This window comes from Scyliorhinus torazame, chromosome 13 (assembly GCF_047496885.1).
Source record: "Scyliorhinus torazame isolate Kashiwa2021f chromosome 13, sScyTor2.1, whole genome shotgun sequence".
Classification (NCBI taxonomy): domain Eukaryota; kingdom Metazoa; phylum Chordata; class Chondrichthyes; order Carcharhiniformes; family Scyliorhinidae; genus Scyliorhinus; species Scyliorhinus torazame.
The window spans coordinates 11,822,736-11,894,824 of record NC_092719.1 but is presented as its reverse complement, the minus strand read 5'-3'; positions in this window follow the sequence as shown (position 1 = coordinate 11,894,824).

Sequence of the window (72,089 nt, the reverse complement as noted above, 5' to 3'; positions counted from 1 at the left end):
CCTGGCGTGCTAACTGATTATGCAGGTTCCACGCCGAAGGGCAGGGGACTGTGGTAGGGACTAGAGTCCCTATAGCAATTCGGCGGGGAAATGGGGTGACAAAACGTTGGTCGCCGTACCATTAAATAAAAAGTAGTATCCTTGTTCCGTGTGGAGACTAGCATCACAATCAGCATATCGGTTGCGTAAGAACCTCCCAGTAGCCCAGTTTATCCAATTTTGAAATGCCCATTCGGGCCGCCCAGCAATGCAGAAAGCCCTATTCCCAACAGTGATATGAGAGACATTCGCCCAGCCACAAAGGAGCTGGAGGCCAGCGTTCAATGGAACGCAAGTGGTGCTATAACAAACGCATTGGCCAGACGCCTGGGTGATATGGCACCTCCTGTCCGTACAGGTGGGAAACAGACATGTTATATTTGTGTCCACCTCTACCAGCAAACAGCCGTACCCTTCACTGCTGAAGCAATTCTCGTACGACCGGGAATCCCTATTGGGAGTGAAGTGGCTAGGTATGTACGCCCTCCACCGTCGCAGCCTATCGTACTGTGAGTGGGGATTACCCCGAGGAAGGAGAAGGCAAATAGCCGGTGGTGCTGAATCCGGATCGTAAGGAAGAGTGACTTGCTCGGGCAATGGCTCGGAACGCTGACAATGAACCACCGTTTGGGGAGTGCCCCAAAGCGGTGAAACAGAAAATAACCTAGACACCGCTGCGGGGTTTGGGTAGCAGACAACCCGTCCCTGGCCATACAGACGGTGGTAAATCTGGTAGAAGAGATTCATACTACCCGGGTTTTCCTCAGTTTGGCCTTTAATTAACTTAAGTGCATCTCCCGGTAACCTACGTTCTAGCTGTACTTCCCTTCTCACACGCCCCGTCCTCTCTCTAGTCCCTTTCTCTTTCTCATGGTCTCTTCCTACACTCTTCTGACAGCCTGATGTTACATTTATTGTACCACTTTTAACACATCCAAAATCAAATTTACATGTATTCCAAAAACAAGGCAATGTCCATATAATGTTCCCTTCCCATCGCCGGGGCCGGTGCAGCTGCTTCATGACTCCCGCATTCTCCTTAACTTTGATGACCTTCCATGAGTCGATACCATGTCCTCGTATATGGGGGCAGTGAAGAACATCACCTTTGCATAGGTGATGTATCCTTGTAGATTGGTTGGGGCTACACAGATACATAATATTCCCCTTTTCCATGTCCATCGCCAATAACACGCCAAGCGAAGTGAGGCCAAATATCAGACAGACGATGCGTAGCCACTCCATCATGCTCCACACCTGTAAAATAGCACTGGAGAAGGGAGGCAGGTTAGTATCCGACCTTTTACAGTAGTGGAGATGGACTCAATTTACAGTGATGTAGGTGGACCCAAGCACTTCGCCCCTCCACTTTAACTGCTGTGGGGGTGGTAAGGAGAACTTGGAAGGGCCCGTCCCATCGCGGCTCCGACCCCTTCCTAGTCCAATTTTTTGACCATGACATAACTACCGGGCTGGACTGAAAGTGAGCTAGGTACTGGGGCAATGGCTGGTGAGCCGCACGGACTGGGCCATGGAGTTCCTTGAGCACTTGCGTAAGGGCTAGAACATAAGTGGTCATTTCTTCAGTCATCTGATGAAACTGAACCCGTCTGGGAACCTGCAGGCTCCAGGGAGTTCTAAGAGGCCTGCCATAGAGAATCTCGGCGGGAGAGAGCCGGGCTGGTCCCGCAGGTGTAACCCGCAGCTGGAAGAGGGCAACGGGGAGCAACTTAAGCCATGTCAGTCCCGTGTCTGCTCTTAAGTTAGCCAATTTAGTTTTGAGGGTCTGATTGTGTCTCTCAACCACCCCGGCTGCCTGCGGTCTGTAAGCACAGTGTAACTGCTGGCGTATGCCCAACTGGGAGCAAAACTCCTTGTTAATTTGTCCAATAAAATGAGGCCCATTATCAGAACTTAACTGAGCTGGTATACCGTACCGGGGAATGATTTCCCTCATCAAGACTTTAACCACAGGAGCAGCTTTACTATAGATAGTCGGATACGCCTCAACCCATCTGCTGAACACATCCACAATGACCAAAACATATTTGTAACATTGACACCTTTCCAACTCAATGTAATCCATTTGGAGCGTCTCAAAGGGACCACTGGGCAACGGGGTTTGCCCCTTCCCACAAGGGATACCTTTTCCGGTGTTATATTGCTGACAAATCAAACACCGATTACTGATACTTTGGGCCAACCCCTGCATTTTAGGGTGCCACCAAGTGTCCAGCAACAAATCACTAGTCCCCCGAGCCCCACAATGAGTTGCAAAGTGTACACATTCGATGACCCATAAAGCCAGTACATCAGACATACAAGTCTGATGTGCAGGCGTGGTCCATAAAGAGGAAACAGAATCATATGTACAACCTAACCGTTTCCACATTTGTTTATCACTCTCAGGAGCGTCCTCCTGTAACCTTATGACGTCTGGCATTGGCTTGTCAGAAGCAGACACATTCATAGTAGATCGTTTAGTCTGACTTAACATTTTAGGCACCATCACTTGCTGAATTTGTGCGGCTGTGCGCGCTGCACGATCTGCCCGTTCATCACCAACGTCAACTGGGGTTGTACCATTCGTGTGGGCAGCGCATTTAATAACGGAAATCTGCGCTGGCAGAAGGAGGGCCTGCAGTAGGTCATTAACTAAACCCCGGTGGGATATTTGACCACACATAATCATGTCAGGTTGTTCTGACGAAATGTCACTTAAATCGCCCCTTATTGTGGTAGTTTCCTGAATCAAGGCTAAACAGTCGTGGCCAGGTGCGTCTTCATGGACAGGGGGACCACTAAGAAAACAGGCTGGATTGATAGTGGTACAGTGTTTAAATGTCAGACGTGGATTGTTCAAAAGGTATATCTCATACCTATTCTGACGAGCTGCGGTAAGATGCTGACCATTCGCCCCATATCCCTGGCATGGTACTGGTCATGGACCTGACGTGTAATATGAGGGCTTACCGAAGCTGACTGTGGCCATAAATGTGGTGATATTGTAACAAAATCGGCTGTACCTTCTTTTCCCGTGACTGTGGCTGTAACCTTGACTGGCCATTCGGTCTCAAGTAATGGCCGGTATTTGTCCTCCAACTCCCTGTTTCGTCCAGTTCTGTCATAGGCCAGGGTAACGTGATGCAGTGATAGTGGCTGTTCAATGTCTAACGTCCACCACTGGGGGGTGATAGAAATATAGCACTGTTGTCTCATCCTCCTCTTCGCTGATCCACCCACCCAAAGTCACTATATTGGAGCTCCTGCTGGTAAACTACCATTTCTGCCGCTTGTTGGGATCGCAGATCATCCTTTTTCATTACATACTCAGTCTTAACCTTTGTAACTGAGCCTCCTTCTTGGCCTACACCCTCCTTCCAGTAAAATCTGACTGCCCTTGCCATCTGGGAAGGGTCGTTCTCTGTCCAATTCATGTTATTACATTTCACAGCAGTAACCACAGAAGGTGGTAGGCAATGCATTAACATAGCACAGTATTGAGGGGAATTCTGACCATTTTGATACAGCAAATCGTCTGACTGCCCCCGGTAGATTTCATTAAAACGCCCCAGACATTCCTATGGCTCATCAATCTTCCTAGGTTTTAGGTCTAAGATAACAGAAAGATTTATGGGCCTTTGAAATGTGCTATTCAACGCATTCAAGATCTGTGTCCTTCTTTTCTCTATTTGCTCTCTTTTTTTTTTACTTAAAAATGTTTGAAAATTCAAATTGAATTACTGCAACTTGCAAGCTTAGCTCTGATCTCAACTCAGAACTAAATTTACAATTTGCTTAACACAAACTTGTATAACATTTACAACTTAATTATTTCTTTATCTTAACAATTTTTCTTTTAACAAGTTTTTTTCTGTTACATACACATAAGTATTAGCAAAATCAATTATCATCTCCAGATTGACACTTTTTAAAATGGTGTCCATGATCTTCTTTAAGTTTCTATTAATCTCCAGATAAAATGAGATAAACCTTATTTCAAGTAAGTGAAATTTAAGATTCTGGCAATTTCAATCAATTGCTTTCGAAAATAATAACTTTTATCAAAGAGATGGAGAAACCCACTGGTTTCCTTTAATTAATTCAAAACGTAACTTTGCTGGTGTTCACTGACTCAAAGGAAAGGTATCCGATTACACTGCAGACTGTTATCTCAAGGCCTGAGTGAGAAGCACTGTCTAACTCCGCCTGCTGCTGTTAACCCTTTGAGAGACTTCTGCTTCAACCTCACAATCTCAACTAGACCTCGGAACTTTACAGTCCAAGGAGACAATTTTAGCTTAATCAACTATATATTTAAAACACTCACACATAGAGTTGAACCATCTTCAGATTTAAAAACAGTTATACTGGACTGAACCTTCATTAATTAAGTCACATCAGCCTCTGACCCCTAATAATAGACTGAACCTTTATTATTTAAGTCACATCAGCCTCTGAACCCTAATAATAGACTGAACCTTTATTATTTAAGTCACATCAGCCTCTGAACCCTAATAATAGACTGAACCTTTATTATTTAAAGTCCCATCAGCCTCTGAACCCTGATAATAGACTGAACCTTTATTATTTAAAGTCCCATCAGCCTCTGAACCCTGATAATAGACTGAACCTTTATTATTTAAAGTCCCATCAGCCCAAAACCCTAACCCAAGCCGAAACAACAATATGAAATCCCATCAATTAAAGTGCTAATCCCCAGACTGACCTGTGATTTCGTCGATGCGGTCTTTCTGTGCCAACCGCGAGTGACCAGACTAATCAGACGATAAGAAGAGGGGAACAATCAATGCTGGTCGTTTTCCATTTCTACATTGAGGGCCCTTTGTTCCCGTCCTCCTGTTCATAATCAGTCTAATTCTGATTTCGCAGTTGGAACAGGATCGCCCAGAGAAATCCCGGTTTTCGGCACCAAATGTTGATCTCCAAATTTCTTTCCCTGTCAGTCTGGCCTCAATAAAAGTTGAGACGGATTCGCACGTAAACAGAAGTTATTTATTTAGCTTGCAAGCTTGAATCATCTTACAGAAATGTAACAGGACATCCAGCCTCTTACACTCCAGAAAACGACTGAACTAAAAGACAAAGGAATCTCTGCAAAATCAGTTCAAATGGTATCAAGTTTCACATACTCGACGGACATAGGTCAGCCTAGGTCCCTCCTGACCTGTTCGATCTATTCTGATTGGCTCACTTCCAATCCCTTTCTCTGGCCCCTATCAATGAAGCATCACCCTCATAGACACACCTCTTCCTGCTTTTTCCATGCGGTCTCAAATTCCTTTGTCCCTAACTGCAAGAATCAAAGTGGCTTATTTCTACATTACATTAACTAGTAACTCTAAAGTAACTATTTTATATCACATTCGTCAGAGGCACCTTCCTGCCAGGCTCCAAAGGCATTATACCTGTGCACACACAATTTGATTGCAAATAAAGAAGAAACCCACATTATACAGTCCAATCAATTTGATATAAAATGCTTGGGACTATATAAAGGACATCTCAGATCTGCGCACTAGAGTGCAGACAACCATTGCTTTCAATTGATAAAAGTTGCTCAACTATTGAAGACCTTCCTGTATCTCACTTTTGAATTACCCATGCAGCTTGCTCTCAGCTTATTGATTCCACTCGAGCCATTAAAAAGACAGAAGAATACAGATTGCTCAAAATATGTCAGATAGCATCTCATAAATATTATGCTAAGGAAGGTGATCCAAGTGTATAGCTAAGATAATTATCATCTTTGGCTTTGAGACAATTACTAGGTTTAAAAATCGATTTCCAAGTAAAATCTGTATTGGCCGTGTGCTACTGTTTCAACCCACACTCCCTTAATTCACAGAATTGGAATATGAGAGGCGCCTTTTTCCAAATGCGGCATTACATTGAGGGCCTGTCTGACCTCATAGGTGGAGGTCAAGGCACCATTCAAAAAATAGCAGAGGAGTTTCCCCAAGTACCCTGATCAATAGTTATCCTTCAAGCAACACCTGAAAGCAGATTGTTTGTGTAGTGATCTGTATATCTGCTGGTATGTAAGGGGTTAACATCTGTAAGATAGTGCTAGACAACCACTAGATGGCAGCACCAGATCTATGTATATAAGCTTCATTCAGAGGAGATTCCCGCCTCTTTGTATCAGGAGTGACTAGTGGGCAGAGTGTTAGAGATATAGGTTAGTTGGCAAGTGTAGTTGAACAATATATATTTATTCTTATTTATCTAATCTTCAGTTATAACTGTAGAAGAGTGAACAAACTCATAGTTATTAAAAATCATTATTCAATGAACAGTGTTTGCTTAATTTGAAGACTGCTAGTTTTACTGAACATCAACCATCAGGAAGTATGCTGGAAGTAAGCAAAAGAGTAATAAAATATAACTACAACGTAATATAACAGTGTGATCATCACTGTATTGCTTTTTGGAAGGGGTCCTGCTGTGCACAGATTGTCACATTTCTTACATTAAAACAGTTACTATATTTCACTGTAAAGCTTTCTGGGATATCCAGAGGGAAAAGAAATATAGTTTTATTTTCTTAAGAGCCTGTTGAGTTCATTGGTCCAGGAAAGAGTCCTAGAAGATGTTATGATGTGGATAAAGTTAAGACTGTGCAGATCGGAAAGGTAAATATGAAGCACATGTATACAGAAAAATGTATTGTTTTACAAAGTTAAAAACGAACAGGCTTTTTGGTATGATTAGGAGCTATTTCACGTAATACTCCAATAAAACTGAAAAAGGATGATATCAAGCATTGGGATGGATCTCAAGCGTATCTGACTGCCAGATGAAGCAAGTTACTTTGACCTTATACAGGGTTCTGTAAAGGTCACATTTGGAATACTGCATAAAATATTGAACGCTGTGCCTTCAAAGGGCATTAAATCACTGGACATGATTCACAGAAGAGCTAGCACTCAGATCTATAATTGTTCTTACTGGAGTTTATTTAGAGGCAATGCCATTCAGATTTTATAAATGCTGACAGATAATGTAGATGTAAGCAGATCATTTAATTTGTCCAGTTTGTGCAGAAAGGGAAAATATATGTCAGAAGCATAACAAGCCTAGAAATGAGAACTTTGTTCATAGGATACATGGGACAGGCTCCCAGTAAAAATAAATCTTTAACGTCACATTGATTAACTGATGACTAAAAAGGGAGGCAGAGAATGAAAGGTTATACAAGTACAGTCAGAGATGATAGTCTTTGGAAAATGATGGCTCCATCTCTGCTTGGACCATTCAAATGAAATCTGTGGAAAGCAACCAGCTAAAGTTGAATAATGCAGGCAGCAAGATTAAGTGGCTATTTAGAGAAATGTTTCATGGCTTCACTCAGGAGGTGAAATACGATGGGCAAAATGTGGATAAATCAAATTATACATGTAAAGATTGGACTTGATGGGATGAATACCTTGTTTTGTTCAGTCTTTTTTCGACACTTCTTTAAGGAACTAGTTTATCATTGAGATGTACGGTGCGGCCACAGCCTGGCAAAAAGACTGATGACCTGTTGGATTGCAGTTTTAGAAAACAATGATTTAGAGTTAGTTCAGCAGGGCTCCCTTTGACAATAAAACTGTTAAAAAGAATTAGGGTCGGCCTTGACATGCCTTGGGATACTTCTACTTCATTAAAAAAAAAGGTGCTGCATTTGTGCAAGTTATTCCAAAATGAAAACAGGGAATTAATAGCAATTCCAATCAAGATATGGAACAGAAAAATGGGTTTAACATTTCAGAGGTGGCCCTTCATGAGGACAAATGTTATTCTTGATTACTCGTATGCACATATGAGATGCCATATGACTTAATTGTTTACACAGTGTTACTCCAAATGTGTTCAGCCCAGTGGCAGACACAGATTTTCAGCCTCACAGGAGTTTCACTGGAAATCTTGAACATGTAGCTGCTAAAAACTATGGAGCTGGCAGCCCAGCAAGAATGAGTCTGAGTGTTACCGTTTGAGCACATTCGGAGTCAAAGCAAAACCGCAAACATTCAGGGGTTATTTTGGAATAGCTGAGCCACTATCAACAAAAGGTTTTGGGCCCATAATTGGCAGTGTTTGCAGGTCACAGTGGGGATAGAGGTTAAGCAAAGGTAAGACTCTATCACTGCCAACTTTAATATGTAACAGAAAATAATTCCTGGTGAAATATTGAACAGGGAACGCAGGTCGGCAGAATGGTCCTTTTTAAAACCTTGAGATTACATTTCCACAGCGAAGAAAATATTCCAGGATAATAGCTTAACGGCTTGATTTGTTCTGTAACAGTCATTTTAGAGATACAAGAAACAGGTATTGCATATCTTCCATTCTGGAAAAAGGTAGATATCTAGAAAAGTGCAAAAAAGATTCAAAGGGGTTGAGAGCTCCACTCTCAAATCCACGAGATTTATGCAAGATGTTAAAGAGACCAGAATTGTGCTCTCGTTCTGACACTCTAATATTCCAGGTCTGCAAATGCAACAGACAGCGTTTGTGGATCCTCATTAACTGAGAAATCATATAGAACACTTTTTCTATCAATTTGTACGACTTTAAAGACGATTTAGAAGGTCTACTGCATTACACTGCTGTAGATCAGCATTAAACAGGCAGGAAGTGACAATATTTAGAGACACTTTTGACACTCGCCTTGCTGAGGGTTTTACTGTGTTGCAGTAACGTTGGCGTCAAGATGTCATTTGTTATCTGACTGGTTGCTTATCACTGGGCCCCGCTGTGCCAATTCAGCACAATTATAATGAACAAAAAACTGGCTGTTTAGAATAGATTACACTGGGTAAAAAAGTTATCTCTCGCTCTCGATGTGAAATTATGAAGACGATTGTCTTCACCGTGTCATTGGATTGGATTGGATTGGATTTGTTTATTGTCACGTGTACCGAGGTACAGTGAAAAGTATTTTTCTGCGAGCAGCTCAACAGATCATTAAGTACATGGGAAAAAAAGGGAATAAATGAAAATACATAATAGGGCAACACAAGGTATACAATGTAACTACATAAGCACCGGCATCGGATGAAGCATACAGGGTGGAGTGTTAATGAGGTCAGTCCGTAAGAGGATCATTTAGGCGTCTGGTAACAGCGGGGAAGAAGCTGTTATTGAGTCTGTTCGTGTGGATTCTCAGACTTCTGTATCTCCTGGCCGATGGAAGAAGTTGGAAGAGTGAGTAAGCTGGGTGGGAGGGGTCTTTGAATATGCTGCTCACTTTCCCCAGGCAGCAGGAGGTGTAAATGGAGTCAATGGGTGGGAGGCAGGTTCGTGTGATGGACTGGGCGGTGTTCACGACTCTCTGAAGTTTCTTGCGGTCCTGGGCCGAGCAGTTGCCATACCAGACTATGATGCAGCCAGATAAGATGCTTTCTATGGTGCATCTGTAAAAGCTGGTGAGGGTTAATGTGGACATGCCGAATTTCCTTAGTTTCCTGAGGAAGTATAGGCGCTTTTGTGCTTTCTTGGTGATAGCGTCGACGTGGGTGGACCAGGACAGATGTTTGGAGATGTGCACCCCTAGGAATTTGAAACTGCTAACCATCTCCACCTCGGCCCTGTTGATGCTGACAGGGGTGTGTACAGTACTTTGCTTCCTGAAGTCAATGACCATCTCGTCTGTTTTGCTGGCATTGAGGGAGAGATTGTTGTCGCTGCACCACTCCAATAGGTTCTCTATCTCCCTCTTGTATTCTGTCTCGTCGTTATTCGAGATACAGCCCACTATGGTCGTATTGTCAGCAAACTTGTAGATGGAGTTGGAACCAAATTTTGCCACGCAGCCGTGTGTGTACAGGGAGTAGAGTCGGGGGCTACGTACGCAGGGGCCCCGGTATTGAGGACTATTGTGGAGGAGATGTTGTTGTTCATTCTTACTGATTGTGGTCTGTTGGTCAGAAAATCAAGGATCCAGTTGCAGAGTGGGGAGCCAAGTCCTAGGTTTTGGAGCTTTGATATGAGCTTGGCTGGGATTATGGTGTTGAAGGCGGAGCTGTAGTCAATATATAGCAGTCTGATGTAGGAGTCCTTGTTTTCGAGATGCTCTAGGGATGAGTGTAGGGCCAGGGAAATGGTGTCTGCTGTGGACCGATTGCGACGGTATGCGAATTGCAGTGGAGCAAGGTGTTCTGGGAGTATGGAGGTGATGCACTTCATGATCAACCGCTCATGTGAGTCAGTCTACTGGAATCATATAACTAACAATATTGGAACACAATGCAAGATGTTCTCCTGTGTACAATATAGAACTTACAAAGCAAGAGACAACTGAAGACAAGCATTCCGCTTATAAAATATCGATGTGGGCAGACGTTGGAAAGAGCGAGGAAATTCTGAGCCTGCTATGGACAACCCCCTTTGCTTATAAAAAATAACAATAGACATCACCAGTGAAGTTCCCAATTGCCAGGGGTTTTGGAGGTTTGCTGCACCTGTTGGCATTGTTAAGGTGCCGCTTACCCTAGGAAGACAGATGCAATGGTGGCAACCTACAAATGTGAAGAGAAAAAAGGAAGACTTGTATTTATATCGTACCCTTCGTAATCTCAAGGCATCTCAAAGCAATTTAGAACATATGGAAGATCTTTGAAGTTACTGTTGTAATTTGGGAAATGGGGCAGCTAATTTGTGCACAGCAAGATTCCACAATTAGTAATGGGATAATAACCAGATAATCTTTACTTTGTGATGTGGGTTGAAGGACAAATATTGGCCAGGGTACCAGGGAGAACTCCCCAGCTCTTCTTTCAAGCAGTGTCACGGCATCTTTTGCATCCACACGAGAGAGGAGATAGGACCTAAGCTTAACATCTCACCCAAACGTCTACATCTCCAACGTTCTCTTGCTACTGCATTGGAGCGTCAGCCTATGCTGCTGTGCGAAAGTCCTGGAGAAGCACTTAATAATAATTGCTTATTGTCACAAGTAGGCTTCAATGAAGTTACTGTGAAAAGCCCTTAGTGATGCCTGTTCGGGGAGGCTGGAACGGGAATTGAACCCGTGCTGCTGGTCTTGTTCTGCATTACAAGCCAGCTGTCTTAGCCCACTGTGCTAAACCAGACCGTCAGATAAAAGAATGATACCAACTGAGCTATAGCGCACTGTGGTCAATCTGCCCCATGTCTTTCAACGTTTCTTTGAGTTGTAACATGTGGTTTGATAACCAGTAGAGAAAGCTACTTGTAGCATTGACATACCACATCTGCTGCATCTGGACACAGGTTCCCATCAGACCATGACAGTGTTTTATTTCTATGTTTGTTTCACACGAGCTTATCAATCTTACACAGGACTGATGGACTAAATGTAGATTTGGTTTATCTGAAGATGTAGTACAGGATTGCTCAACAGACAGATTTACTACAAAGATTAGACAGCTATTGTTATCAGAAAAATACAACTGCATTTCCTGCACATCACATGCTGCTATCTAAAATGATGCTCCTCTGAACAATGGCTGTTGGTCACATGGTTTACATTCTGGCTATTTACTTATTCGCATATCCTCTCTGAAAGTGATGTCACAACATCCCTATTTTGTACCCAGGATAACACATTGAGTGAAAATACCTAAGTGTTAGGATAGCTGCAAAAACAACCCCTTCCATCACTTTACTGATGGGGCAGCAATTGGTTGGGTTTGATTCTTCCTGTGTTATGTGCAAAGAATATACCTTGGCAATTTTCTACATTGCCGGGTAGATGCCAGTGTTGCAGCTGCACTGGAACAGCTTGAGTGTGGGTACAGCAAGTTCTGGAGCATCAGGCTTCAGTACTATTGCCAGAATATTGTCAGGGTCCACTACATTCAACTGTTTCATAGATTATCATAGAATTTACAGTGCAGAAGGAGGCCATTCGGCCCATCGAGTCTGCACCGGCTCTTGGAAAGAGCACCCTACCCAAGGTCAACACCTCCACCCTATCCCCATAACCCAGTAGCCCCACCCAACACTAAGGGCAATTTTGGACACTAAGGGCAATTTATCATGGCCAATCCACCTAACCTGCACATCTTTGGACTGTGGGAGGAAACCGGAGCACCCGGAGGAAACCCACGCACACACGGGGAGGATGTGCAGACTCCGCACAGACAGTGACTCAAGCCAGAATCGAACCTGGGACCCTGGAGCTGTGAAGCAATTGTGCTATCCACAAGGCTAGCGTGCTGCCCTTTCTTGATATCAGGTGAAGTGAATTTCACTGGCTGAAGACTGGTATCTGTGATGCTGGGGATCTCCAGACGAGGTCAAGATGAATCATCCACTCAGCGCTTCTGGCTGAAGATTGTTGTGAATGTTTCAGCATTTTCTGTTGCACTGATGTGCTGGGCTCTTCCATCATTGAGAATTAGGGTATTTGTGAAGCCTCCTCCTCCAGTGAGTTTTTAATTTGTCCAGCACCATTCATGGCTGGATGTGGCAGGGCGCCAGAGCTTAGATCTGATCCGTTGGTTGTGGAATCACTTGGCTCTGTCTATTACTTGCTGCTTATGCCGCTTGGCTCACAAGTAGTCCTGTGTTGCAGCTTCACCAAGTTGACATCGCATTTTTAGGTATGCCTGGTGTAGTTCCTGGCATGCCCTCCTACACTCTTCTTTGAACCAGGGTTGATCCCCCGGCTTGGTGGTAATGGTCCAGTGGGGGATATGCCGGGCCATGAGGTTGCAGATTGTGGTTGAGTACAATTCTGTGCTGCCAATGGCCCACAGCACCTCATGGATGTCTAGTCTTGAATTGCTGCCCACTTCCCAAATGGTTGTTCTATCCGCCAGCATTGGGAACCTGTCCAGAAGTGAGGCCTTGTTGATGATCAACTTAAAATCACCGCACAGGTGTACAATTTTGTCAGGTTTTAGTACTGGGACTACTGCCGTTGTACAATCAGCAAACAATACTGACCGGGTGATTTTAAAGCCTTCCAGTTGACAGAGTTTGTCCTCGACTTTCGGCAGCAGTGCATAGGGGACCTGGCGGGCCCACAAGTACTTAGGCTGTGACTCATGGTCCACATATATTTTGGCCACGGCCCCCTTACTTTTGCCTAGGCCATCCTGGAAGATATATGGGTATTTCTCCAAGACTGCGTAATGTCCTCCGGTGTCCATCCGGAAGATCTGTTGCCTGTCCAGCCAGAGGCGTTGTAGCCAATCACAGCCCAGCAGACTCGGTCTGGGGCCACTCACTGCTATTAACGGCACGCTAACTGAATGCTGGGGCATCGTCATGCCGGCTATGGCGAGGGTTTCCCCCGTCTAGGTTTCTCGCCTTGCCTCGCTCTCCCGCAAACCCAACTGTTGAACTCCAGTCCTGATTTTCTCAAAGGTCTGCCTCCCTATTACTGCAACTGCAGCCCCCATGTCCAACTCTATCCCTAATGGGTAGCAGTTCACCTGGACAGTAATCCTGATGGGGGCGGCTTGTGGCGCAGCAATGCAATGTAATTACATGTACTCCTCGTCATCAGTTGTTCTAAGTGGAGGGTTAAGCTTCTGGTTTGGCATCTCCCTCGGGCAGGGCGGCGAGTTTGGTGGTTGACCGCCAGTTTCCTATCCCTGCGATTTTGCCAACCACAAGTGCCGCACCGCCTAGGATCATCGTCCATCGATTCCAGGGAGATGTCCCACCTGGTTGTAGTGGCCCTTGATCAATGGATCTGGCCCGACGGTGATCGGGCCAGGGCGAGGTTCCAGGGATCCCAATCCAGAATGGAGAGCATCCTACACTGTTACCCTCCATCTCTTACATCGCCTGGAGTTCCTGGATTTCCTTCTCTGCACTTTCCCATGAGAGGGAGCTCTCACCGGCCATTTTTAAGTCCGGCAAAGGCTCGGCCAGCAATTTCTGCTGGGTTGCCGTATTATTTACTGTGCATATAAGGAGGTCCTGTAGAGTCTTGGGCAGGGATGGCCCATGGTTGCAAAACTCTTCCAATTTGTGCGATCGCACCAAAAAGTCGGTAATGAGTTCTGCTGGCGTCCTCTTGGCCGTGTTAAATTTGTACCTCTGTACGATAACTGATGGCTTGGGGTCGTAGTAGTTTAGCATGAGCGACACTAGCTCTTCGAACATCTTGGAGCCTGGGGCTATGGGGTACGGTAGGCTTTTTATGACACTGAAAGTGGGGGCTTCACAAGTAGTCAGAGGAATCACCATCTGGCGATCATCCTCAACGATAGCGTTCGCCTTTAAAAAATTGCATACACTCCACGTACTGAGTCCAGTCCTCTACACCTGCAGCAAATGTATCGAGTCTGCCAAAGAGCGGAAATTTCAAAATGCTGCAAAACTTATTCCTTCGTGAAGAAAGGTGGCTGTGCTCCAAATGGTCAGCAGCGCCGACTGTAGATCCGCTTTATCCTCATCGCCAATTTAGTCATCATGGAGCAGTCCAGAAAGGAAAATCAAAATTATTTACAAGTAGCAGCCCCAGTCCCAGTCTGTCACAAACATGGGCTACTCTGTCACTCGGCTCCTACCTGGCCCGGCTTTTATGGCACTGAGTTAACTCACCCCCTGATGGGCCTTCGCACACCTGTGAGGGAGCTCGTACTCCTCAAGGCTCATGGGGCGATCAATTGGTTCATCCCTGTGGGTCTCTTGGGGGTTATAACAAGGCATGACCAGCAAGGCCAACATTCAATGGCCTTTACTTAAGGGCTTTCTGTATCTTTTTAGACCCAAGCACATTGCTGTAGATCCGGAATCATATATATATACATAGGCCAGACCAAATAATCACAGTAAATGACCTTCCCTGAAGGACATTAGGGAATTGTTTTTTTGATGACTTTCTGGTAAGTATATTGTCACCATGACTGAAATTAGCTTTTTAATTCTAGGTTTATTTAGTTAGCTGAATTTAAATCCTCAATTTATGTCTCCTGGGGTTAATTATTAATCCTGGGGCCTTTGAAATATTGTGATTCAGTGAATGCATTGCGCCCGGCGTGGAGCCAGGTGTAACGGGTGAATCCCAGGAGAGCCCCAAATCGGCCTCTGTGTTAGGTGCGAAACCTCGCGCGAATCACCCGACTCCTGGACTCCAGCGCGATCTGGATCACGCCCGCTCTGGGCGTGATCCAAATAATGTCATTTAAATGAGCCATGAGGCTCATTTAAATACCCGAACGATATGGTCACCCTCTGCTACTCTGCTAAAGTTTCTATGATAAGAGTTGCACACCAGCCCAATCCTGCCCTTCCTCTGTTCTTATGCATGAATCACTGTACAGAAATTAACAGTCGGGACTTTTTTGCTCTCCCCAAGCTGTGGCTTATCTGCCTTCTCTCAATCAATTTAATTCTGGAACTTTCTTGATCTGTGTGGCTCAATACTACACGGGACAATACATTTACCCGCTGAGAGATTTAACTGCATATCTGTCCTGTCCTTTGAGCCCACACGATCTAATTGCTGGCTATAATCAGTGGATTCAGGTATAAAAGATTTGCAGAGTAGAAAGGAATTACAGTTTGCCTGCTCTTGCGTGAGCTTATCAGAACCCAATTAATGTTGTATGACAGCTATGTGAGTGCTTTACCTTTTTCGACACACATGATATTCAAAAGGATTTCTTTTTGTGTGGAAGATTGCACAGAATGTAACATCCAGTTCTGCTGCAATTATTTTTTTTCTCAAGAAAGCAGTGAACTGCTTTTCAATCTCTTCCTAAGTTTTGCCAAAAGGGAGGCAAGTTATTCTTTCCCATCCAATTATTCTAAGTTGCTGAATCGGAATTTAGGATTAAAACAATTGTTCTCTCGAAACAGTCCTGGGTCTGGGAGGGTCGGAAAATATGTGATTAGGATTAAGCTTTGTTCCCAGGCTGTTTTAGCTGAGAGCGAGAGATAGTCTTGGAAATTATTGCAAAGTAAACAAACAGCGTTGCGAAATTCAAATTCCCCAGCAATCACAAGTCATTCCCGACAACACTGTGTAGGAAGCTTTAATTACCAGAAGTTATTAATGCTTCAGGATGCTCCATTAATTGCGCGGATTCAACTGTATGCTAACATGTGTGCCTCTTGCCATTCAACTCCATTTATGCTTCCAATTGAGGACCTCCTGCGGCAGGCTGGGATGAAACCGAATCTTTCTCCTACTTTGATCCAATCTTCCCAGACTACTAAGCCGAGTCATCTCTTTTTAAATTAAATTTAGAGTACCCAATTAATTTTTTCCAATTCAGGGGCAATTTAGCGTGGCCAATTTACCTACCCTGCACATCTTTGGGTTGTGGGGGCGAAACCCACGCAAACACGGGGAGAATGTGCGAACTCCACACGGACAGTGACCCAGAGCCGGGATCGAACCTGGGACCTCAGCGCCGTGAGGCAGTGAATCATCTCTTTTAATGTCCACTTGAGCCAATAGACCTGACATCAGCTCAACACCCCATCAAAAAGCAATGTTGGCATTGTCAGCTTGCACAACAAAACGTTTGAAGGAAAACTCATGGGGCTGGATTGTTCTCTCGCTGGTTGGAGCATTCTCTCTATCCGCCACTTGTCAATGGGATTTCCCATTGCAGCCACCCCACCCCACCGGGAAACCCATGGGCGGGGGTACACTGCCAGAGGGAACAGAGAGTGCCAACCGCCGGAGAATTTGTGCCATATTCTTCCACAATTGACTCTCATGTTATGGAGAAAATCCTGATTGAAAAACGACCAGTGATGTCTGTCCGTATGGCAGATGTAGAACATTCTCTGCTTGGACAGTTTTATCCTTCTCTCATAGCAGATATAACAATTGGGATCAATTTGGTTCAGAAAGACAATTCCCCATTCAGCAGTGACATTTTGGGACTGCACCATGGTAATTACCTGTTGCAGGGGACGAGCTCAAAGAAGAATTTGAGAAACATTTCCCACCCTCTTTCTTTCTGTTTCAGACCATAGCGTGTGGCTGGATTTAAGGAATAACACAAACCGTCCGTTAGCCAGTGTGGACAATATGCAATAACCATGTGCCCTCACACTTTCCATTGCTGCAGTGCTTAACACATATGCGGGAATACATTTTCACACTCTACCTTTCCTTAAAAAAGGAAAAGTTTTGCTTGTGTGGTTAAAGTGAGGCATATCTCGGATGGGGCATACAGCATTAATGGTAATCTTCCCAACTTTGTCACTTTCAAAAGAAAATAATTAATATGCTTCGATAATTTAGTCCTGTATATTCCTTTTACACATTGCTCAAGCGGTCAGGCCTCTGAGTGAACTGTTAAACCAGGACCCCATTGTTTATCTGGACTTTTGGAGCTACAGTGAGATGGCAGAGTTGGTGCCCCAAATGGAGGAGATCAAATGTAAGAAAGGTTCTTCATTGGGGCGGCACGGTAGCACAGTTGCTTCTCAGCGCCAGGGACCCGGGTTCGATTCCCGGCTTGGGTCACTGTCTGTGCGGAGTCTGTACGTTCTCCCCGTGTGTGCGTGGGTTTCCTCCAGGTGCTCCGGTTTCCTCCCACAGTCCAAAGATGCGCAGGTTAGGTGGATTGGCCATGCTAAAATTGCCCTCAATGTCCAAAAAGGTTAGGTGGGGTTACTGGGTTATGGGGATAGGGTGGAGGTGTGGGCTTAAGTGGGGTGGTCTTTCCAAGAGCCGGTGCAGTCTCGATGGGTCGAATGGCCTCCTCCTGCACTGTAAATTCTATGATTCTACGATTCATTTATAAACATGTCTGTGATCATGTTGCACTGGGAGGGAAGGAAAGAGGGAACAGAAAGTCCATATTTAGAAGGAATTATTGAGCTGAACTTTTTGTTATTTCTGACCTACACCTTGTATTGGAAATGCAATTCACAAAACACTGGCCACTGTAGGTTGTAAAACATGAAGAAAGTAATCCCGATAAGACAGTGTGTCCCAATAGATTTGTACACATTCACATTCGAACACTAATCCAACCATTTTTTGTGACGCCATTTGACAATCCTGATTTGCTATTTCAACCAGCTGTGGAGTAAAGAATAAACCCTATACTTAAATCGAAACCAGTAAAAGTGACAGCAGATTATTAGCATTCAACAATAACACAATAGACAATTGTAAAGAACATGATAGAACACAAGAGCAACTGGCAACATAAAATAGGATGCATTTAATGCAGCACGGCTATTAAATACTCACAGCAACATCTGCGGTTCAAACAAATTTTGACATCCTTGGGTCTCAGTAGCAAGGGGTGTATGCTAAATTGCCCCATAAAACCTGTCTTATTGTTTTTGAAGTTATACACATTTTTACTAACTAAATTTGCATCTCTTTGTGCAGGGGATAGAGAAAAAGGGAAATTTCCTGAGCAATAAATTGAGAGCACAAGGATCTCCATTAGCTCGTTGGATGCTAGGACATTTTATACGGTGGCATAGTTGTTAGCACTGATCCTTCATAATGCCAGGGACTCGGGTTCAATACCAGTCATGGGTGATTGATTGATTGATTGATTGACTGATATTTATTGTCACATGTACCGAAGTGCAGTGAAAAGTATTTTTCTGTGGCCGAGGGAACATGTACAGTACCTACATAGTAGAAAAAGAATAATCGACAGAGTACATTGACAGTGGTGCATCAACAAATAGTGATTGGTTACAGTGCGGAACAAGGCCAAACAAGAGCAGCTTAGGGCGTCGTGAATAGTGTTCTTATAGGGAACAGATCAGTCCGAGGGGGAGTCGTTGAGGAGTCTAGTAGCTGTGGGGAAGAAGCTGTTCCTATGTCTGGATGTGCGGGTCTTCAGACTTCTGTATCTTCTGCCTGATGGAAGGGTCTTGAAGTGGGCCAAGCCTGGGTGTGAGGGTCTCTGACAATGCTGTCTGCCTTTCTGAGGCAGCGGGATGTGTATACAGAATCAATGTGAGGGTGGCAAGCTTGTGACTGTGTGGAGTCTGCACGTTCTCCCCGTGTCTAAGGGGGTTTCCTCCGGCTGCTCTGGTTTCCTCCCACCGTCCAAAGATGTGCAGGTTAGGTGGATGGGTCGTGTAAAATTGACCGTTAGTATCCAAAGGTTAGGTGGGGTTGTAGCGTTACTGGGATAGCGCAGGAGAGTGGACCCAGGTAGTGTGCTCTGTCAAGTGGTGGTGCAAACCTGATGGGATGAATGGCCTCCTTCTGCACTGTAGGAATTCTATGTTCCAAGGACAGGGGTCTATAATTTATTATTCTACAGTTGACATGAAGTTGCGTTTTTATTATTCTGCCCTTTGGAGATCACTCAATCTAATTGTTGGCCACCAAGAGGACAGATGGTGGCATTGCATGTAATGTTGCTCAACTCATCATCCAGGGTCCCAGGTTAATACAATGGTGATGTGGGTTCAAATCCCATTATGGCAGCTGGAATTCGATTGATAAAAATCTGGAATTGAAAGCTAGTCTCGGTAATGGTGAACACAAAACTATCGTCGATTGTCATAAAAACCTATCTGGTTCACTTGTGCCCTCCAGGGAAAGAAACCAGGCCGACACGTGACTCCAGACCCACAGGTTGACATTTAACCCCTGAAATGTACTAGCAAGTTACTCGGTTCCATGGCAATGAAAGGTGACCTTGCCTGCGATGCCCACATCCCATGAAAGAATTAAAAAAAGAAAATGTTGTCTATTATAAGTGAATTGGTGGGCAGCACGGTGGCACAGTGGTTAGCATTTCTGCCTACGGCGCTGAGGACCCGGGTTTGAATCCCGGCCCTGGGTCACTGTCCGTGTGGAGTTTGCACGTTCTCCCCGTGTCTGCGTGGGTTTCATCCCCACAACCCAAAGATGTGCAGGTTGGGTGGATTGGCCACGCTAAATTGCCCCTTAATTGGAAAAGATAATTGGGTACTCTAATTTTATAAAAGAAAAATAAGTGAATTGGTGAAAGAGGGTTGTAGATTGGAAATGGACGACTCCTGGTCAGAAGCAACTTGTTGGTAATGTTGCTCAAAGCTCAAATGTGGAGTTTTCATGAATGTGCGCACTTAATTTGGACAGTTTTATATGCTGCGGTATGTTGATTTCTCAGTATTTTGATATGGCAGCTATTAAACTCAATGATGAGTCTCCGCAAGTCATTCACTGGGTGCATCAAAAGAATATTATGATTCATGTTTGCAGTAATAAAGTTACTGACATCTGAATAAGGTTCTACTTCAGTGTTAATATACTTACTGAAAGTCTAATAAATGATCATTCCTGACAGACAGGTAGGTAATCTGAGGGCTGAATCTGCCTCTGAGCCGATGGAAACCCAACCCATCCAGTTTGCTGGCTCACAAACTGCACAGAGTCACCATGGAGCCTGCAAGCCACGCTGGAGCCGTGAGGAGAGTGGGTGCCGGGGCAAACTAGTTAGAAGGCCCACCGTGGCACTCCAAAAGATTATCCCAGCTCCAAGCAGAGTTTAAATGCTGCAAGACCTCATCCTAACCTCACCCGCTCCCCAGCACCTCTATGCCAGCACATGTCCCCCTCATATTGCCCATGCCACCCCATGCCACCACGATGCCCCTTATGGGTTCTCAATAGCCATTCACCAAGTATGCCTTTGGTCAGGTTCCCACATTCCATGCACCATGAATGGAAAATATTAGAACCATAGAATCTTCACAGTGCAGAAGGAGGCCATTCAGCCCAACGTGTCAGCACCTCTGGGAGAGCACCCTACCCAGCCGTTCTCCCCCTGCCCTATCCCCGTAACCTTGCCTAACCTCCACATCTTTGGATTGTAGGAAGAAACCGGAGCACCCGGAGGAAACCCATGCTGACATGGGGGGAAAGTACAGACTCCACACAGACAGTCACGTGGAATCGAACCTGGGTCCATGGCGCTGTGGGGGGGGGGTCAGTCCAGGGGGCAGGGGGGCGGCGCTGATCCAATGGGATGGAGGATCTGTCCAGCAAGGGGCAGATCGGGCCGGGAGTGGGGGTCAGATCAGACGGTAGAAATAGAAATAGAAAATTGCTTATTGTCACAAGTAGGCTTCAAATGAAGTTACTGTGAAAAGCCCCAAGTTGCCACATTCCAGCGCCTGTTCGGGGAGGCTGGTACGGGAATTGAACCGTGCTGATGACCTGCCTCGGTCTGCTTTAAAAACCAGCTATTTAGCCCAGGGTGCTAAACCAGGGTGGGGCGTGATTTGGACTGGGGTGGGGGGCGTCATCCCAGGAGGGGGGTGTCAGATGTCTGCCCGGGAAGAGAGGCTTGAAGGGAGTTGGAGCGGGGGGGTGGGGCAGGGGGGGGGGGTCAGACTGGATGGGGGGTTTCGGACCGGAAGGTGGGAGTTTAGTCCAGGAGGAGGATTTCAGGGTTCAGTCCAGGAGGGGGAGAGGGGGCGGGGATCGTGCTGGTGGAGGGGTGGGTAGGTGTCAGTCCGTGGGTGGGGAGCTGGTGGGGGGGGTCAGGGACGACGGGAGCAGGGGGTCTAATCAGAGGGAGGCAGGGTTCACATTGGAGGGGCAGGGTCAGTCCAGGAGTGGGGTGCGGGGTCAGACTGGGAGGTGGGATCAGACAGGGAGGGGGGGTGGTTGGACTGGGAGCGGGTCGTTAGATCGGAGGAGGTGTTAGTCTGTAGGGGAGGTCAAACTAGGAGGGGAAGTGGGGTCAAACTTCGGGGTGCGGGTGGGGTCAGTCTGGAGGGGGAATATCGTCCAGAAGGCAGGTGCAGACTGGAATGGGTGGTGTCGGACTTGAGGGAGAGCCGGACCAGTGTGAGGGGGTCAGGTGGGGGGGGCGGTGGTGGGACAGAAGGTTTCTGGAAGGGGGCGTGATCGAACTGGGAGTGGGGGTTTGGACCGGGAGGTGGTCTGACTGGAGGGGGATGGCAGGTGTCACTCCCTGGTGGGGGGAGGGGGTGTCGGACCAGGAGGGGGTCAGATTTGTGAGTGGGGTGGGGGGAGGGGGTTCTGACCGGAGGGAGGAGGTCAGTCCGGGAGGGGGATGTGAGGTGGCAGACTGGGAGGGGGGGGTGATCGAACCGTTAGGGGGGGGTTTCAGTCCAGGAAGGGGGGAAGTCGGAATGGGATGAGGTTTTGATTGGAGGGCGGTCAGATCGGGGGCGCGGGGTTCAGACCAGCGGCCGGGGTCAGTCCAGGAGGGAGATGGGAGTACAACAGCCAACAGCCCCCGACCGGCGTGGCACGATTCCTGATCTGCCAAAAGCCCGGCGCTGGAGAATTCGGCAGCAGGCGACGGCGGGATTCACACCGCCCCCCGGCGATTCTCCGACCCGGCGACCTGGAGAATCCCGCACCTGGACTTTATTAATAGGGGCACAGAGTAAAAGAGCACGGAGGTTATGTTGCACTTATACAAAACATGAGTTAAAACTCAGCTGGAATATTGTGCGTAGCTCTGGCCGCCACACTATATGTAGGGTGTGAATGCACTGGAGAGAATGCAGAGGAGCTTTACAAGACTGATTCCAGGGATGAGGAGCTTCAGTTGTGGTGAGAGGTGGGACTGTAATGCTTGGAGAGGAGCAGACTAAGGAGATTTAATAGGGATGTTCAAAGTCATGAAGTTGCTGGACAGAGTAGACAGGGAGAAACTGTACCCGCTCGCACAGATTTAAAGAAATTTGCAAAAGAAGCAATTGTGATGTGAGAAAAGTCTTTTTCACCCAGGGTGACGGGGAGTGGTTGGGGTCTGGAATGCGCTGCCTGGAAGCGTGATGGAGGCAGATTCAATGGAGTCATTCAGGAGGGCATTGGATGGTTATTGGAATAAAAACTACCGGCGAAGCGAAGGATCCCACCGACGGAGAATCCCACAGAATGTTTAGTGATATAGGGAAAAGGCAGGGAAATGGCACTAAGCCAAATGACCTCCTTCTACATCATTACGATTCTATGATTCTGTATCAACGGACCAGAAACCACATCTGATATCACAACTTATTGCAACTGTCAATTATTCCCAGATGAATGAAGCACCTACTGTCATGAAACTCAATGGCACTTGAAACTCAGCCAAGCATCGATAATCCATAGAATCCCTACTGTACAGAAGGAGCTTATTCGGCCCATCGAGTGTGCACTGACACTCCAAAAGAACTCCCTACTCAGGCCCACTTCCCTGTCATATCCCAGTAGCCCCACCAAATCTGTACATCCCTGGGCATTAAAGGAAAATTTAGCATGGCCAATCCACCCAACCTGCCCAAATTTAGACTGTAGGAGGAAACCAGAGCTCCCGGAGGACTCTCATACAGACACGGGGAGAACGTGCAAACTCCCCACAGACCATCACCCAAGACCGGAATTGAACCCAGGTCCCTGGTGCTGTGAGGCAGCAGTGCTAACCCCTAATAATGGCCACAAACAGTACAAACAATAATTTTCTCACATGGAGGGAAAGAATAGAAGGTGCTCATTTCAATTTCAGAGCACAATGCCTGTTAATCAATGAAAAGGATCAGGTAGTTACCACAACCAGTATTTGTTTTCTATCAGCTAGGACCATTTAAATCATAGTAGAAATAAATGATAACACATGTTACAGGACACTGCATTTCTTTCACAGCATTTTGGTGCTTTCTCCATTGGAAAAGTATTGTATGTGAACAAGTCCATAGGGCACGATTCTCTCGATCGGAGAATAAGTGTTCCCACCAGCAGGAAAACCAGAGTGATTCACCCAGGTGTGAGGAACGACCCTGATGTGCCATCCAATAGCACACCGGGGTTATCGTTGGAACTGAGCAGGGCGGGACCTAATCTTGCTGACAGGTCCTGCGCTTCAAAGACTGGGGTACCCTTTTTTTTCTGATGTGCATCCCCCCCTGATTAACTGGTAAGGCCCCCTCCCACCCTGATCTCTGGCAAGGACCTTCCCTCAGTCCTCCCATCCACAACACCAGACTCTCCCTTCAGCCCCCCCATTCTCGCCTCACCCCGCGCAGTACTCCCCGACAGCCCCCTCATCCCCCCTTCAGGCGTGGCCCCATGGCAGTGCCAACCTGGTACCTTGAAGTCCGAGAGATGGCTGCCCTTATACCTGCTTTTTCTAGGAAGCACTTGAGAACAAAGAGCCAAAAAATCTGAGGTTTAAAAACCAGCTGCTCCCCTATGTTAATGGATCCCTGCAGGGCTATATAAATAAGCAATCTTAATTCCCCCTATGAAGCTGCCTCAACCTTTTAATTCAAAAGCTGTTAAAAGGCAATGGTGCACGTAATTGAATGTAAACAATGCAGCTCAAAGCTTTCAGTCTTCTGAGTACACCAAAAGACTTCAATCCTTTAAAGGGCAGTTAAATTAACTGCGAGAAAACCATTTCAAAGGTTTCCACCGCATTAAAGGTTTTACCTTCTTTGGATTTACCAAATTTTATCTTCATCTCATCGATCTTTGAACTTGCCATATTGTAAAGGCAAGGTAAGATAAAGTTGCCATAGCTCCAGATGAGCATAGGCTACTTTTTCCTTTGAGGGGGAGAGCTGAATGGTGGTGATTTAACCTGAGGATCACCACACCTCAGGCGAGGGGCAAGGTTGAGAAGGCAGGGCCTTCATGAATAATCTCAGTCGGTACTGGAATTGAACCCATGCCATTGGCCTTGCTCTGCACCCCGAACCAAATGTCTAGCCAATTGAGCTAAACTGGCATATTGACAGCTTTTTTGAGGGGTTTAGGGGTACAGATGGGCACACTTTCACTTTGTTATGAGAGAAATTTAATTTTTATATAGGCATTGACTTTCTAAAGGGTTTAAAGGCTGAAGAAGGGAAGAATAGTCAAAGGACTATTAGGATCCCAGGGAAGACCTCTGACCTGACCCCCTCCAGTTCCAGCACAAGCTCCCCTAAACCCCACCTCACATGAAGGACACCCCTCTACACGCTGGAGGCATTTGTAGGGAGTCAGCTCACCCACTTGCCGCACCTCAGACTGCAAATCGCCAGATCCCCATTTCCCAGGACACCCATTCACGCCAGTCGTAATTTCAGCTGGGGTGGCTGGAGTATCCCAGGAGTCAGGTGAATCGGGTGTCGTGCCCATAGATTACATGCAAAACAGCTCGATTGCCCTAGTTGCATGTTCCCGCCGGGTTTGGGTGGTAAGCTCATTGGGGACAGCGTGAAGCTCGTCAAAGCTGATGGGGTGGGCTGCGAGACTTGGAACAGGTTTCACAAACAGCTTGAAACACGTTTTTGGCTTGACGTCTGATTCAGCTGGCCACCGAGATTCCTTCCGATAACCCTGTAAAGGCCAACCTAACTTTAAAGGAAAGATCCCTTTGAGGAATCCCTTAAATGTCACTATCGTCCCTGCTTCCACCACCTCCTCCGGCAGCGAGTTCCAGGCACCCACTACCTTCTGTGTAAAAAACTTGCCTTGTACATCTCCTCTAAACCTTGCCCCTCACACCTTAAACCTATACCCCCTAGTAATTGACCCCTCTACCCTGGGAAAAAGCCTCTGACTATCCACTCTGTGCCCCTCATAATTTTGTAGACCTCTATCAAGTCACTTCTCAACCTCCGTCGTTCCAGTGAGAACAAACCGAGTTTATTCAACATCTCTTCATAGCTAATGCCCTCCATACCAGGCAACATTCTGGTAAATCTCTTCTGCACCCTCTCCAAAGCCTCCACATCCTTCTGGTAGTGTGGCGACCAGAATTGACCACTAAACTCCAAGTGTGGCCTAACTAAGGTTCTATACAGCTGCAACATGACTTGCCAATTTTTATACTCAATGCCCCGGCCAATGAAGGGAAGCATGCCGTATACCTTCTTGACTACCTTCTCCACCTGTGTTGCCACTTTCAGTGACCTGTGAATCTGTACACGTAGATCTCTCTGACTGTCAATACTCTTGAGGGTTCTACCATTCACTGTATATTCCCTACCTGTATTAGACCTTCCAAAATGCATTACCTCACATTTGTCCGGATTAAACTCCATCTCTCCGCCCAAAATACATGAATAGGATGGGAATAGAGGGTTACGGACCCCGGAAGTGTAGAAGATTTTAGTTTTGATGGTCAGCATGGTCAGCACAGTCTTGTAGGGCCGAAGGGCCTGTGCCTGTGCTGTACCTTTCTTTGTTCTTTGAATCAGTACATCAAAAACACATCTACATTACAATTTGGCACCAAGTCGGTGTGGAAACATTTTGCGCTTACGTTTCAGAATGTTCCAGATTCCCGAGCTGGCTTTCTATTTTCTTCACAAACTCTCAAACCTGGTCTGCTTTTAGTGCGGCTACCAGAAGAACCCTGCACCGCCAGATGAAAACGGGGCGCGGGAGGAATTCCAACTTTTGACCCAAGTTCAAATGGTAAATCCGACCTCAGCAGAGGTGGGCGTGCATTCTGCACATTAGGTAGGCTGACACACAAAAAGGCCAGAGGAAAATGGCGCGGAGTCGGAGAGGAAAATCAGATATCCTCCAAAATAACTTTGTGTGGCCACCTGCACAACAAAGCACGCTTCCAAATCAGGATGAAAATTCGGCCCTGAGTGTCAAAGAAATAATGGAAGACATGCATTTATACAGTATCCTTCATGACAAGCAGATGTCTCGAAGTGCTATAGGGCTGATCCTCTTGTTTCACTTGTTATTGTATCATTATAGATATTAACAACTGCATTTTCAAACTCAAATGATATTTCGATCATGCAACGTTTACAAAAATTCAGAAAAAGGGTACATTTGCCATTTGATGATTGAATACCTGGGGCTGGATTTGTGTGCCCGAGGTGGGTAGCTCGAGTTTGGAAATATCCAGGCTTGGTACCCTTGATTCAGGAAAAAGTGCCCAGAATGGTGCAATTCTCGATCTGGCCGGTAGGTACGCAGGATAGAGTCAGACCCACTGCCCTTGATGAAGATGGGAAGTGGCCACAGGGGTTGCTGAATGTCGAGGTGGGATGTTTAAAAGACACACCTCGTTCCTCTGGAACTTTACGCTGGTTGTTTCGTTGAATATTGGGCTCTTTAGCGCCTATCTCTCACACCCGATTACCCCTCCGCCTAATCAGCATAGTCCCTCATTCCTACCATGCCAGCTGATGCCTTCCACACATTACCATGGGCCCTCAGACCCTCTATGCCAGCTCATCATTCCCACCAATTTCCATGGATCCTGATACCCTCCATGCCAACTCATGGCCCCCACCTAACTGCATGCCACCTCACCTAGTATCCACCATGGGCAGACCTCAGGAGCCAGGTTGAGATTAAATAAAATTAAGATATAAATATCTGCTACAGCTTTCACTATAAAAAAGCACTGCCATTCATGGAAGTACATTCAAAACTTTAAAAGTACTTCAAGTACTTAAGCCCATATCAAAGCAAACAGACTTATATTTATAACTAAACATCAAAGAGACTGAATGCTTTAATAACCTCTTAGAGCTGTCAATCAAACTGTGAACTTGTAGTAACCTTGCTGTGTTAATTGTAGATTGTAGTAAGTAGATAAGCATTGATATTGCTATAATGATAGATTAATGCCAAAATACAGTTAATGTAATTGCTTGAACAGATTATTTTCAAGTCTCACTGGCACAGGCAGGCCTTTTTATTTAAAAGAGACAGGAATTTAAATAACTTTACAACTTGACAGTTCTACATACCTTTTTTGACCTTCACAAGCATTCACGTTTCCTCCATGAAATTGTGACTCCCACACCATGAGCTACGGCCCTTTATACAGTGAAAATGAGGTCTGCTTGTATTCAGGACTGAGTTCCAATAGCCCAACATGTTTGCATCACACTTTCCCCTCCTGGAGAAAATTAGATCCTTCGGAAGTGGGGCAGGACCACTAGATCCCGATATTGTTGTCTGTTTTTAATGGCCCCCGGAGCCTGCATAAAAATCCCACCCATTATCCTGAATTGCTTTGAAGACCTACATTTGCTAAGGTGCAGTAAAAAAACAAACCCTCATTTTCCACTCACATCTGCTCAGTAGGTGTTATACCCCATCATTTATGCCAGCATTATCTAAATAAGGCTTGCTGACATATTCAACCCATCTTCATTATATCTATCTTCACTCTATGGTTTTGTACGAAAAACAACTAAACAAATGACTGCTGAAAATACACAAATGAGTCTTGCAAAATGAGACTCAGCAATTACAGTAGTCAGTGCAAATCTAAATGTAACAAGATTTATCGTAGACAAGACAAGATTTTCATTCTCTTGCACAGTAGATTTATCCATGGCAAGGTGCTAGACATCTAATAAAGAGTTGCGGCACCTCGACAATAATGGTTAATATTCAGATTTTGTATTTACACTGTGCCCAGACAGGATCAGGAAGGGGAATTGGACAGAAGAAGAAATTTAATAACCATTTGCAATTTAGGGCCTGTCATGCTCTGCAAAATTAAATCCTCTGCTTATAAAAACTTTCAGAGAGGGCTCATTGCCAAAGCATTGGAACTGCACAACCTTTAAATACCAATGGATTATTCTCGTCAATCATACTGAGCCCTGACACAACATACTCTCCCTTGAAGCCAGCAGGCAAGGGGAATTTCTCCTGGAAGCAGTTCTGCCAGCGTAGTTAGGAATTCAAGAAGAATAAAAAGCAATAAAATGAACCGTAGCAAACAAATATTAGTGACAAGCTTCAGATAAGGCATTATACTGAGCTTCTGGGATTTTTGACTTAAATTAACGATCGAGGAGGCATAACATTAATGAACTATGGGAACGCTAACTCCCATTGCCACAGTGGTGGTCACTGAGCGCGATAGATTAGGGTGACAGTGAATTGTAAAGGCAGTTGGCTTCACCTGGGTTAAATGTCTGAAACATGTCATTGGCAGCAGATATTGCAGAAAGAAAAGCTATCGTGTTTCTTTTGGTGTGAAGCCCTTCAGGGGTTTTTCTACATCAAAGGTCCTACACCAATGTGACCGGTCGTGGTTTTTAATGTATTGGCCGGATTTCAAAGGGGATGATTACAACTTTAGTGCACGGTGCCCTAAAGCCCCCTCCTGTGAAGGGAAGCCTTGAAGTCGCCTTCAAATCTCCCCTCAACTTCCTTTATTTGAACCACCCGTTTCTCCAACCTAACCTTGTAGCTACGATCCCTCATCCCTGGGAATATTCCCGTTAATCTGCTCTGCACCCTCTCAAGAACCCGCACATCCTTCCTGAAGTCTCGTTATCAAAACTGGATGCAAGACTCCCATTGTGATCTGTGAATCTATTCCGTTAAATTTCACGCCAAACTTCAAACAAAATCATTCTTCCCATAACCTTGGCCACGAGACCCTTGGGCATGAGTTTTGCTCTCACCGTTAACTTTGCCCATAGCTGTTCCCAAAGTTCTTCTGTTTTTTTTGAGTGGGGGCTTGCAGTAAATTGGTGTCTGGCCCAGTGCTTGCCCTCCAGACAGTGTCCATAGGCCAGAATTCTCCATTTGGGAGACTGTGCTCTCCCACTGGAGATGAATTGCCCAGACTCACCCTGGGAGCGAGATCCAGAGATGATTCACTGTCCCATGCCTTGCAAATTTATGCATGGTGGGGATTGCAAGGGATTCCCTCGTGAATCCACCTCTCGGGCTGCCATTTTGAGCGGTACATTAGCAAGCTCCAGCGGTTGATCCCCTCCCCCCATAATGCAATTCTGACACCTCCCTCCCCTATAGTATGAGGGTGATCCGGCCGGCCCCCACCAGAAAACCAATTACAGAGGCCCCCACCTAAGAGAGACCCCCACAAGACACCCACCTAATAGAGATGACCACCAGAGACCTCACATAAGAAATACTCCAACTGAGACCCTTCCTTAGGAGAGACACCCCAGAAGAGAGACCCCCACCAGAACCCCCCCCCCCCAAAAGAGAGACACCTTCCTGGAAACCCCCCATTACAGAGACTCCTTCCTGGAAACCCCCCATTACAGAGACTCCTTCCTGGAAACCCCCCATTACAGAGACTCCTTCCTGGAAACCCCCCATTACAAAGACTCCTTCCTGGAAACCCCCCATTACCGAGACTCCTTTTTGGAAACCCCCCATTACAGAGACCCCTTCCTGGAAACCCCCCATTACAGAGACTCCTTCCTGGAAACCCCCCATTACAGAGACTCCTTCCTGGAAGCCCCCCATTACAGAGACCCCTTCCTGGAAACCCCCCATTCCAGAGACTCCTTCCTGGAAACCCCCCATTACAGAGACTCCTTCCTGGAAGCTAGAAGGTAATCCAGACAGAGACAATGAAAAACATTGCTGCTTTAAAACTCACCTGTGCAATACACCTGCTGGCTCAGGTAGAGAAAGCAAGGCCTGCAAATTCCTAGAAAGGGAAAAGCACACCAGATCTTTGATTTGTAAGACTTTCAATCACATCAATGTGAAATCTATTTTACTGGGCTGTGATTGGCAGCTTGCACACTGCCAGCTGTCAGGATTGTTTAATCCCATTTCCCTTCACGCTTGAGTGGATCTTAAGTACACTGCTCTGTAACTATCCACAATGTTCATTAACATCCATCTATGAGTGACAGCTCTTGGACCACATCAAAACCAATTAAGTGCTTTCTGTAGTGAAAAAGCGGACGTGAGAGCACTTAACCGGGAGGGGAAGGTTTGTCGGGGTGGGTTGGGCAGGATTTTCATTGTGGGGGGCTCTTTGATGGACTTTGGAGGCAACTTCCTAAAAAAGAGTTTCCCCTTGGCCCACCGCGCCAAGGCCATACTGGCAAATACTTGTACCAATTCCCAAGCACGTGAATCCAGGTCTAGCTGACTGGAGATTCACGCAGGCATGGAGAATTTGGTGCCAGTCCATTACAGGATTCAAATGGGTTAATTTGACCAATTTGCATCCTCCAGTTAGCAGAGGATGTTTCCATGCTGACACCAGCGAGGGACAGGGGCATCAGAAGGGGATTGGCGTTGTCTTTTGGACATTGCTGGATTCTCCACTGCATTGGGAACTCCGCTACTGGCGGTGAGCAGCGGAGAATTCAGCCCATGATGTCTGTAAATAGGGTGAGAAACAGTGAGGTTTTTCGCCCAAACAGATTGAAGAATCCTCACTGAGCCATGCGGGCGTGAATTTTATTTTTGTTTGGGAGGTGATGTTAAGCAGGCTGAGCACCGTATTGCTGGAGCGCATTGTGCCACCAGCCACTTCCAACGTGCCACATGTTAGAGGGTGCCTATGCCAGAAGCCTGTGAAGGAGGCCTTGTCCTGATACCTCAGAGCCCAGCTGCCTGTTGCAATGTCAAGATATCTAACTTGGGCCTCACAGGTCCAGGGCAGGAACTATTCATGCGTACCTTCTAACCAACAAGTGATCTGCCTACATATATGTAGGAGCGTTTTCCAAGGCCAGAGTATTGAGCCAGCCTTTGCATGGGGTTCCTCCCTCATTGTCAGGCCTTCACTTAATAATCAGAGCAGACACACAACCTGGTAAAGCCGGCTTTATTACCCCAAGCTTGGTTTTGTGTACACAAAAGATGAACCTGGATAATGCCAAGATCGATCTGCTAAACACTGATTAAAAACACATCAATATTCGATTTTCCAAAAATCAATAGCCCACCCCAGTTGGACTTGAGTCAATCCGTGAAGCTGTCATTTTCAAATTATGACCAGCCCATGATTTAACCGCACCCTGTCACCTGTTGTTTACCAAGGACCTGTGTCCATTTTAAGTTGTTTTTCCCAAAAATTCCCATCCTATTTTCACAGTCAGTTCCTGTCCACTCATTGTCCATCCAGGGGCAGGATGCCAGAACTGGCATCCTCTTTTCTCCATGGATTGTTTCAGAGGGTATTGGGGGCCATTGATAAAACTTGCTTACACAGACCACTATGTAATCTGCTGACCACACATCTTGTGTGTCTCAAAAACATGGGCAAGTTAGCAAGTCTAAATCCCATCATGCATTCTGACCACTGCTTGTAGCTAGGCTTTACATGATTACCACTGCTATGTCTTAAAATACAGGTTTAGTGGTTAATAATGATTACTGGGTATACTTTCTATGTCCTTAATAAACTAACTTATGTGGAACTACTCGAGTGGCACCCTAGCTATTCAGTTTTAAGCGGTCTCATCGCTTTAACATGGACTGCAGCAAGTACAGGCAGAACGGTGGCAATGCCCCTGGGTCTGCAGGGATGTGGAGAGAGAAATCTCTGTGCGATGCCCTTTGCCAATCTGGAGACAGGCTATGCTCCTTGGCTGTTACAAGAGGCTGCGTGACATTCCCGCCAATGAAATCCGGCATCTGGTTGCGAAAGCCTATCAGCATGCACCTTTAAACTGCCCCGTCGAGGTGCTCATCAAGGTTCTCTTGCTGCAGAATTCATCTGCAAACCTCAATTGAGCTGATAAGAACTATACCTTCCCCTTGCCCTGGCAGCAGCCCACTGGTGCCCAGATCACTGACTGATTGTTCATCCCATCTTTGTACCAGCCTCAAAGGCATAAGTGGTGCCAGCATCTGATCTGGCGCAAGATAAAGTGGCGGAGTCTCTTCATCAATGTTGTGATTTGCTCTTTCTTTTCTTCTTGGGTCGCTGGGACTGAGCTTGGGGTCTCTGAAATAGGAAATCAGAGGGGGGTGGTTGGGGTGAGGGAAGTGGGGTGTGCTGGGAAGCAGGCTATCCATGGTCACACCATTAACAGCTTGATTATAAACCAGATAGCAGGGCGAGGATATTGAGAGGAGGGGCATAAAGCAGGCACATACCATTTTCCTCAAACTGCATGACCTGCAACGGTTCAAGAAGGCAGCACATCACCACCTTCTCAAGGGCAATAAGGGATAGCCTAGCCAGCAGCACTATAAAAGAATTAAAAATAAAACATTCTCAGCATCATTGGCTCCCTCACAGCTGTCACCATAATGCTGGCAACCGTCTCCTCCATTGGGATCAGGAGGGGCAGATAACCTTGTTACCCCCTTGTGCGCCCTTCTGTACAACCTTAGCTGCAAAATAGGGAAGTCAATGTCAGCGTGTGTTTAATTATGTTTGGGTGATGTGCATTCCCATTGCTGACCAACAGGAGGTATGTGGAATTAGGGAGAGGTATGTGTGAGCCTGACAGCATTGATAGGTGTGTGTGGGTGAGGTGCAGCGTCTGGCTGTTAAGGGTGACCCATAAAAGCCAGGGTGCGCAGCTGGTTGATGCAAGAGGCTGCGGTTTATTGAAAGTGTGAGGTGTAGGTAAATTGGTTGGTTGTCGATGTTGTGTGAAGATGATTTCACTCTCCTTGACCACTCCTGTGCGGTCGCGTCACTTCTTTGGCACAGCAACATTATTTTGTACAGCTGTTATGGGCCAGGGTTTAGAGAACACCAAAGTATATCATGGAGCTCACCTGACCCATAACTTTTAATAGATTTTGGTCATGGGGAGCACAAGGGCACACTTTCCAGGTGTGATGCAACAGAAATCACAAGTATTTTAAAACAAAACAATGTTTATTTTATAACTGGGTTATGAACCCAGTTAACATTCCATGACACAGCTCACCTTTAAGAGGGACAGGGGCTGTTGATTTCTCCAGCTGCACACAGAGGAAGCTAACAGCAAGAAAGAAACTTGGTACCATTCTCCAATCATGCTAATGTGGTGGATGTACCTGCTTCCTGTGTTTCTCACTTCCAATAGAGCCAGCATTTGCAGGTTATAAATCACACCCAAGAAATAGAGCAGACAAGCATTTAGTCCATAGTTTAAACGAGGAAGAAGGTAGGGATTACAAATTATATTTAAACCATGTATACAAAGAAAAATGAAGATTGGGAAGGACAGATGGGATTAAGAGAGAGATTAAAGAGACAGACGGATAAAAGTAAATCTCCAGCACTAATTTTTGAAGGAATGAGATTCCAAACTTGTAAAGTTAATTTTTCAGAAAGGTTATTCAGCAGTAATTATCATAGCTTTAATAGTTTACTTTCTCTTGAATCGACTGTCCCAAGTTTTATCTGACACCTTTGGAAGAGAACTCAAAGGAAAACAAAACATCAACGTCACGCTGCTACATCAGTTTTGGAATTAGATCTTTTGTAGAGGACTATTACATCGCACTTTGTGTAAGATCAAGTGCCTCTGACAGCCACTTCCACATTTCGGCCTTTAAATGCGTCTGCACGGAGGTTTTACTCCATTATAACAAAGAACGCTGTGAGTCACACCGTTATTAGTTATTCTGTGCCTTGATCTTAATTACATCCTAATAAGCTAATATATACTGATTTGAGTCGTGCAATGGGACAATCATATTAAGATGTTATACTGCCGAGAGTATTAAATGTAAGATTGCATCAAATGTGTTAAAAGCATAAAAGCGAAATACTTCAATCATTTTAAATATTTCTACCTCCAGAAATCTACAGTTTCCAACAGTTTTATTCTGAAAGACATTCTTTATTGACACTTCAGTAAACCGTGACATTTATTTGTCCATGTTATATCTACAGGAGGCCCTAAATTGGTGTAAAGATGTAGAACTCTGATTCATGAGACTTGGCAAAGAAAAATCAATTTGTGCTGAAAAGTGCATGTTAAAAGGTTTGATAAAATATACCGAGACAAGGTAGGACAGGCCCGATTGCACAGTTAAAATTATTGTTTGCACTCTTGCCTAGTGTTGTACCATCAATTCACTGCGAGACGATGGGAGCGAGTGAACAGAGGCTTTATTAACCGAGAACTTGCCTGCCGCGACCGCACAGGAGTGGTCAAGGAGAGTGAAATCATCTTCACACAACATCGACAACCAACCAATTTACCTACACCTCACACTTTCAATAAACCACAGCCTCTTGCATCAACCAGCTGCGCACCCTGGCTTTTATGGGTCACCCTTAACAGCCAGACGCTGCACCTCACCCACACACAATGAGTGCCGTCCACAGGCGGCCAGGTCCATATACAGCCCCGGGGGAGGGGGGGGGGGGGGCGGTGGAGCCAGAGGCAGAGCCCTCCGGGGCTCCTGTACAATTCATGGTGGTAGATCGTATTACTATTTCCTGGTCAAAGGCCACAGTACTATACAGACAGGGTAGATCATATTACCATCTCCTGGCCATAGGCCACAGTACTAAGCAGACAGTTTATACTATGGTGAATACATTCACCACATTCACCCCCTGTTAACAAAATGAAGCCCTGCGGGGGTGAAGTGGGGTCATGATATATTCAGTCTGTCTGGAGGCTGGATTGTTCGTTTGGACCTCCTCAGCTCTGGCGGTGCGGCGGGTGCGGGCGTTGCAGTTGATGACTCCAAGAGCATGTTGTCTGGAGCTTCAGTCCGGCATGTCAGCGTCGGTTGAGTGGAAGGCGTAGGCAGGAGGGTGGTGGATGGTGACAGTGTCGGCGCGGGACAGTACAGGAGCCCCAGGGGGGTGCAAGGAGCATGGGGCGTGGTGGTAGGCGGCGGGGGGGGGGGGGGGGGTGCGTTGGCCGTGGAACCAGCCGGCGCTAGGTCTCGGAGGGAGACTGTATCTTGCCGTCCGTCCTGGTGCGCGACGTAGGCGTATCGGGGATTGGCGTGCAGCAGCTGGACCCTCTCGACCAGGGGGTCGGTCTTCTGGCTCCTCGTATGCTTCCAGAGAAGGACGGGCCCTGGAGTTGTCAGCCAGGATGCAAACGAGACCCCGGAGATGGACTTCCTAGGGAAGACAAACACACGGTCGTTAGGGGTCTCATTCGTGGCTGTGCAGAGGAGCGAAGGGGAAGCGGGAGTACTCGTCAATGACAGTCAGGAAGTATGTATTGCGGTTGGTGGATGGGAAGGGCCCTTTGAAGTCAATACGGCGCTCAAAGGGCCGGGAGACCTTTACCAGATGAGCCTTGTCTGGCCGATAGAAGTGAGGTTTGCACTCTGCGTAGACGTCGCAGTCCTTGCTCATGGCCCTGACCTCCTCGGTGGACTAGGGCAGGTTGCGGGCCTTAATAAAGTGGGTAAGCCGGGTTATCCCCGGGTGACAGATGTCATTGTGGATAGCCCGAAGTTGGCCATCTTGCGCGCTGGCGCATATGCCGCGGGACAGGGCATCTGAGGGCTCGTTGAGCTCCCCAGGATGATACTTGATATCGTAATTGTAGGTGGAGAGTTCGATCCTCCACCTCAAGATTTTGTCATTTTTAATTTTGCCCCGTTGCACGTTGTCAAACATAAAGGTTACCGACCGTTGGTTGGTGATGAGGGTGAACCTCCTACCGGCTAGGTAGTGCCTCCAATGCCGCACAGCTTCCACAATGGCTTGAGCTTCCTTCTCGACAGAGGAGTGTCGGATCTCGGAGGCGTTGAGAGTACGGGATAAGAAGGCTACTCGCCTGCCCGCTTGGCTGAGGGTGGCGGCCAGGGCAACGTCTGATGCATCGCTCTCTACCTGGAAGGGGACGGACTCGTCCACCGCGTGCATTGTGGCCTTAGTGATATCGGCCTTGATGCGGCTGAAAGCCGAGCGGGCCTCAGCCGTCAGGGGGAATATCGTGGTTTTAATAAGTGGGCGGGCTTTGTCCGCATAGCTGGGAACCCACTGGGCATAGTAGGAGAATAGCCCCAGGCATCGTTTCAGGGCCTTGAGGCTGTGGGGAAGGGGAAGTTCCATGCATGCGGTCGGGGTCGGGCCCTTGGACTCTGTTTTCCACGACATAGCCGAGGATGGCGAGCCGGGTTGTGCGGAAAACGCCCTTCTCCTTGTTATATGTGAGGTTGAGGGATTGGGCGGTTTGGAGGAATCTCTGAAGGTTGGCGTCGTGGTCCTGCTGATCATGGCCGCAGATGGTGACATTATCCAAGTATGGGTATGTAGCCCGCAATCCGTACTGGTCTACCATTTGGTCCATCGTTCTCTGGAAGACCGAGACCCCATTAGTGACGCCGAAAGGGACCCTAAGGAAGTGGAAAAGTCGGCCGACTGCTTCAAAAGCCGTGTAGTGGCGATCTTCCAGGCGGATCGGTAGCTTGTGGTAGGCTGACTTCAGATCTACCGTGGAGAAAACCCGGTATTGCACGATTTGGTTGACCATCTCCGCAATGCGGGGGAGGGGGTACGCATCCAGTTGTGTGAACCGGTTTATGGTTTGGCTGTAGTCCACAACCATCCGATTCTTTTCCCCGGTCCTGACAACTACCACTTGTGCCCTCCAGGGGCTGTTGCTGGCCTCGATGACCCCCCTCCCTCAAGAATCGCTGGACCTCTGACTTGATAAAAGTCATGTCTTGTGCATTGTACCGTCTGCTCCTGGTGGCAACGGGTTTACGGTCGGGGGTGAGGTTCGCCAAGAGCCAAGGGGGGGGGGGGGGGGGCGAGCTTAAGGGTCAGGAGGCTACATACCGAGAGGGGAGGGCAAGGGTCCGCCGAACTTTAGGGTCAGACTTCGGTGAGTGCATTGGAAGTCTAGTCCAAGCAGTCGGGGGGCACAGAGGTGAGGGAGGACATACAGTTTAAATTGGGTGTACTCTGAGCCCTGTATCGCGAGGTTCGCGACACAGTACCCCCGGATCTGCCCCGAACGGGATCCGGAGGCAAGGGAGATTGTCTGGGACGCGGGGTAGATGTGGAGGGAGCAGCGCCTTACCGTGTCGGGGTGGACGAAGCTCTCTGTGCTCCTGGAGTCGAAAAGACAGGGGGGTCTCGTGCCCGTTGACCCGGATGACCATCATTGAATTTTTCAGGTGCTTTGGCTGCGACTGGCCGAGGGTGACTGCGCCGAGCTGCGAGTAGCCTGCGTGGTCGGAGGTATCGGAGTCACAAGATGGCGGCCCCCACGAGTCGCACGTGTTTGGCTGAGTTGAATATGGCGACCAAGATGGCCGCCCTCATCGGTCGCACGTGTCGGTTGGTTTTGAAGATGGCAGCCAAGATGGCCGCCCCCATGAGTAGCACATGTCGGGCTGCGTAAAAGATGGCGCCCCCCCCCCCCCCCCACGAGTTGCATGAGGCGGACACGCGTCTGAAGGTGGCGTTCTCGGCCGATACGCAGCCACATTGCGGGGTCTGTGGGCCTGTGAGTCCGTGGATCGGGCCTGGTACACTTTAGACTTCGGGGCTTCATGTCGGGCCAGGCAGACTCTGGCAAAATGTCCCTTTTTGCCGCAGTCGCTGCATGTTGCAGTGCGGGCTGGGCAACACTGCCGGGGGTGTTGGCCCTGACCGCAGAAGTAGCACGGCGGCCCCCCGGTTTGGACGGGCAGCCGGGCGGCACAAGCCTGTGACGTAGTCGGACCTGGTGAGGGCCGTGTCGGTGGTGCCCACGAGGGGTTCGCTGGGTGTGCGAGGAACGCGCTAAGGCTCTGGTAGGCCACCTCTAATGAGGTGGCTAATTTTACCGTGTCCAGCAGGTCCGAGGCCCCGTTTTCCAGCAGTCGCTGCCTGACGTAGTTAGACTGGACTCCAGACACGTAGGTGTCCCGGATTTGCTTCATGTGTTCCTCGGCCTTCACATCCTGGTAGTTGCAGTTTCTGGCGAGTAGGGTCAGTTTCTCCAGGCACTCGTCCAGCGATTCCCCGGCACATTGACAGCTGGTAGTGAGAAGGTGCCGTGCGAACACCTCGTTTACCGGCTTCACGAAACGCTCCTTCAGCATCGTGACAGCCGCATCGTACTTGTCGGCTTTCTCAATCATCACGGAGATTCGATGGCTCACCCGGGCGTGGAGGAGGCACAGTTTGAGGGCGTCAGAGGGAGGCGTTTCAGAGGAGTCGAGGTAGGCCTCGAAACAGCGGAGCCAGTGGGAGAAGATCTCATTCGCTTCTGTTGCTCAAGCGTCGAGGTCGAGTTTATTAGGCTTTAGAGCGGCTTCCGTAGTGATGTCTTCGGTTAATAAATTGTTGTGCCATCAATTCACTCCGAGACGATGAGAACGAGTGAACAGAGGCTTTATTAACCGAGAACTTGCCTGCCTGTGAGTTCAGTAACAATGAGTGCCACCCACAGTCGGCCAGGTCTATATACAGCCCCGGGAGTGGGGGGCGGGGGGGGGGGCGGAGCCAGAGGCGGAGCCCACCAGGGCTCCTGTACAATACATGGTGGTAGATCGTATTACTATTTCCTGGTCATAGGCCACAGTACTATACAGACAGGGTAGATCATATTACCATCTCCTGGCCATAGGCCACAGTACTAAGCAGACAGTTTATACTATGGTGAATACATTCACCACACCCAGATTTTCAGATTTGATTTCCTTTAATGCCAGCACGGTTAAAATAGCGATCACGGAATGTTAAAGTTTGCAATTGTGATAATATTCAACCAAGAAACGATACTTGCAGAAGAAGTGGGGGGGGGGTTTGGAGGGGGAGGGAATGGGGTATTCGTAGCCATTGACAATAATTATTGTGAATGGGCCACAAATGTACAAGGCGATTCAGCACTTATCCAGTGGTCAGAATTCTCCGATCGTCGGAGCTCACTTTTCCCACCGGCAGCGAACCCCCACCAGCGGGTTTCCCGGCAGGGCGGGGTGGTTTCAATGGGAAAACCCAGCGGCCTAGGGGACTGGAGAATCCCGCCCGGTGCCTTTCACGCCCTCAGGATGTCCCAGAGTGCTTTACACCCAACTCTGTGCCGACCGACATGGAAGTTTAGTGACAAATGTAATGTAGGATAGACGGCAGCCAATTTGTAATAGCAAAGTCAAACAAAGTACGACGGAGGTGAGGAGAATTTATTTCTCTCAGAGGGTCATGAGCCTCTGGAACACTCTTCCTCAGAAGGCATTGGAAGCAGAATCTTTCAATATTTTTAAGGTAGAGCTGGATAGATTCTTGGTTAACAAGGGGGGGTGAAAGGTTATCAGGGGCAGGCAGGAATCTGGATTTGAGGGTACAATCAGGACAGCCATGATCTTGTTGAATAACGGAGCAGCCACGAGGGGCCGAGTGGCCTATTCCACCTCCCAATTCACACACTCCCATGTAAACAAACTTCTTCTTGGGCAGTCCCTCAGGGTTGAGGACAACTTGCTTCCGCTCCGGGAAGGTAAGTTCAGCAGTGGCTGAATAGTCCAATCCTGGATCCACAGACTCTGCCACAGGTTTGGCAGGTGGTGTTTGATGAGGTGGGTGGGATGCTCTGAATTTTGCACTCTCCTTCCGCTGTTTACAGTTGGCCTTCGCTTGCTCTACCCTTGACGCTTGAGATGATTTGCGCCTTCGAAGTTGCTTCTTCTCCAGTTTGTGCATCCTAAGGCAAGCGATTCCCACGTGTCGACGGGGATGTTGTATTTATTTAGGATGGCTTTCTGAGTGTCTTTGGAGCGGTTTCTCTGCCCTCCTAGACAGTGTGGCCTGCCCATCGAGCTGGTCAAGCGTGACCAGTGCCTAAATACTGGAGATATTGGCCTGGGAGAGGACGCTCACGGTGGTACGCCTATCGTGCCAGTGGATTTGCAGGAGTTTGCAGAGGAAGCGTTGGTGATATCTCTCCAGGGTTTGAGGAGTCTGCTGTACAATGGCCATGGTTCTGATGCATACAGGAGGGCGGGGACCACGGCTGCTCTGTACACCATGAGCTTGGTGCTGGGTTTGAGGTCTCGGTCTTAGAACATTCTGTTCCTCATGGTCCGAACACTGCACTGGAGCATTGGAATCCATGCTGGATTTCATCGTCGATGACTGCTTGTGCCGAGAGGAGGCTCCCGAGTAACGGAAAATGATCCACATTATCCAGGAGCTCCCCGTGGATCTTGATGGTCAGGAGGCAGTTTTGTGTGGCTGGAGCGAGCTGGTAGGGAGCCTTTGTTTCAGCAATGAAACAGCACCAGCAACAGTGCGCAGCACAGTGGTCAGCACTGTGGCTTCACAGCTCCAGGGTCCCAAGTTCGATTCCCGGCTTGGGTCACTGTCTGTGCGGAGTCTGTACGTTCTCCCCTTGTCTGCGTGGGTTTCCTCCGGGTGCTCCAGTTTCCTCCCACAGTCCAAAGATGTGCGGGTTAGGTGGATTGGCCGTGCTAAATTGCCATTCGTGTCCAAAAAGGTTAGATGGGGCTACTGGGTTACGGGGATAGGGTGGAAGTGTGGGCTTAAGTGGGCTGGTCTTTCCAAGGGTTGGTGCAGACTCGATGGGCCAAATGGCCTGCTTCTGCACTGTAAATCCTACTGTTTTAAATGACAGGTTAATTCGATTTAGGGTTGGTTGAGGATGAAATGAGGCCAGGACACCAATAGAACTCTCCTACTCTTCTTTGAATCATTCCATGTGGCCTTTTACATCCACCTGAGAACCCATATGGAACCTTAGTTTGATAACTTATCTCAAAGATATTTAACACTACAACTATCCTCGATTATATTAATTTATATTAGCCTGAACTCAACCTAATGTTCAGGCATAAATAGTTCTCCAAAGAAGAAGACAGATTTAGCTCCTTGTACTAATCGTCTCATGAGAGTAGATTACACCTTTCACCCTCCTTTGATTAATCATTGCTGCTAAGACACCAATTACTGACACAACCAAAAGAAAAACCTATAAAGAGAAAGATTGATCAAAGTTTCTGTACAAGAGTAGAATCAGCTACAAAGATTTAAAAAATCAGTTCAAACATAACAACAAAGCTGATGAAGTTGAATCAATGCAGAATAAAATGTGGAAGTCGGAAAGATCCTCCCTCTTGAAGGAATGTGAAAAGGAAGGGAACCGTGCATTGATATAATACTTTATCCAGCGAAAAGCCTTAAAGCTCTTCAACAAAGTAACTCACTGTGTGAAGTGCAATTGTGATGCAGGCAAATACAGCAGCCACCCCATTCCCACGACATCCCTCAAAAACAGCAAGGAAAACTTTTTTTGTGTCAACTACGGCTCAGTGAGTCGACCTCTGACCTCTGAGCCGCAACGTAGTGAGTTAAGTCCCACAGCCGGACTTGAGCACAGAAATCGAGGCTAACATTCTAGTGCCATGCGGGGGAATACCATACCGTTGGGGCTGCTGTACGGGAGGGAATGCCGTCTATTAGATAGATGCTAAACCAAGTTCCTGTCTCCCCTCTCAGCTAGATGTAAAAGACCCAATTGGCACAATTTTGATGAAAAGCAGGGGATTTTGCCTCTGCGTTCCAGGAAATAATTCAGCCTCAAATGATATCACCCGGAGAGATTATCTGGTTCCTCGCGCATTGTCACTCATGGAAGTTTGTTGTGTTGGAATCAGCTTTTGTCTTTTCTACATTACAACAGTAACTACTCTCCAAAAATTCTTCATTAGCTGTAATCCTGTGCTCGCGAAATATGCAATATAAATGCAAGTCTTTTGATTCTTTTCCTTCCATAGAATAGGTTGAGAATGAGGATTCATAGCCAAATATGAAAAATGTCATGGTAGCTTCAATAACCACCAGAATTAGCAGGCACAATCTTGGTTTAACACAGCATCCAATGCTGTGATAATAGTCTTACTCTCGTCAACAGTGGAACAATAAAGTAAATGAGCAGTTGCTGCTGGGTGAGTGTTTATGATAGAATAATTACACGTGTAGTGTAATTGTAGTGTTCAATCGTTCTGTGTTTGATTGTGAGCCAGTTTACTATCGATGCTCACTGTTTTTTTAAATTTTTCTAATTAAGGGGCAATTTAGCATGGCCAATTCACCTACTCTGCACATCTTTGGGTTGTGGGGTTGAGACCCACGCAAACATGGGGAGAATGTGCAAACTCCACACGGAGAGTGACCCAGGGCCGGGATCGAACCCGGGTCCTCGGCGCCTTGAGGCAGCAGTGCTAACCACTGCCACCTGATGTGCACTATGTTTGATTTGTTAAACGAGTGTCGACTCAAGAGAGAAAAGTGAACAAACCGTAGAAGTTAATAATAATAATAATAATAATCGCTTATTGTCACAAGTAGGCTTCAATGAAGTTACTGTGAAAAGGAGGTGTCAGTATGGCGCAGACATTCTAAAGCTACAAGATAAAGGCATGTAAAATCACCGGCTCCAATGCACCCCTCCCTGATGAGCTCAACGCATTCTCTGCCCACTTTGAGCAAGAGGTCAGCAAGAGCGAGTTCTCCACCCCAGAAGCCGCGGATGAACTTGTATCTGAGATCACCACTGCAGACGTCAGAGCAGCCTTCTCGAAGGTCAACCCACAGAAAGCCACTGGCCCGGATGGGGTAGCCGGACGCGGATCAGCTGGCGGGGGTATCTGCAGACATCTTCAACCTCTCCTTACAACAATCTGAGGTCCCTATCTGCTTCAAGAAGCCAACCATCATCCCTGTGCCAAAAAAAAGTCAAGCAGCGTGCCTTAATGACTATCGTCTGACATCCATCATCATGAAGTGTTTCGAAAGGTTAGTCATGGCATGAATCAACTCCAGCCTCCCGATTTCCTTGATCCACTACAGTTTGCCTACCGCTGCAGCATGTCCACAGCAGACGCCATCTCCATGGCCCTGCACTCTACCCTGGAACACCTAGATAACAAAGACACCTGTGTCAGACTCCTACTTATCGACTACAGCTCAGCCTTCAACACCACCATTCCTACGAAACTCATCTCCAAACTCCGTGGCCTTGGCCTCGGTTCCTCCCTCTGCGACTGGATCCTGAACTTTCAAACCCACAGGCCACAATCAGTAAAGATAGGCAACAACACCTCCTCCACGATCATCCTCAACACCGGTGCCCCACAAGGCTGTGTCCTCAGCCTCCTTATACACCTATGACTGTGTGGCCAAATTCCCCTCCAACTCGATTTTCAAATTTGCTGCTGACACCACCGTAGTGGGTCGTGTTTCAAACAATGCGAGACAGAGTACAGGAATGAGATAGAGAATCTGGCGAACTGGTGCGAAGACAATAATCTCTCCCTCAATGTCAACAAAACGAAGAAGATTGTCATCGACTTCAGGAAGCGTAGTGGAGAACATGCCCCTGTCTACATCAATGGGAACAAAGTAGAAAGGGTCGAGATGTCACGTGAGAGTAACTTTAAGAAATGGGTGTTTATAAATGGGTGTGTATATAAATATCTGTAGTGAGAGTACCTTTAGGAAATAGGTGTTTATTACTGCAGTGATGTCAGAGAGTGGGTGGAGCTGGGCTGTCTGTCAGCTTTTTACTTTTGTTTTTGAGCAGTCTGCAGGGTGTGTTTTAGTTTCATTTTCAGTGTTGGAGCTGAAGCCAGACCAAACAGGTGTACTGCTCTTCTCTCTGCCATCAAAAGACTATCTCTTGATCATTTGGTGAATTCAGAATCGTAAATGTTTTCAGTAGTGAATGTAAACCTAATGTGCTTCTGTTAAAAGGTGTTTTTTTTAAGCCGTATGGATGTTAAAAAGGAAAGCTTAAAGGTTTACTTAGTGTTGTAGTCTTTGGGGGTTGTATTTGAATTAATGGTTGCGAAGATGTTTTAAAAAGGTTAACTTTCATAGAATAAACATTATTTTGCTTTAAAAAATACTTTTCCATTTCTGCTATACCACACCTGTAGAGTGGGCCGTGTGCTCCCCATACCACAATCTATTAAAAGTTGTGGGTCAGGTGAACTCCATGATACACTTTGGGGTTTTTAGGTGTACAGATCACCAACAGCCTGTCCTGGTCCCCCCATGCCGACACTATAGTTAAGAAAGCCCACCAACGACTCTACGTTCTCAGAAGACGAAGGAAATTTGGCATGTCAGCTACGACCCTCACCAACTACTACAGATGCACCATGGAAAGCATTCTTTCTGGTTGTATCACAGCTTGGTATGGAGCCTGCTCTGCCCAAGACCGCAGGAAACTACAAAAGCTCATGAATGTAGCCCGGTCCATCACGCAAACCAGCCTCCCATCCATTGACTCTATCTATAATTCCCGCTGCCTCAGAAAGGCAGCCAGCATAATTAAGGACCCCACGCACCCCGGACATACTCTCTTCCACCTTCTTCCATCAGGAAAAAGATACCAAAGTTTGAGGTCACGTAACAACCGACTCAAGAACAGCTTCTTCCCTACTGTCATCCGACTTTTGAATGGACCTACCTCGTATTAAGTTTATCTTATCTCTACACCTTGCTATAACTGTAACATTATATTCTGAAGTCTCTCCTTCCTTCCCTATGTACGGTGTGCATTGTTTGTACAGCATGCAGGAAACAACACTTTTCACTGTATACTAATACATGTGACAATAAATCACTGCGAATGAAACCTGGTACTTCCATAGAAACTAATCCTTGCCTAGCGACAAGATCTAAAATATACAATGGTCGGGATTCACCCCCGGCTAACGAGGGGGAGCTGCTTTTAAAGTCTCCCTCGCCACTCACTCCTAGTCATGGAATGAGGATGGAAGTGCGGAGACCTGCTCCTCGCTTTGGGGAGGAGATCCGCTGGATCTCAGGACCCAGCTGGGTCCCCGCCAGCTGTCAAACCTCTGGACAAGGTTCTCCCAGAGCTGATGTAGATGATAGGACACAGCCGGGGCATTCAGGAAGGGGTGTCAGCGACATTCCAGTTACTGCAAAGTCCATTGGAAGAGTCCCAAATCCTTCCTGCATGGGAGTTGGCGTCAGCAATGCGTGGCACCCAGGCCAACTCTGGCGGCCGTTGTGAAAGCCTCGAGAACGATGTCTGTACCATGAGTGGTGGTGTCTAAGGCATGGCTCAGTCTGTGACAACCACAGCTGAGGGCCTCGACATCATGTCTTGACGATGATGGTCGTGTCCCAGATGCAGGTGGACATTGCCGAGGCACAGTCACGGAGGACCATCGCTGAGGGCATCAGCATCATGGTGCAGACATTGAGGAACCTCCAGGACAGGCAGTACCAGATGACTCAGATGATTCTGGGGCTAACTCTCGCTGCCTCTCCATCCCATGGAATTACCCTGGGTCCCTCTGGGCACCCTCAGGGAGGAGGAAGCACTGGAGCCCACCCTGGGGCCTGTCACCAAGGAGACTAAGGCAATCTCCAGTTCTTCTAAATACCCCCTTCCTGACATTGGCACATCTCAAGGGCAGCTGGCAGATTAGGGTGGCATGGCGATGCCAGTGACACCTGTAAGTCAGCCCAGGTCCTCCGGCTCCAGGCCTTCTAGAGGACGTCTGCCAAAGGCATCAAAGGTCACAGGGCATGGAAAGCAGCAGGCTGCCTCCACCTCTGATCTGCATCCTGGGGACACACCTGGATGTACCAGGAGACCACGGAAGGTCACGAAGAGTGAGGAGCAATGGGTGGGCACTGGCGAGGTCACTAGCCAAGGCTAAGAGGAATGGAAATCTGTCACAATAAAATGTTCACTATTAAAACATGTCACATCTGTACCATTATCACTGACAATCTGTTCTGGTGTTCCAAAGCTTGCGAATATTTTGTCTAGTTTTTCAATGGTCTGGTCAGCTGTCGTTGATTTCATTATCACAGCATTTTGACAGCGTGTCCACAATCACTAAGAACATGTGACCCTCTAGTGGACCAGCATTATTCTCTGCCATGTGTATTCTCTGCCATGTGTATTTTCTGCCAATCTTGAGCACATGGATTAATGGTTGTGATGATGGAGTGTTCTTAGTTGTGCTCAAGATTGGCATTGCCCAGCTTTCTGTTGAATTTGAACATCTAATCCTCACCACCAAAAGTAACTGAGTGCCAACTCCTTCATCCTCACCACACCAGGATGTCCCTCATGCAGTTGGCCAAGGCCTAATACACAAGCTCGGAGGAATAATCACATAGATTCCGCACAGTATAATTCCAAGTGTTGTGTGATATAGGGCACGAGGCCTGGATTATTCTTATGAATGTCTGACAGCATTCCGTTTTGGGCTAAGTCCATCACCTTCCTCATCACTGGATCGGGTCTTGTATATCTTTGAACTTGAAGTCACAGGTACACTATCCACGAGTGAGAAATACAAAATATTGACTAAATTTTCTTTTGCGTCATGTTTGATTTGTAAAAGCAATCATATCTGTGCTAGTCAGAGTGCGTGAAGCAAATGCTATCAGTCGTTCCTCTCCTGAAAGCATGGACCAACCCCATAGGATGAAGTATCGCAAACCTAATTGCAACTTCATTCTTGAAAGCTTTTTTCACTTTGTTGCATGTATTCCCACATTCTTCTGACAAATGCCATGCCTGTTGGACACATAGCAAAGTATGTAAAAGCTTCAATCGTGTTGTTGAATTCGGCACAGATTTATCATAATAATTAATCAATCCTAAAAAGGGCCTTAATTGTGAGTAGAATGCGGTACTTCTAAGATTGCTGACATATTCTTTGGTTCGTTGTGTAAACCGCCTTTGTCGATGATATGACCAAGATAATTTATGACTCCTGTTCTCACTAATCTTTCCAGTTCTTCTTCAACTTTCGGCTTTATGGCTTGTGGTACAGTTCTAGCTTTGAGACATTTGGGTGTGCTGTCTGGCTTGATTTTTTTTGGTGTAGCTCAACTCCAATCACAGAACCTAGTGAATCTATGCACACCTTCTCATACTTCTTCAGAAGTTGTTGCAAGTTGCTATTGGAATCCACTAATTGATTGACTGTTCCCCATTTAGCCTAATCTTAGCCAACCCTGCTCTGTCAAATAGAGCAGGAACATTTCCACGGACAACAGGAAGAGGTAACTTTGCCGTTTGCCCATTTGCTTTTACTTTCACCATAATGCATTCTTTTAATGGTGCAATCCCTTCAGTGTCAGTCCTTCGGATCACATTTGATGGTTTTAAAGGCAGATGCTTCAGTTTTTGATGATAAATTGTCTTGGGCATGAGCGATACTGCTGCGCCCATATCCACCTCCATTTTAATTTCATGACTTTCAAGTTTTGGGTATGCTCAAAACCATCGTTGATGGCCCTGCATTGACAAGACACCACGCTTAAGCTCTTGCAATAGCTTGGCTCTGTTGTCTTTTGAGTGATCATGAACTTCATCCACTAATTTGTGGACATGAATAGATTGTTTACTTGTGTTGTTCTTCTTGCACCTTCTTGGTGTAGGAGACATTTTCTGAGCCCAACACACATTGGCAATATGGACTTTCTTGCCACAGTTCTTGGATGTATTCAGCAGTTCCCCTGCTGAGTATCCAACCTGTGTACAACGGTGATATGGTTGGACCTTTGCAGCCCTGTTCCTTGAGATATCAATTTTGTGGCTCTTCATTCCAGCCCCTATCTGTGAAACCTCTGTCATTGCAATCTCCATAGATGTGGCAACTTCCACAGCAGTTTTTAAGAGTTAAATCACTTATAGTAAGCATCTTCATCTGAATAGCTTCACCGCGTAATCCAGCATCCAACCTATCTCAAAGAGTATCATCAAGTGTTGTACAAAGTTCACAATATCTGGCTAATCTTCTTAAAGACACTACAAACTGAAAAATACCATCACCTTCTTCCTGACTACGGGAGTGGAACCGAATCCTTTTTGCAATCGAAGAAGGTTTCTGCAATCAAAACGGTTGAGGAGAGAAGTGTCCCTCTAAGATTTTCATTAATTCACTGTAGGACTTAACTCCGGGTTTTGCTGGGGAAACTAGATTCTGTAGTGGCTTAAACGTTTTAAAGCAAACTGAGCTGACAAATGTTCCGAACTTTAGGTCCTCCTGAGTTTGATTAGCTATTAAAAACAATTGGAATCTTTCTTCACATGAATTCCATGTTTCATAACCCTCAACAAATGGGTCCATGGTACCCATTTTTACTGCCATTTTGGGATCCCAGATCCTAGCATCTACATTTCCTTCCTTCCGACTGTGTTGGGAACATCCGCCTGACATCATGACATATCACATGATTCAGAACCAGCATGGATGTATTCCCAGATACATAACAATAAGAAACATTGTGTAGGCGAAACTCACAGACCAGTTTGTTCGAATAGAAACTAGTCTGAATTGTTCTTTGTTTTTTAAAAATGGATATGTCATGATGACAGAATGATTGTGGTGGTGGATTCCAGTATTGGGTACATGTACTTAATGTGGTCACTTGGGGATCGACGGTCAGATAGCAGATGTTAGGGAAGGTTAATAACACGGCTACAGATGCATTACAGTCGTGTATTCATGTCAAAAACGCGTGATTAATGTAGATAGTTTTACAGCAATGGTGTCGGTCAGCCGATGTCATAAAAACAAGACATGGTTATAACCTTCCCTAACATGTGTTATCTGACCTTTGACACTCCCAGGTCAGGTGACACTATGAAGTACAGCGTGTACCGTATTGTATCTAATACTGGGGTCCACTACTACAATCGCCCTATTATCATGACACTCACTCGATGTCCGGATCCATATTTTCCAGCAGGGACCATTGCTTTGGAAAGCTGGAATAGGACCTCCAGCCAACTTTCTTACTCCCTGTCTAAGAGTAACAAGAGTAATAATTATATGGAGTACCATAAAACTTTGTGACCCAAAAAACTGCCTTTCAGCCCAACAGAACGTTATTGGTATTTATGCACCGCGCAAGCCTCCTTCCACCTTACTTCATCTCAGCCTGTCAGTATCCTTCTATTGTTTTTTCTCCATCATGTATTTATCTATTGTCCCTTCAAATGCAGCTATGCTATTTCCTTCTACTGCTCTGTGTGATAGTATGCATCATTGACTGTCGGCAACCAGAAGAGAAAATGCTGGAAACTCAAAGCAGATCTGGCAGCATCTGTCAGGAGAGAAAAGAGCTAACGTTTCGAGTCCAGATTTTTGTCAAAGCTAAAAGGCATAGAAAGTGGGAGATATTTATACTATAGGGTGAGGGAATGAAAAATGAGTCATACCCGCAGAAACCAAGGGGAAAGAGCGCTCTGATGGCAGTCCCCCGAGAGGATAAAAGGTGCGAAAGGCCAAACAGCAAAGAAACTAAAATCAGAGGTTAAGCTGTGACAGATGTAGATGTGGGGGGAAGGGGGGACACGGGTGGGAGAGAGGTAAAATGAGAAAGAGGGGGAAGGGGGAAGCAAAGGGGAGAAAAGCTAAGGAAAGGGGGATGAGATGGGGGAAGAGTGGAGGGGAAATATATGCAAAGAAAGACAAGAAAGAAATAAAAAGGTAAAAGCCAGTTGAAATGAAATGAAAAAGGAGTTGCAGGAGGAACCCAGGTAGGCCTGGAACAAGGAATGTTCCGCATACTCCCACAACTCCTTTACCGTTACATCGATGATGATTTTGGTGCCGCTTCATGCTCTCTTCCAGACCTAGAAAAATTCATCAAATTCACTTCCAGTTTCCACCATTCCATTACTTTCACCTGGTCCACCTCAGACACTTCCCTTCCCATCCCTTACTTGACCTTTCTGCCTCCATTTCCGGCAATAGACTATCTACTAATATCTATTACAAGCCCACTGACTCCCGCAGCTATCTGGACTACAGCTCTGCGCACTCTACATCCTGTAAGGACTCCATCCCTTTCTCTCGCTCCTTCGCCTCTGGCCCATTTTTTCCGATGATGCTTTTGGTTTCAGATTCCAGCATCCGCAGTAATTTGCTTTTATTTATTGGCCGTCTGCTCTGGGACATCTTGTGTTCTTGAAAGGTGCGGTATTAATATGTGTCTTTCTTTCTCACAGTGAATTCCAAATAGTCACCACTCTTTTCTCCTGAATTCCTTACACGATCGATCGTGATTATACCTTGTATCCTAGGTCTTAAACATTGGCAGCCCAACTGGATACAACAGTGAAAATGAGGCTGATTGCAGCGCACCCACTGACATCTGGGCAAGAAGAGAGGACAAAAATCAAACCCATATTCTAAACTGAGCAGGCAATTTACCAGTAGAGTAATTGAGGTAGCTAGTTTTATTGTATAATTTATGTTACAGATGATTTCTTCAATGAAGTGTATAGATTTAAAAGGATTTGAGAGTGTTTTTTAACACAGCTACATTGTATTTCTGACACTGAGCCTATCTCCAAAAGGTCATAACAGATGCATTGCTGAAACAAATCTTATTTTAAGGTTATAAAAATCAACTTTAAAAGCTCGTGGAACGAATTCACAAAGGGCACTGGCTAGATTAGCTCGGGGATGCATTACAATCTCAGACACTTTGTCACGCTAAGTACTCAATTAACCAATTAACAACACCTCTAGGAATGGTTTAAACTTTATATAGATTGGCATCAAGCATTTGTCAGAGCAATGGAAAACTGGAGAACAATAAAAGATTGCAGCATCTATGAATCAAAAGGAGTTGACTTCACGTCCTGTATTTCCTCCAACACAAAATGTACAAAATGTAAAACTAATGTCCAGTTGATATTGTCAGGAGGCAGGGTTGAGAGGCATTATCGGCAAAAAGGCTACAGTACTACTAAACTTGGTGTACTATAACTAGGGAATGGAGACAGTAATCAACAAGGTGAGAAAATCATCACCCATCATGATTGCAAGAGTGTTCTTTGTTGTCCTACATTTTGTCTAGAAATGCAGACACACACATAATGATATACAGACAAGCAGCTAATGGACACAGAGAACAGGACATGACCAATAAGCAGGCAGGACACTCAGGGGTGGGATCTGACTATGAAAGCCGCGAGGCACTCACACTCCACCTCTTTCCACTGATGAACATCTCGAGAGTCAGTCAAGGGTGTTGTTACAATCTCACACCTCCACCACGTGGCTAAGAGCTAGTCTGGTTCAGTCAGACAGAGTAACCACACTTAAGTTAGCAGAGAGTCGAACTCATAGAGAACTGTGCTAACTGTGCTATTAGTTCAATAAACCTGATTGAACTAACTTCAAGGTCTGGAGTATCTTTCTGATCTAAGCTGCATCCAGTTGCAGCCAGTGTTAGACCAGTGTACCTAACACGACACATCTAAAGATGTTTTTGGTCCACTGATGTAATGAAACTCCACCTCTTAGAAGGGAAAGGGCGGTCGGCATAAGGGAATGCCATCACATGCCACCCAGGTTGGACAGATAAATGCCATTCCTTCATTATTATGGATCAAAATTCTTGAACTCCCTACCTGACAGCACTGTGGGGCACTTATTTCACTTAATGGACTGTAGCAATTCAATAAGAAAACACAGCGTTACCTTCGCAAAGGCAACTAATGGGCAATAAATGCTGGCCTCAGCAGAGACACCCAAAACTGGAGAAAAGATGTTAAAAAGAAACTTGTTTTCTTATAGAATCATAGGATGCCCGACCGTGCAGAAGAAGGCCATTCGGCCCATCAAGCCTCTGAGAGAGCACCCTACCTAGGCCCAATCCCCCACCGAGCCTGTGACCCCACCTGACCTTTGGACACTAAGGGGCAATTTAGCATGGCCAGTCTACAAAACTTGCACATCTTTGGACTGTGGGAGGAAACCCACGCAGACAAAGGTACAAACTCCACACAGGCAGTCACCGGGCCCGGAATGGAACCTGGGTCTCTGGCACTGTGAGGCAACAGTGCCACCGTGTCACCCCTCTTATAAAGATCCCAGCATCCTCACTGCAAACACGTTTTGGTTCACTAATGTCCTTTAGGGAAGGAAATCTGCTGTCCCCACCTGCTGGCCTACACGTGTCTGCAGGCATACAGCGATGTAGTTGACTCGGATATGGCCTCTGAAATGGCTGAGCAAGTCACTCAGTTCAATGGTCGTTAAGGATGAACAACAAATGCTGGCCTAGCCAGTGACGCCCACATCCAATCAATAAAATAAATGTTCAATTCCATTTCTGGATTTCTACTCTTTATATTTACACTTTATAATTAGTGTCACAAGTAGGTTTATATTAACACTGCAATGAAGTTTCTGTGAAATTTTTAGTTCTTCCGTGAGATGTGGGCATTGTTGGCAAGGGCAGCAATTTTTGCCCATCTCTAATTGCTTTGAAATGACTGCAGAGGGCAGTTAAAAGTTAGGCACGTTGCTGTCTGTTGTGATCTTTGTTTCAGTTCTTTCAGGATGGTGAAGGTTGTAGTGCAAACATAGAACAGCAAGCTGTGTTTAATAAACAAAGCTATTTTATTACACTACACTGAATTAGATTCTAACATATTACTGAGAAATTAGTTAAGTAAAGATTGCATTACACATCAGCACTATTAACTATACTATTAGTTCAAGTCTCTCATAACTACTCTGTCTTGCTCACTTCCACTCTCCATCGATCTCCCAGAAGTCAAGAAAGCATGCGATATTTATATGGTTGCTCTCTGGCACCATCTAATGACTAGAGTAGTAACATTACATTAACCCTTTATGTGCTTTACAATATCCACATATTGTGACACTGTGGGTCTGGAGTCTATCTGCACCAATAGTCAGACGCAAAGATCACATTGCAGAGCCTATACTCTGTATCGGTAGGTGCTGCCAAGTGACTCTCCTGTCTCCAAAAATATATCGCCACTTATCAGACTGAGATTGAAGCTCTAACCAACAGATCTCTTTCGTTAATCTAGTGCATGAACAGTATAAAACAACAAATCTGACACCATTATTTTTCTGATACATATATACAGAGCTCGATTTAACGGAAACTGTTCGAAGTGTCATTTCGGGCGTGATTGGCTGGGTGTGTTCCGACAACCAAGCTGGCAAGATCGCAGTCCATATTGAACGGCACTTAGTGCCTGAAATGAACCCCCATGAGCTTCTTGCCATTATTGGCTGCCTCGCCGTCTGTTTCGCCGGACCCCTGCCGGGAACATGAGGGTAACCGTGCTCCAATACCCTCCCCTGATCCACACCCTATGGCCGCGAGGATATTCCCTGTGCTGAACCCCAGCTCTTGAGTATTTGATTGTTGGCTGCACTGATGCTTCAGGCAACGTGGTCAGGCTTCAAGGTGTGATTGAAATGAGGTGCAAGTACCATTGTCTGAGACATGGCACATGTATGCAGGAGAATCCACTTGAGAATAATTCTGTTTATTAAACAGTCAACCATATCTTTATATAAAAAGATAAAAACGAGCCACTTAACAGTCCATAAATCATATTAACCATTAGCCGACAAGGAAATGGCACCACACAAGCACCTTTTCGATACAGAATATCAGGACAAGCACAAAGCTACAACAGTGCATTTATAGAAAAGAAAACAAAATACACTTAACATTAAACAATCAACAGTACAATAAAGGCACCATGATTCTGCAAAAGTAATTCTTCAACACTTTCACCAAGTTGCTTAGTCGAATCGGTCTGCCACCCCTTCCTCCTCTCCAGCTTAGGCAGCAGGTCATCTTACTTCCTCCCTTTCCTTGCTCCAGGCCACAGAAGCAAAAGAGGCTGCAGCAAACAAACACACAACCTCCAGGCATTAAACATTGAACTGTCAACAGTACAATAAAGTTACCAGCAATCTGCAAAAGCATTTTTTCACCATCTTCATCAAGTTGCTCAGTCGAATCGGTCCGCCACTCCTTTTCCTTCTCCAGTACTGGCAGTAGGTCATTAGGTCATCTTAGTCCCTCCCTTTCCTCCAGGCCACAGAAACAAAAGAAGCAACAGCAAACAGCCACACAGCTTCAGCTGCATTTCGATCAATCTGCCTCTCTCCCCCTCCTACAGCTCCCAGCAGCAGACTCTCAACAGTGGAAATCACACTGGAAAGCCACACAAACATAGTGAACAGCAGAGAAGAGAGAGAGACCCCTTTCCCCCTCTTACATTATCCATTTTCCTTACATCAGCACACAGGCAAAAGAGGCAGCAGCAAACAAACACACGGCCTTCAGGCATTTGCAACCACAAGCAGGAGCACACAGAAAACATAACTTGCAGCCACCTGAGAGCTGTGAAGTGCTCACATAACTAACGAGGCCAATTGCTTATCGGTAATAGCCTTCAGTTGTGAAGCCAGAGGCTGCTCACAGTCAGAGGGAGTTAAAGCAACCATCAGGAAATAATCAAGAACATGGCTCTGTCCTGGAAGTGTTTGGTATGATAGACAGGCAGCAGCTGTAGTTGCCACTGTTATGGGTATCCAAAATATTTAAAGATGGTTTGAAGGCCTCATGGACGATAAACCCCTCACCCCCCTAGCCTAGGGGTGACCCTGAACCTGGAACACTTCCGCCCTCAGATCAAACCAAACCCCCTGAGCACCCCCCCCGCACACACCCCACACACCCCCGAGCACAGGGGAAGCAGCTCCAGTGCCCCTGAGCTGCATGCCCCAAAGTTTGCCTTTGATAAATACCTTGGCACCTTGTGATTTTAGCTCTTCAAGTGGTCCCTTTAATTATCAAATATCCAGAAGTGCCCTGTGGAGAGTGTAACACATTCACAACATCATGAAAGGTTCTCTAAATCTCAAGGTGAAGACATCCCATTCCACAAGAGTAGAGGGTCCAATTCACAGTTATAGGAAGGTAGAAGTGGAAAATGTACAGTATCTTAGTAATATCTTGAAACTAGCAACAACCAAGTGACACCATACAGATAAATAGGACTTAGTGGGAGATTCAAGGGAGCTACTCATAAGACTACATTGTTTCACATCAATGTAAAAGGGACCATTACATTTAACACTATTACCATCCACATTAATTAGTGAAGTTACTTTTCATAAACCAATTAAATGTAGGTGCAACAAAAGATTATCATGTCAAAAATCTAAATCTGCTCAAAACTATAGCACTGACAATCTGTTGAACTACATTATTACAATTTCCAAAGTCTGATATTTAATTGTGTTCATCAGACACTTAATAACCCAAAGGACATTTCAAGGAGCCAGTGATTGTTTGAAAAATTCATTTTACAGGACATGAGCTCGCCCCGAACAGAGGGCTTTTGCGAGTCAACATGGATCTGGAGTCACAGATAGACATGTATCTGGAGTACCATGTAGGTCAGACCAGGCAAGGATGGAAGACATTAGTTGGATTTCTCCAACAGTTAACAATGGTTTCATGGTCATGATTAGATTTTCAATTCCAGGTTTTTATTAATTCGAATTTCATCATCTGCTGTGTTAGGATTTGTACCCAGGTCCCCAGATCTTGCTCTGGGTCACTGGGTTACGGGTCCAGTGCCATGGCACCACTGCCTCCACAGAGGCTTTTCAATGGAACATTTCCATTGGACATGCAGTGTAATAGCCGAAGAACGAGCACAGGTTCAGTTAAGAAGGCAAATGCAATGTTAGCATATCAAGAGGGCTAGAATACAAGACCAGGGATGTGCTTCAGAGGCTGTATAAGGCTCTGGTCAGACCCCATTTGGAATATTGTGAGCAGTTTTGGGCCCCGTATCTGAGGAATGATGTGCTGGCCTTGGAAAGGGTCCAGAAGAGGTTCACAAGTATGATCCCTGGAATGAAGAGCATGTCGTATGAGGAACGGTTGAGAACTCTGGGTCTGTACTCGTTGGAGTTAAGGGGGGATCTTATTGAAACTTACAGGATACTGCAAGGCTTGGATAGAGTGGACATGGAGAGGATGTTTCCACTTGTAGGAAAAATTAGAACCAGAGGACACAATCTCAGACTAAAGGGACGATCCTTTAAAACGGAGATGAGGAGGAGTTTCTTCAGCCAGAGGGTGGTGAATCGGTGGAACTCTTTGCCGCAGAAAGCTATGGAGGACAAATCACTGAGTGAATTTAAGACAGAGATAGATAGGTTCTTGATTAATAAGGGGATCAGGGGTTATGGGGAGAAGGCAGGAGAATGGGGATGAGAAAATATCAGCCATGATTGAATGGCGGAGCAGACTCGATGGGCCGAGTGGCCTAATTCTGCTCCTATGTCTTATGGTCTTACAAATAAACCATTCCTACACTGTGGATTGTCAGCCTCAAGTGATTCAAACAGCAGCATTTATATACCAGCTATCAGCAAGAGGAAAATCTCAGAGCACTTTAAAAAGGAGAAAGGGAAGGCACTCACCAGATGACAGAGAATTGGGAGCAAGGAGAGACTTTTAAGAGTAAATAATATTTGGTGAATCCAGCAGGCAATTCATGCAAATTCAGATATGGAGCCACCTTTGGACGGTTTTTAATGGTGCGACTGCATCGATCAGGCACAGAAGTGAATCTAATAAATGATCTTCAATCATAATATCCGTTCGGCTGCTCTATTTCCACAAGAAGATGAACAAAATGCAACATTTATTCCTGACTCCCTCAATCATGAATGTTTCCATGAGGTCCCCTTAGCTCGGCTCTGGTCTCCGCCGCAAGCAAAACTTCAGAGCAGGAAAATCATAGATCACAGAATTTACAGTGCAGAAGGAGGCCATTCGGCCCATCGAGTCTGCACCAGCTTTTGGAAAGAGCACCCACTTAAGCCCGCACCTCCACCCCATCCCCGTAACCCAATAACCCCACCTAACCTAAGGGCAATTTAGCATGGCCAATGCACCTAACCTGCACATCTTTGGACTGTGGGGGAGGAAACCGGAGCACCCGAAGGAAACCCACGCAGACAGGGGGAGAAGGTGCAAACCCCGCACAGACAGTGACCCAGCAGGGAATCCAACCTGGGACACTGTGCTAACCACTGTGCGACCGTTCCACCCCTAGACATATAGAAAATCTCTCCACTTAAGACCCCGCTCATTCTCGGCAAGAACAATAAACCACCCATTAAAGATAAACAGCATTACGAGAATAAGGTAAATTTTTAAACAAGGCAGGATAGCAAATTCGATATTTTACTGAATCTGCTACAGCTGCCAGAATCTCAGTTTGAATAGGATAAATCAGATCGACAGTTCAATACTGAACAGGCTAATTATACTCACCAACCCGTTACAAACAAGGTTCAGTGAGCTGAAAAATAACTTGTCACCAGGGAAATTATATGGGTCCACCATTGGTATAAGCCAAGATCTTAGCAGGAACTTCGCTGCCTGAAACAACACTTGCCCCAATCCCTTCCCCTCCTCCCCCCCCCCCCCCCCTTCCTCCCCCCTCCCCTTCCTCTATCCATCCCCATCCCGGAATTGCTAGCTGCATATGGTGTCCTCCGCCAATGCAGGAGAGAATCTAATGCCCTGAACAACAGCAGACATCAATGGAAATCAAAGAAGTCTTGATTGTTAAAAATAACAACAGACTCATGCTTCCAAGATGGATCTCCAGCCTAATCATTGTTTGATACGGTGCAGTTCCAGATGTATACGTATGGACATAGGATTGAAATCATCTGGTTAGGAATTGTGCCTCAAATTTGGCAAGAGGTCACAAAGAACAGGACCCCAATGAAACACCGAAAACTGGACGGGGGAGGCGGGGGGAAAGTGTTGTGTGTGTGGGGGGTGGGGGGGGGGGGGGGGGCTGGGGGGGGGGGGGGGGGAGGAGTGAGAGGGAAGAGGGAAAGGGGAAGGGGAAAGGCCTGCACATATGTAAATAAATGACAATCGCCTGCAGTAAAATATGTGATCTAATAAAGTATCCTAGAACAACAAAAAGGGGGAGCGGGGGGTGCAAGGACGTGGGGGAGGGTGGGCCGATCGATGCCAATGGAGACCTCTTGTACATCGTACCTGATCCATACACCTTTGTCTATTTTACAGTATATAAAATGAAAAACTTCAAATAAAACATTTTCGAAAAAATAATAAATGGCTTGCGTATTGGCACCTTGAATAATCAAACTGTTAAAGTTGCTCACTGCCGTGATGTTTCAGGGTTTAATTTACAGTTTAGTTGATTGCACTGTTTAACTTCTGCAGAAAGTACAGGATATGTGAATTGTGCCCCTTTAACATTTGTTCGGTCATTACACTGTAAAAAATCAAGTTCGTCCTGGAGGCTGGTGTGAAACTGATTTGCGTCCCGCTCATGGGGTGCAGGTGAAGGCCGGACCGGACCATCCCACGCACATCTGATTCTCCCCGATGCCAGCAGGGTAACAAGCTGGTGCAAAACACGGCTGGAGCAGTGTGGCGTGCTGATGTTAGGATTCACCTGGATAATACCAGGGCTGCCTCCACAGTTCGAAATGGAGGCCGCCAGCAACCATGGACCATGGATCACAACAGCAGTGGGTTGGGGAAGCATCTACAGGTGGATCTTCCGGCTTCAGTGTCATCGACGAGATTCACCTTCCAGCCTCAGAATGCTCCCGGAGATCCATCTTCATTTTCAGAGAAACACAGGAACAGGAGTAGTCCATTCAGCCCATCGAGCGTGCTACACTATTGTAATACGATCCTGGCTGACGGGACAGTTCAGTGCCTTTCCCCAAACTGTCCCATAACCTTTTATATTATTGTTAGTCAATCTCTCCTTTCAATATACTCGGTGACTGAGCTGCCGCGGTCCTCTGGGGTAGGGAATTCCAAAGATTCACATCCCTTTTTATTCAATAGTGGGCCAGTAATGTTGAGCGTCTTTACAATATGGTGCCTGGATACGGCGGTGGATTGCGCTGCATTAGGCCTGTCCCGCCACGGAATACAGCACAAAACACCAGGCATAATCAGTGAGGTCAGGGCCGAAAGATACATGGTGGGATTTCCAGCCGTTCACGCTGCCAGGATCTTCTGGCCCCGCCGACGGTGCGCCGCCACCGCAGGTTTTCGTGGCAGCCTGGACTGTGTTCAATGGGAAGCCCCGTTGACAATGGCAGCACCAGATGATCCAGCCACCGACCAACAGCGAGCCACCCTCCGTCACAAACCATGCGGCGGGTTGCGGGGAAATCCCGCCATGGTGTGCTTCCCCGCCGGCCTCCACAGTAGGAAACGCTCGACGTTCCTGCCCCAGGTTGGAGAATTCCACCCCAGATCATTTTAAAATTGAGGGGTTGCTTAACCATGAGTCTATGAGCACAGGGGTGTTTGGCATTTGATGCGGGTTAGAACACTTGCAGCAGAGGTTTGGACGAGCTCAAGTTTTAAAAAAATAAATTTAGAGTACCCATTTCTTCCCCCCCGCCCCAACAATTTAGCATGGCCAATCTACCCTGCACATCTTTTTGGGTTGTGGGGTGAAACCCAAACATCACGCGGACAGTGACCCAGGGCTGGGATTGAACCCGAGTCCTCGGCGCCGTGAGGCAGCAGTGCTAACCACTGTGCCATCATGCCACCTGGACGAGCTGAGGTTTATAATATTCGCCCGTTTTACAGGAACTGACTTGAGTCTTGTTCACGATATCTGTTATCGGGATATATTGACCATCTAGAAGATCGCGAACAGCTGGAGCTCGATGAAGAGCTTGAACTACACTTGGAAATTTGTAGAGCCAGTTTGCAAAGTATTGATGAAACCGGGAAGAAACCGGATATTCACTCAGGACCAGAGCATCCGTCTAAGACTTGGCTGAAGGCAGGAATAGGATTGGGTTTCAGAACGGGACCGGAATTTGCTGGAGGCAGGATTCTCTGGTTCCACCAGCGGCGCCCAGGGGTTTCCGGCAGCCTGGGTTGGCTTCAATGGGAATTCCCTTTGACAGCGGCGGGAGCAGAGTGTTCCGCTGCCAGCGAATGGTGCGCTGCCTCCTGCCAGAGGCCAGAGAATCCCACTCCATAGTTGGTTCAATTAGCATTCATGACTGGCTACTGCAGAACCCGGGAATCAAAATCAATGGCGCAGCAAAATATATCTGGGACATTATTACTATATTGACGAAAAATGTAATTACAGACAGCAAATGCCAAATATTTTGACATTTTAATTGATCCATTTCTCTCTTAGATTGGTAAAATCAGCTGCAGCCGCTATCAATGGAGTTAAAATAACAAACACAGCAGAAAAAGGTAATTTTTTTCACATGTTTTATGTTTGAGTTATTGGAAATCATGTTACGTTTAAGGATTGCAGGGTATTTAGCCTTTGTTATAATTTTGGTTGCATTTTCTAAAGAGCCTTTCAATCAAATATGTTTTGTTGAATTCTTTGCCCCATTTGCTGACCTGTATCTTATATCAAATTTCTCTAATTGCTGTGATCAGTTCTCTCTGTTGCACTTCGCCATATTGCCAAACCAAGTCCAGAGGGGTGAATAAATTCCCCTTTCCTGCATGGTGGCTCTAACGGGGTTCGAATTTTCAGGACATGGGGGGAGATTCTCTGGCCTCCATGTGATGTATTTTTCGGCGGCGAGACATGGCGTGCCATTGGTCGGTGGCAGGGTCTTCTGGTCCCGCTGCTGCCAATGGAATTTCCCCTTGATTCACCACATGAAGATTCCGCCATGGTGAACAGCTGGAAGATCGCACCCATGATTTTTTTTTCCAATCCAATACGCATTTGGCCCTATGTAAAGCTATGGACACATTCAAACACACTGACACACACAAACACACTGACACACACACAAACACACTGACACACAAACACACTGACACACACAAACACACTGACACACACACAAACACACTGACACACACACACAAACACACTGACACAAACACACTGACACACACACAAACATACTGACACACACACAAACACACTGACACACACACACAAACATACTGACACACACAAACACGCTGACACACACAAACACGCTGACACACACAAACACACTGACACACACACAAACACACTGACACACACACACACAAACACACTGACACACACAAACACGCTGACACACACAAACACACTGACACACACACAAACACACTGACACACACAAACACACAGACACACACACAAACACACTGACACACACACAAACACACTGACACAAACACACAAACACACTGACACACACACAAACACATTGACACACACAAACACACTGACACAAACGCACTGACACACACACACAAACACACTGACACACACAAACCCACTGACACAAACACACTGACACACACACACAAACACACTGACACACACAAACACACTGACACAAACACACTGACACACACACACAAACACACTGACACACACACACAAACACACTGACGCACACAAACACACTGACACACACACACAAACACCCTGACACAAACACACCGACACACACAAACACACTGACACACACACAAACACACTGACACACACAAACACACTGACACAAACACACTGACACACTGACACACACAAACACACTGACACACACAAACACACTGACACAAACACACTGACACACACACAAGCACACTGACACACACACAAACACACTGACACACACAAACACACTGACACACACACAAACACACTGACGCAAACACACTGACACACTGACACACACACACAAACACACTGACACACACAAACACACTGACACAAACACACTGACACACACACAAACACACTGACGCACACAAACACACTGACACACACACACACAAACACACTGACACAAACACACTGACACACTCACACAAACACACTGACACACACAAACACACTGACACACACAAACACACTGACACAAACACACTGACACACACAAAAACACACTGACACACACAAACACTCTGACACACACAAACACACTGACACAAACACAGTGACACACACAAACACACTGACACATACACACAAACACACTGACACACACACACAAACACACTGACACAAACACACTGACACACACACACAAACACACTGGCACACACAAACACACTGACACAAACACACTGACACACACACACAAACACACTGACACACACAAACACACTGACACACACACACAAACACACTGACACAAACACACTGACACACGCACACAAACACACTGACACACACAAACACACTGACACACACACACAAACACACTGACACACACAAACACACTGACACAAACACACTGACACACACAAACACACTGACACACACAAACACACTGACACACACACACAAACACACTGACACACACACACTGACACACACAAACACTGACACACACAAACACACAGGCACACAAACACACTGACACACACACACAAGCACACTGACACACACAAACACACTGACACACACACAAACACACTGACACAAACACACTGACACACACACACAAACACACTGACACACACAAACACACTGACACACACACAAACACACTGACACAAACACACTGACACACACACAGACACACTGACACACACAAACACACTGACACGCACACAAACACACTGACACAAACACACTGACACACACACAAACACACTGACACACACAAACACACTGACACACACAAAAACACACTGACACACACAGACACACTGACACACACACACAAACACACTGACACACACACACAAACACACTGACACACACAAACACACTGACACACACACAAACACAAACACACTGGCACACACACAAACACACTGACACACACAAACACTCTGACACACACAAACACACTGACACACACACACAAACACACTGACACACACAAACACACTGACACAAACACACTGACACACACACAGACACACTGACACTCACAGACAGACACACACACAGACACACACAAACACTCACACATAGACACACATACAAACACACAGACACACAGACACACACAGATATACACACACACACACACTCACATAAACACACATACATCAACACATACATTACATGCTAAACAAAATAGTTTCAGGATGGAGGAGGTGGAATTGATAAGAGTTTGTCTTTGGTGGCAGCATACTTTAATGTTCCATCTATAATGGAATTGAGAAGAGTTAAACTCTGTCAAGAAATATAAATACACATTAAAATTAAAATAACACACGTTATGGCCACTAATTCTCAGGACAGCACAGTGGCGCCCATCTACAGAAGTCGAGATGACTCTGCCAGGGGCGTGGAAGACAGTGTAGCTCTTGGGTGTTCAGCAAAATGGCTTTGGCACACAGGCAGTGCCAACATGGTACTGCCAGGTTTTTACTGCCATGTTGGCACGGCCAAGTGGGCAGGGCCAAGGGGTGTTACCAGGGGTTGGATTATGGGGGGGGGGGAATGATTGGGGGGAGGGGAGGGGCAAGTTGTGACGGGGCATGACATGGGGGGAGAAGAATTGCTGGCAATGGTTAATATGGGAGGAGACAATTGTAAGTGATGATGGATGTGTATGTGCGGGGGGTGCGGGGGGTGGGTGTAGGGGGGGGAGGGGGGTCCCGCTGTCCATGGAGGAGCGACGGGCTCTGTTTCTTAACTTTCAGATTGGGGCACCTCTGTGGCATCTCCAGCTGCACCCGTCTTGGATGATGCCGCACAACACGCCCCCCTGCTTTTTACAGACAAATTGTCAGAAGGTCTGGAGAAACATCTAGTTGTTCGTCGGTTTTCAGACAGTTCTTCACACTTTGCCATTTTTATGAGAAAACTCCGCCCAATGTCACTGGCCCATTCTGTAGAGTTCTTCCTTGGTGTCACTTCCTGCAGACTTCTGCTTTTCCATATCTCTGGCAGGCTGGCCCCAGTGTTAGGTAGTTAGCCTTCACACAGCATCGCCATTGTCCCAGCTTCCAGTGGGACTCTCTCCCACCAGTTGTTCGGAGCTCAAGTGGCCTCCAACAAGCCAGGCCATTAACTCCTGGTATCCTGTTAGCCATGGCAGTAGCCAAAGGCGATTGTTGATTAATGTCTCAGCCATCAACTCCTTGAATGGTCCGTTTCCCCCTTGATACCGTAGAAGGGGTCTTTTAAAACTTCAAGGTGTGTCATCGAATGACTGAGGGTTCTGCAGACTTGGTGATTCCATGGTGGGGAAATATGACTTTCACAATTAAATTAGCAGCCCTTTTAAAGTCAAGCTGCGGGGTTCTCCATCGGCAGGATCCTCCGCTTCGCCACACCCGCGGGTTTCCCGACAGAGTAGGGTGGCCACAACGTGAAACCCCCATTGGCCTGCTGCGGGAACGGAAAATCCCACTGCCAGCGGGGCGCGCCGTGCCGGAAAACGGGGCCGGAGGTTCGGAGAATCCCGCTGAGTGCCTTTGTTGGGAAAGAGTCCTTTCGAAAGAAGTTCAATTTATATCTGGAGAGCTGATAAAATTATAGATTAATGCTCCACTTCGCACATGGTACATCGTCATGACACCATAATATTGGGTAAAATAACTTCAGTCTAAAGTTTAAGTCAGGATGAACGTGGATTTGTTTTCTTTCGAAAAGTGTTTTGAACATGGTGGATTGTGACTGGTAGCCTCTACTCCTAAGTCAGATGATTGTGAGTTCAAGTCCCTTTCCAAGGCGGAAACAAGTACGTCTGATGCTCTCAGGGAGTATTATGTTGCCTAAAGTGGATAAAACATTTATCCAGTTCACACATTGATGCAATCCCATTCCATTATTCAAAAAGAAGCAGGTATATTTCGAGCAGCCAAGTCAATATCCATTCCTCAGCTGCAAACGTGGGGTAGCATGGTGGCACAGTGCTTAGCACTGCTGCCTCACAGTGCCATGGGACCCGGGTTGGATTTCGGCCTTGGGTGACTATCTGTGTGGAGTTTACACCTTCTCCCTGTGTCTCCGGATGCTCCGGTATCCACCCACAGTCCAAAGATGTGCAGCTTGGGTGGTTTGGCCATGATCAATTATCCCCTGGTGGTCAATGATGTGCAGGTTAGGTGAGGTTACGGCGATAGCGCGGGGAAGTGGGGTGAATTTAGTTGAATATGAAGCACTTCCTGAGAATATTATAAGGCAACAGAAACATGCATTAACATTCTTCCCTTACCTGCTAAACAAAAGCTGACCTGGGCAAATTGGTTGCAATGCCAACACTTCAATGTCCGGGAGAGACAAATGAAAAGTCAGAAAATCTGAATTAAGAATTAAGATAAGACGTTGTGTGACTACTTTTCACATAAAGGTTCACAGATTTGTAGATCGAGCTATCGGGTATGTGACCATTGAGAGTGCAACCAAGGACAATTAGATATGTTTCTCAGTACGAAGGATTTTGAGAGCTCTGGTGAAAAAATGGGTCTGTGTGATTGATCAAAACTGGCTCAGAGAGACCCAACGGACATCCTCCTCTTCCCGGGAGTTCCTACAGAGTCTAATCTGAAGCGGTTTCGGCTGTTAGTTCCGGTGAGAACTTCAAAACTCTCCCAATTCATTAGGGCTGAAGAGAACACGTTGACAGTCAGTTTAAATAAAGAGTCTGCACAGGCTTGGCTTCCAGGTTTATGAGGCGTGACGCCTTCAGGATGTCTCAGCTTCCATCACTGTAACATTTCAGCTTCCCTGTCGCATGTCTTACAATAGCACAACACTACTTATGCCGCATTCTGAAGCATGGGCTGGCGGAGGAAAAACAAAAGACAAGCAAAGAACATATTCTGCGCGCTAATTATATGCCAGCTCAATCACACACTTTGTTCTTGTGTTTGACTGAACTGCATTGCTATTGCTCTAGGGAGCAGGCACTCTCTGTGTGAGCTGTGTTGCAGGCTGCCAGTTAATATTATGGTGTAGGCGTGGCAGAAATTCTAAACACTTGTTTTCAAGGTTTGAACAGTTGAAACAAAAACACCTTTGAATTTCCATTCCCTCCACAAAAAAAATCAATGATTTAAAAAAATACTCGATTTGAATCAAAAATGTGTCAGCGTGTACCTGTAATTATGCTGAAAATCTCAGATTAATACTGCTGTCAAGTCAATCAACAAAGCTGCCAATAATATTCAGGCTTTACGGCCAATTAAACAAGATCTAGATGTACCGTACAAGCTTCCCATATTCATTCATTGCTTCAATCCTTAGTGACCACCGTTGTGTCTCCACTTCAGAGTGCACTGATTTCAAAATCCTCATCCCAAACCTACAAACCCTGCCATGAATCGACGGGTAGCATTCCTAACTCGGAGTTACAAAGTTCTGAGTTCAAATTTTATTCCCAAGATTTGACCTCGAACATCTAAGACGCGGCTCCATCTTTCAAATGACTGCTCTTTCAAGTGTATACTAAAAATCCCATAGCACTACTTTGAAGAACAGCTGGGGAATTCTCCCCGGCATTCTGGACAATACTTATTCCTTGTTCAACATCACAAAACAGATGACCTGATTACTATCACATTGTTGTTGGTCTGTGCTTGTTGCTCACAAATCGACTGCTACCTGTTTGATATTGCACAGTGACTGCCCTTCGAAAGAGCTTCATTGGCTGCAAAGGATGGCCCAAGGTTGTCTAGTGTATAATATAAGTCTAATTTCTTTCATGGCCTACCTCGCCTGACATATGCAGTATTATCCTTCGCCCGTCCTGGCTCACGCATTGCATTCTTCTGGGTCTGTGTGTTTGTTGGCTCCTCTTCCTCTACCACCAGTGACAGAACTTTCAGCTATCATGGTCCTATTTTGAAAATTTATTCTGAAGCCGCACCATGGGCATCATTCTCCGCCGGCGGGAGTCTCCGTTTTGCCGGCGCCCGGGCGTTTCCCGACGGTGTGGGGCTGCCCCACAATGGGAAACCCCATTGACCGGCCGGTATTACGGAGACTCCCGCCGGCCGGTCGGGGCAGAAATGTGGCGGGGCGGGTAGGAGAATTTCGCCCCATATCTTCCAACCTCTTCCATCGGGCAGAAGAACACGCATCAACAGATTCAAAATCAGCTGCTTCCCTGCTGTTACCAGACTCCTAAATGGCCCTCTTATGAACTGAACTGGTCTTTCTATACTTCTTCTCTACATTTATAGCGCTATACTCCGTATGCTGCACCCGGTCTCCAATGTTTATGCATTTGCATTGTTCATGAGTTCATAAGGTGGAGGAGCACAATTAGGCCATTCGGCCCATCGAGTCTATTCCGCCATTCGATCCTGGCTGATCCCATCCTGGCTTTCACGCCACCGTCCTGGCCATTCTCCATAAACCTTCAACCCATTACCAATTAGCATTCTGTCCAATTCCTCCTTAAATTCACCCAGCATCCACCGCACTCTGGGGTAGCAAATTCCACAGATTCACAACCCTTTGGGAGAAGTAGTTTCTCCTCAACTCCATTTTAAATTTGCTACCTCTTACCCTAAGACTATGACCCCATATATACACATTCGATCAGCCAGGATGGAATGGCGAAATACACTCGATGGGCCGAATGGCCTAATTCTGCTCCTCCACCTTATGAACTCATGAACAATGCAAATGCATAAACATTGGAGACCGGGTGCAGCATACGGAGTATAGCGCTATAAATGTAGAGAAGAAGTATAGAAAGACCAGTTCAGTTCAGAAGGGGGCCATTTAGGAGTCTGGTAACAGCAGGGAAGCAGCTGATTTTGAATCTGTTGATGAGTGTTCTTCTGCCCGATGGACGAGGTTGGAAGAGATGGTGCGGCTTCAGAATAAATACACATTGAGTATTTATTTCTTAATTATTTAATACATTTAGAGTACCCAATTTTTGTTTTTTGCAATTAAGGAGCAATTTAGCGTGGCCAGTCGACCTAACGTGCATATCTTTGGGTTGTGGGCGTGAAACCCACGCAGACACGGGGAGAATGTGCAAACTCCACACGGACAGTGACCCAGGGCCGGGATTCGAACCTGGGTCCTCCACATTGTGTATTTCTATGTTCCATGTCTTCATGTATGGAGCGATCTGCCCGGACTGTACGCAGAACAATATTTTTCACTGTACCTCAGGAAAAGTGGCAATAAATAAATTAATCAATAAATCAAATCGAAATCTTACTGTGTCTCTATTTAAGCCTTCTTGCAAGATATCTCTTCAATAACTTGTTTTGTGCTTTCCAGGTCTCCTCATCTCATTTCTTGTTTTGAATCCATTTATCTCCCTCTTTATGAAATGCACGGGGAATTAATTCTTTAAAAGCCACCATATAAACCTGAACTGCCGTACCTCAACTTACTTGCGACCATCGTTCCATCGAAAATAATTCTTCCCCAGATTTTAATGAAAACCCCACAGTTTTCTTGATTGGTCTTCTGAAATTAGTTGATTTGAGCGGAGCTAAACTCCCCTCAGCTTCCTGGCCCCAAGCCCAAGTGGCCACTCTTCATGTATGGGACCTGGGAGGAAATCACATTTGGGGTGAACGTGTACCCTCGTTTGGTTTCGTGGACACGCTCAAACACCAAGTGTGAAAGTGGAGATTTACTCAGCGTTTGAAGCCTGAATCCCAAGCCTCCAATGCCAAACCTGCTAGCTTCTGCATGATGACTTTCCAACTAGGCTCAGCAAGTCACAAGATGAATTCACTTTGGTTATTACTGATATATTCCAATTCACTGGGCATGGGAATGTTCAATCTCAGCATAGTGCTGATAAGGTCGACCATTCTCTGGTGCTTTAATGACAAGCCACATGAACAGACCTGAAGCTAAGCTTGTATAACTGTGTGACATTTGCAGCAAAGTGGGTGACCATGTGACTGGTGTGACATTCTCACACAAGATAAACCCTAGCTTTGTGGAAGAATGTAAAAATGAGTGTTAGTCAGACGGCACCTCATTATATATATATATCTCCTGATTTTTTTCCCCCCACTGACGTCGGAAAGATGAAAACTGAGAAAGATGTAAAACGGAGTGTCAGCTCCTTTCCACATATTTTACCCTGTCACACAATGTTAAGATGTCCCCCCCAGTCACTTTACTAAGGCAATGTGTCACGCTGTGCATAGGTGTAAAATTCCACACATGAATGTTTGGAATTCTGTCGGGTTATTTCACAGCTCCATCACTGAGTTGATTCAAGGCTCAGAGAGTTAGACTTCTGATCTCGCATCACAGTATCACAGAATCGTTATAGCCCACTGTGTTTTCACCAGAATCAAAGAATAATAATCTTTGCATAATAACCTTTATTGCCGCAGGTCAGCTTACATTAACACTGCAATGAAGTTACGGTGAAAAGCCCCCAGTCGCCACACTCCAGCGCCTATTCGGGTACATTGAGGGAAAATTCAGAATGTCCAATTCACCTAACAAGCACGTCTTTCGGGACTTGTGGGTGGAAAACCACGCAGACCCGGGGAGAAGATGCAGACTCCGCGCAGACAGTGACCCAAGCCGGGAATCGAATCTGGGACCCTGGCGCTGTGAAGCAACAGTGCTAACCACTGTGCTACCGTGCTGAATATGGGGGCTGGAAGGTGGAGTTGAAGCAGAAGAGATCCCCCATAAGTGTATTAAATAGTGCAACAGGCTAGAGGGGCCATATGCTCCTGTTGCTTATGCCGTTATGGGAGAGTGTCACCCAAGGTTACACTGTGGGTGAAAGCAGGTAAATGCATAATTATCTGATCTGCCATGCATAAATGAGCAGAGCAAGGTCACCTTCACTGTGGTACTTTCACTGAAAAGAGGTGTACAATATGAAAGGTACAAGACAGATAATTTATTGCAAGAAGCAAGATCAGATAAGGAGCCTTTTATAAATGGGTGCCAAAATAAACTCGGGACAAAACCATTCCATCAAATTGAAAAATGCTCACTTAACACACATCAAAAATGAATTGAGATGAAAAGCATGGCTTACAAAAGAAATAATTTCCTGAAGGTGAATGGAATAGAGGTATTTGAAATGAATGTCATTTTCTTTATGGTTTTTGAAGGTGGGAGGGGTCTCCCTCGCTCGCCTTCTCCCTCTTCACTGTAGTGGAGAGGGAGATGGTATCTTGAATTAGATTAATACAGGGAATTGAAACCGTACCTTGGAAAAGGATGGACTTTTGTGACATTTGATTGATATTTCCTAGAATCTACCCACGCAATTCTCTCAAGCTGTTCTTCATGTTCCTCACTGATGGCGTTTATACTTGCTGTATTTTCAGGAGCTAATGCTCGCGATCCACTTGGTGCCTGCTGTCTGCCCAGCCAATCAGCAACACAAAGTAATCCTCCTTGTCTAGACTTCGGAAGACCTATGGATGTGGTCAAGCTACGGTACCATCTCCTTTGAGCTCGATGAAGCAAAGTGTTACATCCTTGCACAAAGATGATTTTAGAAATTTCTAATCTAACCAGTACATTGAAGAAAGAATTAAAAGACTTACACGTATTTAATCTCGCTGTCAAACAACTCAAAGTACTCTGCATAAATCACTTTAGTGCGGTCACTGCTGTCATGGCAGCAACAGTAGTTTGCATAGCAAGATCCTACAAACATGGGAGAGTCTCCCCTGATCAGCAGAGATTTATAACGAACAGCTGATCCAATATTGCTCATTTTACATTATTGCCCAATCTTACCCACAATATGTCTTTAAGTTTTCAACCTTTTCCAATCCTGCCTTGCAATTTTCATATTTACTGTTTTTTTAATGATGCACCGACTGATACCACAGCTGTTGCTATAGCTCAGTACTGAATAACATTTCGGCTGCTGAATGGTACGGGCCAGTTTTCCACAACTAATGTCACCAATGGCTATCAACAGGATCAAATTTTGAAAGTTTATTCAAGATGAGGTCATTATTGCCGTGTTAAAATATGCAAAGCAGAAAATGACAGATATAAATGTAGACTGAGAAATGGATATAGATCATAGCAATGGGCCTAAAGTTTATCACAGTTGTCTTTTAATGCATCGGGCAGGATTCTCCGTTGGCCGATATCGAAATCGCGAAACGCGATTGGGCGGAGAATCGGTTCCGACGGCGGAATGGAGGCGGGCACCGATTTGACGGCAAATCGCGATTGTCCATCACCTCGACAATGACATCAATGCGTGTCGGAATGCTCGTACAGTAAACACCATTTGCATATCTTTAGTGGGCCCTACGCGGTATTCTCCAGGGCCTCCACCATTCTTCTCCTCCGTTGGGCTGAGTTCCCGATGGCGGGGTTCACGTGTGCTTTTAACAGTCGCAAAACCGGTGTGGTGGCTGCTGAGGGAGAGGGGGGGGCAGTTACGGAAATTGTCCAACATCGCCTTCGGTTGCTGACAGTTACGCCGCTCACCGGCGGCTTCTGCCAGGGCCAGGGGGAGCAGCAGGGGCTGGCAGCAAGTGGTTGGACACGGAACACCATTACCGCAGCTGGCAGGCAGCCATGCAGCTGCGCATGCCCTCCTGGGTGCCCTCTGGCCCCAGCCGACACATCAGCTGTATCGACACACCCCAGCACAACCAGTGCCACCTTGTTGGCTGGGCTGAGTGTGTGTGGGGATTGTAATGTGTATGTGCGGCCGCAGCTTGTCAACCTCCCGAGTGTCCATTGTGGAGTTTGCACATTCTCCCCGTGTCTGCGTGGGTTTCACCTCCACAACCCAAAGATGTGCCGGGTAAGTGGATTGG